The 71,752-nt window shown below is 44.9% G+C and overlaps 2 protein-coding genes across 3 annotated transcripts; one reads left to right on the top strand and one right to left on the bottom strand.

The window, feature by feature from the left end:
* The first annotated feature begins 18,478 nt into the window (after window positions 1–18,478).
* Window positions 18,479–43,751, top strand: TyrRS-m (Tyrosine--tRNA ligase, mitochondrial). Of its 2 annotated transcripts, XR_014707701.1 has the most exons (14): window positions 18,479–18,606; window positions 20,386–20,499; window positions 22,540–22,684; window positions 23,995–24,179; window positions 25,946–26,047; window positions 27,150–27,264; window positions 27,941–28,019; window positions 29,711–29,820; window positions 31,458–31,556; window positions 33,824–33,890; window positions 34,725–34,919; window positions 38,045–38,170; window positions 39,792–42,566; window positions 42,667–43,751. XR_014707701.1 is itself a non-coding variant. In XM_084604830.1 (13 exons), the coding sequence occupies exons 1-13, from the start codon at window positions 18,563–18,565 to the stop codon at window positions 39,827–39,829; spliced, it is 1,419 nt and encodes a 472-aa protein (XP_084460956.1). In that variant the 5' UTR covers window positions 18,479–18,562; the 3' UTR covers window positions 39,830–43,751. The 2 variants fall into 2 exon arrangements, 1 of the variants encoding a protein (XP_084460956.1); XM_084604830.1 differs by having other exon boundaries at window positions 39,792–43,751.
* A 2,256-nt stretch (window positions 43,752–46,007) lies between these two features.
* LOC146190089 (FAD-dependent oxidoreductase domain-containing protein 2-like) lies at window positions 46,008–66,408 on the bottom strand. Its single transcript, XM_084604829.1, has 11 exons — window positions 66,294–66,408; window positions 62,329–62,423; window positions 61,645–61,849; window positions 58,949–59,115; window positions 56,620–57,032; window positions 54,963–55,181; window positions 54,398–54,564; window positions 54,074–54,239; window positions 50,147–50,391; window positions 49,750–49,885; window positions 46,008–47,578 (listed from the first exon to the last, which is right to left on the bottom strand). Exons 2-11 carry the CDS (start codon window positions 62,353–62,355, stop codon window positions 47,389–47,391), a joined length of 1,935 nt encoding a protein of 644 aa, XP_084460955.1. The 5' UTR covers window positions 62,356–62,423; window positions 66,294–66,408; the 3' UTR covers window positions 46,008–47,388.
* Between the last annotated feature and the right edge of the window lie 5,344 nt (window positions 66,409–71,752).

Below are 71,752 nucleotides of genomic sequence, written 5' to 3'. Positions count from 1 at the left end.
ACAAATGGCCTCGTTGAACGTACAAACCGGACACTGACGAACATGCTTGCGATGTATGTCTACACACATCATATGAACTGGGATGACGTGCTTCCCTTCATTATATATGCCTATAACACATCGAGGCACGAAACAACTGCTTATAGCCCATTTTTTCTTCTTTATGCCCGTCCGCCTCGAAGCTCTCTCATCACCATCTTACCGTTCTCTCTCGACGCCGAGCCTTCTGTTTCCAGCACCCTCTGCCGCGCTGAAGAGGCTTGTCGGCTCGCCCGGTTACGTACTCTGGCCTCTCAGGACCGCTTCAAGCAGCCTTTCTCAGAGACTTAGTATGGCTCTGGACGCCTCTTCGCAAGCGTAGTTTGTCCCAGAAGCTGTTGTCGAACTACACAGGTCCATTTATGGTGCTCACACGCATCAATGACTTGAATTACGTGGTGTCTCGCCAATGTCCCCAAGGCCGCCCCTCTCGGAAAACACAAGTTGTCCATGTCTCAAGAATGAAGCGCTGCACTCTCAGCACTCTGACTGATAGCCCGGGTGGCTTCATCTGTGAAGGGGGAAATGTTAGGAAGCGCTGAAAAGAGAAAAGAGGAAGTTTGAAGAAGCTCACCATCTGTTCGTCAGCGCACCAAGCTAAGGTGAAGCGCTCTGTAAATAAACCTTAACAATATCTTGAGGTAACAGCGCGGAACGTGGACGGGAGCACAAGATTAGAAGACGACATAACGAGCGCTGTTGTGTCGTCTTCTAATCTTGTGTTCCCATCCATGTTCCGCGCTGTTACCTCAAGATACATAACCAACATGCCCAAGCTGCTATTCTACTTAACAATACGTTAGCATGGATGTACTACATGTCTGTGCGTTGCCTCCACGTGGCAACAGCACAGATTTCGGACATCCGACTCGACCGGTGAGGAAGGCCCGGGACTCGCGGGCCAGCAAGGCGCACCTCATGACTAGCATTGAGACCTCAGATCGGTGCTAGTGGTTTGTGACCGGCAATATGCAGAAGTTCCGCTTTCAACGCTGCCTCTTTCTCGCGCTTGCCACTCTATGCTTTCGTACTGAACGTCTTAACTAACCGGACTACACGCATACACCTGTTCACCTTGCCGCCTGTTTTATGGGAAGGTCGACACTTTCGTTGGGAGAGATCAGAGGGGGAGGGGGTACGGTTTTTTGGATATGTTATTCGGTCTCCGCATTGGCAGGAAATGCATGTCTGTCGACGGTTGTGGCGTCTCCTTGTCTTCTAGTACGTTATAACTGAGTGATGTGGCTAAGATTGTTCGTTTTGATTGAGACGCTGCGCCATAACCCTAACCGACATTTTGATGGTAGCTCCACCCTCATTCGTAATCTGCGAGGGTTATAATTGCGGCCGTTAGAAGTGGTTTCGACTAGTTAGTTGGCCTTTGACTTAGACCATGAGAAATTCTGAGGAGTCAAGTCGACTGATCAAGACATTGAGAAAGCTTCAGAAATTTATCAGGTGCAAAAAATGCGCAATAAATGACCCTTCTAGGAAATTAGTGTGACGGTGTGGTCGGAAAGCCTAGGGAATTGACGAACGTGTCGTAACGACGACGCTTGCAGGCTTACTACCGGGAGCGCGTGCGCAACTTCACATCACGAACGCCCGAGCTTCAGCCTGCTCTCGCCAGGGTGCTGGGTGGCTCAAGCCGCTACAAGCAACAGATGATTCAGCTGGTCAACGTCTACATGTCACACGTCGCCAAGGAGGCAAGTGGTTCATTTGCTTTCCTTCTGTTCGCTTGGAATGGCTAATCGATTGGGGGCAATGTGCGGCGGGTCGCGTCCGCAGGTGCGGCGCACCTTGTCTTGAGAAAAGTAGCCGTGTGCTAGCGGTGGCTTATTAATGGCAGAGCTAATTTGAACTTTCATTTGGGATATTTGGCGTTCGTTAGACACGAACTGTATTGAAAAGATTTTCAACCATTTGTGAGCTTCAGCAGGCCATGAACAAAACACGTACTGTTGAGCCGTCGTTCTGTCCGCTTTTTGTTGAGTTCTTGGCCTATAGTGAATCAAAGAAGAGCGTGTTACTTCAGACAGGCAGATATATTTGCGACCGTTGTAGGTCCAGTAGGCTAAGTTAATGTTCATGGTAAGGAGAAAACAAGCAAGTGTAGCAATCAGGTACGGCGCTTATGTGGATCTACCCGGGTAAACTGTTTCCTGCAAGCAAAAAATTTAGGATCAGAGTCTTCTGGCGGAATTCATTAGAGCGCTCTGTCGCAGATCAAGGAGGACGTGGGACACTGCGGCCCAGCATACACAATCTATAAATCAGCCCTGAAGGCGGCCTGCTTCGACTTAGTGACGCCTTATGTAAGTATACGATTATCTCTTATTGGCCAATGGTCTTTGTGAGTCGCGAGTAATCTTGCTTTCTCGATTATCACTCTTTAGCAGAAGCTATTTTCTAGAACAACACTGCTTAAAGCGAGGAGTGTTTCGTGGACACCGGCTTGGCAATTGACGATACAGTGATCGCTCGGTTTAAAGCGGATGTGCATATCATAGCAACTCGAGCGCAATGAAAATATAGAGTCCTTAACGTGGAAGCAACCTTCATTTTAGAGAGTCGTCAAAAATTCCCACTAGATACCGATAGCTTATACATCTCATTCGATCGAAAAGCCGTAGACGTCGTAGCAGCAGTTCTAGTGGTCGGCACTACGTTCGGAAATAATCAGTGGCTTCGTAAAAAGATCGTATCATGGTAATATTTGGTTATATAGTTAATAATCATGGGCTGATATGTGCTAGGCGATGAAGAACTAATGAAATCATTGTGATGAGAAATAAAAATAAGGGAGTTCAAAGGTTTCAAGATGCTTATAATGAAAAGGCAATTCTTGATTATGCTAATTAGATATTTGAGTGTATAGTTGATCAATTCATTGATTGGAATTGAAAAAGGGGGTTCGATGGTGTCAGAATGCTCAGAATGAAAAGGAATTCTTGATGATGCTAATTGAATAATTTAGACAGTGTAGTTGATCAGTTAATTAGTTTACATGAAGTAGAAATTGGAAAAAAGGTTCACAGGTGTCAAAATGTTCAAAATCAAAAGCAAAGTTTTCATGAGGCTAATTAACAAAATTAAGAATTGCAATTGATCCATTCATTCATTGGAATAATTGAAGAAATTGAAATTTGAAAAAGGAGCTTCAAAGGTATCAAAATGCTCAGAATGAAAATCCAATGCTTGATGATGCTAATTAAAAAAATATAGTATATATTTGATCAATTGATTTGAAATAAAATGAAAAAATGCAATCAACGATGTCAAACTGCTCAAATTTGGATGGGAATATTTGCTGATGCGACGTATCGGTGTATAAAAATAAAAGAAGAAATGAAATGACAAAAACAATCGTAATTAAAAAGTGAAAAACCGTGTGTGAAACGCTATTGCGTCATAGACTTAGCGGCAAAGCCTAAGTGTTCCTTTAATTTTGAATAACAAGCAAAGGCGGAATATTCCAGTTTCAATTTCATTTCGTTAACATTGTAAAGAGAATGGCAGGACGATAAAATTACTAAGATAAGGTTAAGAGTGCTTAGAGGCATATGCGAAGTTGCCGGAAACGATTGCACATGGAATTATTACAAAATGGCCATGGCTAGAGGGGCAGTCATAAGAGCGAAGCTACATTAGTCGAAGCTCCTCATGTTTAGTTAACTGATGAGGAAGAATTAACACTGAATCTGAAGAAGGGTGTTTGTTGCAAAAGACAGAACACGAAATACATCAAAGAAAATAGAGGGTGGGAGCCGGCCGGCGCTGGTTTACACGCTGCTGCTGCAAGTTCACGTAAATATATTGAGGTTAATATTCTGGGGAGCAGATATCTCTGTCGTTCTTTGTTGTACTGATATGCAGTGCTTCAACCCTATTTTAGATGGCGCAACAATTATCTGGCCTCGTTTGTGCGTTAAGTGGTGTCTTCGATTTTGATAAGCAAGGTGCCTTTCAGAGACTTCGCAGTTGATGTATTCTCCTCAGACCCACATGCATCGTAATGCACGTGTCTTTACGGAGGTTACTTGGGCATGATTAAGATAGAGCTTGGAAAGCTCTGTGTGGCACCTTTCTTCTCATACCTTCTTATGCGCATGGCACTGGCAACACGGTCACGGTTACAGAACAGCTTCTGGGTCTACATTCTCACCTATTTCCTGGTGGGTCTGGGGGCCTTGGTTCTGGCCATCTCCCTCTCCACCATGTACGCACGCTCCAGACCAGCGTCGGCGGCTGCACAGCAAGGACAGTGAGCGGTCACCAGTCACCTCTTTCCCTACAGGCTGATGACGTCACTCCGGATCAGCACGCTGGTCATTGTAGAGTGCTTTCATCCTTCGTTATATTTGCCATCCTTAAGCGTCATGGCACCTGCGAAGACATTGGGGAAGAAAGTATATAGAGCTCATATACCAAAGCTCTGAAAAAAAGAACTGCTGTGGTTCATAAAAAGCGAAAAGAAGAAGGACGCATAGAGCGGGTAAAGAAGCTATGCACGACCGAGAAAGGAGCAAGGAGCATGACATCTTTAGAAACTCACATATAGACGCGCTTACATATAGATAGATATTCAGTGATATCAGTAGAGGTATGGTTATGAAATTGTTACGTGGTTCGGGGCTAGGCCCAGGAATAAGGCAGAAAACAACTGCACATCACAGCACTGGGCGAGCGACACGCGTCAGCACTTCTTCCTCTTTGCTCGCCTTCTTCGTGGCATGCCCCCCCCCCCCCCCCCCCCCCCCCCGGCACGAGAAACACCGTCCCTGTGTTGGTTAGGCAGTTGCAGGACACTGAATGGTAATGTGTTAGGCACGAGAGATGCACGATCAGACGGGGCAGAATTGGATGTAGACTCCGAGACAGCGGGAGCAATCTCATAGGGGATAGACGGTGACCTTACGGAGCACACCGCATTCGCAAGTATAACGACAGTTTTTCTGAGAGTCAGATGCGGCGTGATGGTGTCAGGAGCAAGACGAGGGACTCAGGAGAGAAGGGGACCATGCGGTGATGGCAGTTGTAGTGCCCTGCTTTGAGGCTTGCGAGGCGAGCAGGCGAGAGTGGGCTGGTTGGCAGGCGTGGTCGGCACGAGCAATATCGCCGCGGGCGTAGGCACGTGTTGGAGCAGCAGACGTAGGGAAGCATCGTGTCGAGAGGCATTTGGGGATCGTGTTCATGAGGAGCATAGCCGGCAGAGTCGTGGCAGGAGGAATTGTAGGCGAATGTTGCATATGGGAGAGCGAGATCCCAGTCACGATGGTCCGGTGAAACCTGTCATGTCTGTGGGGGTGTGGTTGAGCCTCTCGGTGAGGTCGGGTATTCGTTTTTTATTGCTAAAGCAATACTGCTAGCACTTCGAGCCTTTGGCGTGTCATGGCGCCTCCATACATGACCTTTCACTTGACCGTGTGACGTCACGCCAGACCGAGAGACGGGACCCCAGCTCGCGTCATCGGATGGAGGCGGTGAGTTTTGGTAGGTTTTGGTAGGGCTTTTCTGCGAGATGGCACTCATTTTAACAGAAGGGTGGGAGCAGAGATCGGCTGGCGCCTGGCAGGCAGGGCTGTAGCTTTTTTAGGGGGTCCGCGAGGACTCCGTGCACAGAGGTAGTTAGAAGTGAAGCAGAAGAAAGTGTAATAACGGAGGCTGCGCCCCAAAAAAATGGCAAGGAGGAGGTCGAGAAAGAAAAGTACAAAAAAAAATTAACACTAGGATCAGCTACATAAACATGCAAGGAGGTAGAAAACGAGCTAAATGGCTAGAGATAGAACAGCAGTTGAAGGATGACAAAATAGGTGTGTACGCTCTATGCGAGACACATCTCAGGGATCTAGAAGATCCGCCGTTTATAGTAGGCTACGTCTGGGAAGGGTGCAACACAACGAGAACGGGAAAAAAAGGGTGGAGGGTTAGGTATGTTGATACACCAGGGAACAAATTTGCAAAAAATAAAATCATCTTGTAAAGAACATATCTGGGTATCAGGAACAAATGCCGGCATAAGGACATGGCTAGGGGTAGTTTATTTAGGAACAGGACACCAATGCAGGCAAGAAAACAGGATCTTGTTGAATGTCTCAGAGACGATATAAGCCAGTTTGGAGACGGGGCCGATATTATTCTGCTGGAGGACATGAACGGCCACATCGACTATTTGGATGGATACACGGATTGTAACGGGAAGCTAATGCTAGATTTCTGTGAGCGACACGACCTAGTTATAGTAAATTGAGAAACAAAATGCGAAGGCCAAATCACGTAGGAGTTCCTCAACAGGCAGACGACCATTGACTACTGTCTAATGTCGCAGGGAATTCATAGCAAGGTCCCAAAAATGGAAATAGACGAAGAAGGGGAGTGTGGAGCTGTGGCTCGGCTCCTCGCAGTAGTCGGGGCGCAGCCTTACCGTATGTGCTAAATCTTCCAGGCTTAGCCGAGCTAAGCCTTCAGCCAACTTTTTTTTCATTGGGGGAGGGGGGGGAGGGGGGAAGATAGGCGGTAGCAAGCTTATGTTTGGTGGAGTAGGAACGTAGGATCTCTTCAGCTTTAGTACGGAGCTGCCGCAGTCCGTTTACTATTTGATTTTATTTACTATTTGATCTCTGTAGCGCCGTGGATACACACCTATTTTTAAAATCCTAGAATCATCACCACCACCTAGTAGCCTCATCACGCTTCTGTGGTTCCCTGCACACCGCGAACACCCAGGCAACAGGCAACAGGGCTGCTCACAAGCTGAGAGCGGCGTACCTGCGTTTCGCAGTGGCAAGGCACTACTTCTCAGTTACCACCTCACCCTATTTTACAGGAATTCTCGCCTACTGTACCCTGCCCCGCATAAAACGTTTCCAAAAAGCGGCCAGGTTTTGTGGCGCATGCTTCAAAAGGCCACGGTTACGACTCCTTTGGTGAAACCTTTCCCTACTGCCATTCGAGTCCTAGCACCAGAGCTGACTTTAAGCACACATTTTTGAACTGTCCTAATGAACCCAAACCCCCATGGCAAGCATCACAAGATCAGGAGCGATGGGAGGCTGCTCTACGCAGCTCGCAGCCGGAGATACAGCTTCGGATGGGCTGAGCCAGTGGGCTCACCGAAGCGGCCATCTAGAGGGGCCCGAGGGCCCATTCTCGTCCTGCCCCCCCCCCCTCCCTCTCACTTGATTCTGACAGGAATCAATGAAGTTGTTACCTACCACCTGCTTTCTGACTGGTGCAAGATTATACAATATTAAATCCCTTTTAGATTGAAATACTTGGAAAATGGCCTCCATCCATAGTTCTTCGAGGGACGGAAACGAGCCATGATGCTATTACGGGGCCATTTTTGTCTGGTGTAGCTAAAGTTTGTTGTAAAAAAACGTTAGCGGCCCTTTAACCGTTTAATGGGAGAAAGGGTATACTTTTTCGCACTGGTTCATCGGGAATACTTGTCATTTCTGCGATATATTTACACATTTATCTGACAGGTGTAGTATATACCATTAGTTCTTTCGGTATACAGGCACAAACTAACAAAGTTTCCATTGTCTCGAACCAGCTTATATAGGCACCAAATACAAGCAAAAGGGAAAAAAAATTCACGCGTCCACGGCACAACTATCTCGCCTATCTCTCCCATCATTCGCGTTGTCATTGCATATAGGACTGGCAGTGTTATTTTTATTTCTTATTTTTGTTCAGGCGCATGGAGAGTTTCTTGGCACATTTATCTGGGAATTTTGAGGTTGCCAGAGCTTCTTTTATCGCCATTGTGGTGGTGTCAAAAGGCGGGTGTGCAGTCATTGCATTGGCTGCAATGTTGCCTAAGTTGTCATGAGCTCAAATTTGTTAAACTCATTTCCTGTTCTTGCAGCGTTGTGTGAACATATGATTGTTTTTTACTTGCCCGTTTTAGCAAGGATGTGATATTATCTAGCAGAAGAGAAACAATTTTCTCGGGTTCATTGTCAGACAGCCAAAAGAGAAACCTTATCTAGTTCAGTACTACACTTCAGAAAATGTATAATTCTGTGTACAGCTTACTTTATTTGGGCTGTGAGCGACCTAATCTGCCCACCACGACACAAGAGTTAGTAGCTCTAGGATTAGAACTCTTTTATTCTATCCGCGGCATCAAGACAGCTCTAATGCGAAAAATCACCGAGTGTGGATGAGTTCGAAATCGCTTTGAAGAAATACACTGACGAGCACTTACAAAGTACAGTGCGACACGGATGTCGAATGTCATAATTGCAAACTTGTTTGTTACCCTCCAGAGAACTATAAATGTTTTACAGCTTGGCCTGAAACTGCACTTTGCAAAATGGACAAGAAAAAGTTGTGAAAAGAGGGATTACAAAACCCAGCCCCTGCACAGCATTGTTTTTGACCAAGTACAGTCGCGCTTTTCGTTTTTGATACAACAAACTGACGCCGATAATTCCGAAGAAGGCCTGTCTTCCAGGCGCATCCATAAAAGTAGTCAAGGAATCCATATTTCACGAGCAGCTATGTGCAAAATAATTTATTTGTTCTCCGCGTTCTTGTTTCGTTCGCCAGGGGAGCAGAGGGCGGCAAGAAGGCGGAAGACGGCAAAGCGGGCGGAAAGAAATCCACCTCCTCTTCTTCGAGCAGCAGGTAAGAGAGAGAGTTCGAAGTCATTCCTCTCGCATCGCTCTTCGAGTGCCTTTAAGAGACACTGAGTCTTGGCAAATAGAAATCAACCTGCAAATGTCGAGTGATCGACGAAACCTTGTCTAGTTGGCTATAATAATTGCACTAAAAGGAGTAGACACCGGGATAAAAAGCGAAGCCAAAAAGTTCCCGCTCCCATGCGGAAGCCGGAACATATTGTTGTTCTTTTTTGGATGGTTGTCTACCTTTTACGGTTTAGTAAGTGCTAGCCGATGTCATGTTCTAATCACACACAGGACTTGTCTTTAAAACTAGGCCAATATAGGCTAAAAGAAAAGGAGATTCAACTATTGCAATCAGCAGCTGAAACAGCTTATGGGTGACTTCTCCATTTGCCTCCACAATTAGCTGAGTGCGAGCACAAAGTACCGTGGCAGGAACGTGGTGCCCTTACTACAGCTCAGCACTCTGTGAGAGTCAGTGTTACTCATGCACCTCTGCGGGCTGACGGCGGCTTCAATATGCTGCACATGTTCACACATGCTTTCAGGACATAAGCCTTGGTTGTTTGCGGATTTTAAATTGTGTTGCTTGTTTTTAACTGCAGTGGCATCCAGCACACGGCAGACCAGAAGGCTAACAAGAAACCGTGAGTAGTGCATTTCGGTCAGCGAGCTTTCATTGAGTGAATCTGACGCATCGAAAACTCCCTTCGAGCAACAAATGGCAATGACAACATCGAGACATAAATAGTAGAACAGTGTCCGGGGTGGTTACTGCCACTGTTCAAGCGGACATTTAGACTCACTATAGTTTTGCAGCAGTTAGCATCCGTTCTATTTGTATCGTTCTCTGGTAGATTATCCGCTAAACTATAATACATGCCTTATAAACCCAGCTTGACCTGACCACTCAGCGCAGTGCCTTTCGTAGCTCGAATTATAGTGATGCCAGAGCACACAAAGCCCACACCTTTGCCAAGTGTTGCGCCTACGCAGTGCTATTTGGAAACGTACCTTCGACCGATGCCATTTTAAAGCTTTTTTGACATACACTTCAGTTCCATCCTTTAAGTTTGTGATGCGGCAGATCTGTTGACACCTAGTTAGTGGTTTATCTTGTGGATTCTTGCCTGCGTATGCTCACGTGCCCTTCACCATCATGCATTTTTAGGCTCACTTAATCATTGTTAACTTAACTAGCACCTCAGTAATCCCACTAGTACAGATGAGCATACACTCAAACCACCAAATTATGTGAAAGACCACTCGACATAGATACAACGCTCCGCTGTAACCAAGCAGTGCGAATGGGCCGGCGTGGCCAAGGAGCAGCATGCCTAACTTCTGATCCAAATGTTCCGAGTTGAATTTCAGCCTTACCCTAATTTCAATTTTGTTGTCAGCACAATTCATTTACTTTTAGATTCCACCGCTCCATGTGTGACGTCAGGCCATTTAAAACGATCCACATTTCCTGTGCACTCCAACGGCACCGCTCACGAAACCGGGTTTTCTGCCTAACGCAGATTTAAAGATGCGGCCCAGTATTTTATCATCACCTGCTCGGACCACAAAACGTCTTGCGGGAAGTACCGTCTTTGCCGAAAGTAACCATGCAAGCTGCATTGTTTGCTTCTTATCCCGGCACTAATATTATTACTAATATTATGGAAAGGAAAGCGATGTACCTCTCGGCGAGAACCTCTTCTGTCATTTGATGTGCGTTAAGGGCTCTATTACGCGGCTGAAAACCAAACTTTGCAGCCTGACTATTTTCGGTGAAAACTGTATACAAGCTGACGAGTAGCACACGAGTTGTCTGCTTCGGTCATTAGCAACTGTATATGCGTACAGTCCAATCACTATAACGTTTAACTGAAGGGCGCCAGATCTTTGAATTAGGTGGATTTCGTGTTAAGTTCGATTCTCCTCACTGCGCTCAAAACACGAGATGCCGATGGGAAATAAGCCCATTGTTCTAATAAAGTCGAAGTTTGAGTTAAAGGAAGTTGCGGTTTTAAGGGGATAGCGCTGTAATCTGCGTTGTATGCAGCAGCGATTCAGACGTGTCTTCCTTTTGTGCTCCAACACCAGACGCCACAGGCACAAGGCATCCAAGATGGAGCCGAAGCCTGAGGAGATGAAGGCTGACGAGGCAAATGCTGGTGAAGCCAAAGATGGCGAGCCCGGGGAGCGTAAGCAGGGAGAGTCGAAACCTGGCGAGACGAAACTTGTTGAGCCGCCGCAAGCCAAGCCAAAGCCTGCTCACTCGTGGGCTGTGGGGTCGCAGCCTTCCAGTCCTGAGGCCGTTGGCCATGACGCCGGCGATGAAGAAATTCTGGTGCGGCCATTCAGCTGCGGAATTGACCGTACACGGCCTCCCGCGACGAGGTCGCCCCTGTCGGCGGCGTCCCCTGCGATCTCCTGGTCGCCTAGTTCATCTAGTTCGCCTAGCTCACCCTAAGTAGAAGGACCTGTAGAAATGACACCCTTAAACTGGACGACGGGTATACGATCATGGCTACGGGTTTGGTTCCAGTCACCTTATGAGCAGTGACATCACTGATAGTTAAGCGCATGCGCAATGCACTAATTCCCCGCTCTTCGATCTCTTTTTTATTCACTCTCATTACCGGTATGCTTGCACTTCGCTCTTTCCTCTCCCCTACTTTAGAACAATTTCCTTTCCAACCATGGCGGCAAAGCTCATAGTGACTGTCACATAGACGTATTTCGTTGTTTTTTTTTTGTTTTTTTTTTTTTGGCATCGTTGTTCCTTTTCATAGTGGAACTTAATCTGTCCCAGCTTTTGTACATAGCCATGGCTACAAATGTGTTGTATCGGCCACGTGACGATAACGTGGACTGTTGCATGACCACGCACGTTCTTGACTTCTTTCAGGAGAGCATCGCTATATTTTGTAGCCCAGATGTGTGGCATGAGCGTCGTTGTATTAGCTTTTTAAAGGCGACAGGCCGAGCCTATTTGTACTTGTGCGTCGATCGTGTGCAGCTAGATGCGGTTGCCATAAATATACACGCCATTTGCAAACTCCTGAATGCGTTTAATGCAGTGCAGTGCCAAAAAAAACTGAATGCAGTGGCCACAGGATTGGAGGAGGTCAGTTTACATCCCCATTCCAAAGAAAGGCAGTGCCAAGGATTGTTCCAACTACCGCACGATCGCGCTTATTTCGCATGCTAGCAAGGTGATGTTGAAAATCCTCCAAGGTAGGCTGCAGCAGTATGTGGATCGGGAGCTTCCGGACGTGCAAGCTGGGTTTCGCAAGGGCAGAGGAACTAGAGACCAAGTTGCCAACCTTCGCTGGATCATGGAAAAAGCAAGAGAGTTCCAGAAACCCATCTACTTCTGCTTTATTGATTATGCGAAAGCATTTGACTGCGTAGATCACAGCAGATTGTGGCAAGCTCTCCAAGAGATGGGAGTTCCAATTCACCTCATCTGTCTCCTCAGGAACCTGTATGAAGGGCAAGAGGCCACAGTCAGAACTGGGCATGGTCTTACTGATTGGTTTCCGATTGAGAAAGGAGTGAGGCAAGGCTGCATACTGTCGCCCTGCCTATTTAACCTATATGCAGAGTGCATCATGAGGAAGGCCGGTCTGGACGAGTCTTCAGCTGGAGTGAAGATTGCTGGAAAACGTATCAACAACCTTAGATATGCGGATGATACCACTTTAATTGCAGAAAGTGAAGCGGAACTCAAGAGACTTCTGATGCGCGTACAAGAAGAGAGTGAGAAGTTTGGGCTTAAACTGAACATTAAAAAGACAAAGATCATGGCGTCTTGCCCTATCAAGTCCTGGAGCATCAAGGGACAAGAAGTGGAAGCAGTGACAGATTTTCTCTTCTTGGGCTCCAAGATTACCTCGGAAGGAGACTGCAGCCATGAAATTAGGAGACGCCTGCTTCTGGGAAAGAGAGCAATGGTTAGCCTTGACCGCCTAGTAAAGAGCAGAGACATTAGTCTGCCAACCAAGATCCGTATAACTCGTGCTATGGTCTTTCCAGTTGTGATGTATGGATGCGAGAGTTGGACTGTGAAAAAGGCTGACCGCCGAAGAATTGACGCGTTTGAATTGTGGTGCTGGCGAAGACTCTTGAGAGTTCCTTGGACTGCCAGAAGATCAAATCAGTCAATATTGTTGACCATAAACCCTGACTGCTCATTGGAGGGTCAAATTCTAAAGTTAAAGCTCAGCTACTTTGGTCATCTGATGAGAAGAGAGGAGTCGCTGGAGAAAGATTTGATGTTGGGAAAGGTTGAGGGTTGCCGGAGAAGGGGTAGGCAGCGAACGCGATGGTTAGATGGCATCCTCGAGGCACTGCAGATGAAGTTATGTGATGTTAGGAAGATAGTGAGAGACCGGAAAGCGTGGCGTGACATGGTCAATAGGGTCACGAAGAGTCGGACACGACTGAACGACTGAACTGAACTGAATGCGTTTAAATATGCGTGCACTATTATTTATGATGATTAATCATACATTGCGCTTCTGAGGCATTGCATGGTTTAAATTTAAAATGCTACTAAGCAATTCTGTTTTGTTTTTTTTTTCTATTGCATTTGTAATTTACGCATGCGCAAAGATCTCCGACCTGTCACTTCCTGAATAGCAGTTTGCGTGCACTCAAGTGTTATACCACTGTGTATAAAGCGCTTTTATTTTTAATTTTACACCATCTGAGATTAACCCAGCTAGTATTAAGCTATAAGTTTCGTTGCATATTTCAGCTAGAAACTGAATACTTCCAGTTGAAGAACAACTGAAACAAAAACCTTCTCAGATAAAAACTGCATGCTTTCCAGCTGGCAACTATGCCATCTATAGCTTCAGGTCGTTGTTTCCCTATTAAAAACATTTACACCAGCTGGAAGACTACAATTTCTTGCTGAAGTTTGGTTGCGTTCAGCCTTCTCTGAAGCCGGAGAAAGTGAATTATTACGGATAGCGTTCTTATAGTTTATAGAGAGAGAGTTGTCCAGGGCCGGATTATTTAATATTCAAAGGGTTCAAATAAAAATGAAAAAAAAAAGGACGGATTTCGAGGTTTGGTCCGAGAAAAATCAAATCGTCTTCCTGATATTCCGTGATTATAATTAGAGCTTATTGCAATGTCGAATGCTTCAAAAGCTGTTCGCCGAATCGTAAGCTTACCTAATCCCAAAGCCAACCTCATATTTCTACAGTCGAAGTACAAAACTTTGTACTGCCCCAAATGACGAGAAAAAAATTTCCCAAAACGGTTTCAGCTGATCCTAACCGGTACTTAAATAGTATTAACTGCTTCCGGATGCCTACCAGTTGGAAGTCAGCGTTTCCCGTTTGCTGGCCAAGTGGAATAAAACGGGTCCTAGCTGGCTTTCAGCTCGAGACCGGCACGCGACTGAGAGCGGAAATGGCGAAATACACTTCGTCTTTGTCATCGGTGCTGTTTTGGTTTGTTTACGGGGTTTATCGTCCCAAATCGACCGAGGCTATGAGGGACGCTGTAGTGAAGGGCTCCGGATATTTCGACCACCTGAGGTTATTTAACGTGCACTGATACCGCACAGCACACGGGCGTCTTGATTTTCGCCTCTATCGAAAAGCGGCCGCTACAGTCGATCCAGCATCCTTGGGCGCAGTATAGTCTAGCGCCCTAACCACAGCAGCGGAGCTTTCATCAGTACAATCATCATTATCGTCATCACGATAATGATGATGGTACTTTATCACGAACTACATCGTTATTGTAATCGTTATACTGTCATCATTATCACTAACTGCGGCGTCATTTAATTGTTAATGTCATCCTTATGATACAGAAGTGAAATTACGATCTGTTCATCGCGTGCCGTGAACGTTACGCTCAGGTGGTGATCGGGAGTATAGTGATTCGATTCCCGGTAGAGATGTCAAATTTTGAAGGAAAGTGCATGTACACTGTCCAATAATACACTTAAAGGTGGAGCTTAAGTTCCCACTCTATTTCCATGCATCAGTCCACCCTATTTCTTCCGACCGCCATATGTTGCAGATTCGCGCAGAAATCTGCAAACAGAACGAGAATGAAAGGTGCATGATGATGATGAGAAGGAAAACGAGGTTTTGAAAGCGGGGAACACGAGAGAGACTCGGCGCCATGTTGGCATATCGATAACCAGAGAGAGCCGAGGATTAAACGCAGAGAGGTGACCTGGTGCCCGCCCTTCTTTAAAATTTTTGGTGCCGAAACCCAGGACCTGCACTTCATCTATACCTACCTTCCTTATACTGTCTACGGCGGCGGCATAAAAAGTTTGTGATACATGCTAAGTGTTTCTTTGTGTTTCAGATGCAGAAATTATGAGCAAAATTTAAATATATTGTCTTTTAAATGTGCTTACTCTGAATAAAATTTAAATCTTCATTACTGATAATTTGAGAGTGTTAAAGCTTTATTTTGTGCCAATTCAGTAGCACGGTGTTCAGATAGCGATGTCATTGTCTACAGGCGCCACCATTTCGAGAAAATTTAGCGCCCCGCATTATGACAGCTTTTAGAGTAATGAATATTATTCGCTGTACTTTAAGTTAGCATATAGACGTAATATCGCTATTTATAGAATCACTGCCTTAGGCGAGCTTCAGTTTGTCTTGCTGGATTAATTCGCAAAAATATATTGTACGACTGGCAGCGTATTTACGGTAAGAAATTGCCAATAGCTTATGAACAAGACCCATCGCTTCTTCATCTGTGCCCACACGCAGCCAATCGTCCTGTGCTATGGAATTATTCAAGAAAATATCTTCTCGAGGAATTTATTTTTCATGCATTCATATTCTGATTTTTGAGGGAGGATATTGTGTGTCCTGGTGATTTTCTAGAGGAGCGGCTCGTGAACTCTGCGGTAAAGTATGTGTTCAGGCGATGTTCGTAAACAATCCGCAGATTCTTCGAGTAAATATGCTTTGTATTCTCTGCAGGAAATTCTAAAACACATCAAGTCTCAAAGGGGAGGGGGGAGGGGGGGGGGGGGGGCTATAGGGGCCCTCCTAAATGTTACTGAAGCGGGCCCTCATCCCTGTTAATCCGCCCCTGGAGTTGCATAAGATTAAAAATGTTCGTCTATTATCTAAGCATGTCTAAAATGCAGATGCCACTTGGTGTTCCAAATCATTTTGCTGAAGGTACGTATCGCGCTGACGTAGAAGCTGCATCAGTGCCATTTATTTTACTTCAGAGGACCAAAAAAATATACAGCAAAATAGCCCGAAACCACAAGTAAGGCATTAGGTCAATAATTTCAACTACGATAATTAGCATTCTTCGTCTACGTTCATGATCCTTCGGTACTGCCGGTCTGTGTAAGTGCAAGTTGTTCGCCCTGAATGCTTGAATCCTTTGCTGGCAAATTTTTTCTATGTATATCTATACAATATGTGTGCATTATATCTTGGCTCCATTCATCCATAGAAGGGTGGAAGATATCAGTTAAATGCCTAAAACAAATTTATTCTGCTGTAGCAACAGGTCATTCCAGATTAATTATTAAAACTTATTGAGTTTTAAGCGGATTTTCATAGATTAATCCGTAGCAATGCATATTCCAAAAAATTCCGGATTCCGGCCGGAACAGGACGTTAGGCTGCTAAAGCGTAACGCAGTGCATTGGATTAGAAACTAGACTGGTTCTTTTACGTTTCGGTTTCGGTTTCAGCAGCCGAGAAACTCTCAGCAGCCGAGAAAGGACTGTTACTGCGATTCAAAGCAGAGTTTAGGTTACATGAAGGGTAAAACAAAGTAAGGCCATTTGTTTGACCATAGCCTCCTTTGTTTAACCTACATATAAACCTACACCAGGGGTGGTATTACAGAACTGCGTTCAGTTCGCGTTCAGTTGGGAACGCTCTGTGATTTGTTGGAAGCACTTCTGCTCAAAGCCTCTCAGAGGAGGAATACAAAACATTATTTATCTAGTCAGCGAGGGGAGAAGGGGGTGAGGGGGATCCTCAGTCCAGGGTCCCGTTGGCCGTGGCTGCAGTAACAGCGCGGCGAGCCAGCCATTGCTGGCGCTCCGGGCAGGGGTCCTGCAGGGCGGCCTCCCAATCTTCCATGCAAGGGTGGGGGAGAGGGCTTAAAGAAGGGGTAACTTGGCACGCCCAGACCATGTGGTAGAGCGTTGCCCGCTCACCGCAATGTGGGCAGTCAGGGGAATAAAAGCCTCTCAGAACCTGCGTGACGTAAAAGCATTCAGTTCAGCGGAAGTAGTTCCAATCAATCACAGAGCGTTCCGAAACTGAACGCCAACTGAAAGCAGTTCTGTAATACCGGCCCAGTGCAGCAAAATTACCGATCTGTGACGTAAGCACGATGCGACGTGTCGCTTCTATCGCCAGCGTGGGCCGAATGGGGGTGAAAAGTAAGCTTAGCGCCCATAGGAATACATGGAAGCGAAATATTCCAAAGCAGTTTTCTAATTTCCCAGGTCATCTGTGATGTCGTGATTCGGTACAGAGCAACCATGAACGCCCTGGAACAGATCGTGGAAGTGTGAAATTTCGATCATTACCAAGGCGAAGTATTTTTAAAACACCGCGAAATGCATGGGTGATGCATGGGTGCGATTTGAGAGGGCGACCCCATAGAAACACATGTGAACACAACCGCAACATTTTGCTCGGTTCAGCAGCGTTAAACCCTTCTCATTTTTTAGTGAACGTCTTGTACGACGCCCCGACGTCATGTTGCATGACACACTACATTCTCTTGCAAGTAATGCGACTCTGACGACTTGCGGGACCGTTCACAACACGATAAACTGACCGCGCACAGTTGCAGACGACCATGCACCACCAGCGCTGTCGCTAGCAGACGCTCCGGAGCTGGAGGCGGCCGCGGTGGGCATCGCCAACTGCGCTGTCGTCTGCTGCAATGCGCGAATCTCGTTCGGTCCATAATGTCGTATGGTGTTTGATAACTGCTTTTTAAATGTAATTCTGTCTAGTACGTATCACTCGAGCGACAGTGTTATCAAGCTTATTTACCCTATGCGGCAGCATATCAGACTGTAAGCAAAACTGCGCGATTCGCTACTCCCAGCTTTCCTTTTTGGCGGTGTCTGGATTCTTAACGCAGGTTATTCTGGGAGTTTTAAAGGTAGACTGCCTCCGTAATTACGCATCATACTTTATCACACACTTCTTCAAAGCGCTAATCAACGTTTAAAGACCGGCCACCACTTCTGATGCTCTGCGAAATGAGAAAAATGTTCCGGTAAGTTGTGTTTACATGTATTTCTACGGGTCGCCCTATGAACTCGCATCCCCACATGTTTCGCGGTATTTTAAAAATACTTCGCCTCGGTAATGATATTTCATATTTCGACGATCTGTTTTAGAATGTTCATAGTTGCTTTGTACCAAATAACGACATCGCAGGTGCCCTGTGAAATGAGAAAACTGCTTTGCAATATTTCGATTCCATGTATTCCTATCAATTCCTATGGACGCTAACCCTATTTTTCACCCCCTGTCGGCTGTGGCGCTGCGAACGTACCCTTTGCGCCCTTTGTTTGTAAACACGGTGTTGGCAAGATCAACGTTACTATCTAGTAACGTTGGGCAAGATGGTTCACTGTAGGGTTGGTCTATAGGAGATTTCCTACACTGGTATAGCTGGTGTAGGTTAAACAAATGGCCCTCTGTCGTTTTAATTCACGAAGCCAGCCTGCCTCATGAGCAGTAATCACAAATGAGGAGTAAGCGATTTTATTGAATGTCATACGGATCATTTTAGCGGAATTCATTTGAGCCGTCTGTCAACACTGTGCATAACAAAACCGGCGTGGTTTGCGGGAACAAGTTCGGTGTGCTTAAAAGTTATCCATCTTAACTTTCATGTTTTCCCCCAAACATCTTGCTTCTTTTCTGCAGACGTCGCGGTGAGCTTACGATCTTTTGTGCTGTATCAAATAGCGGTCAGGCAAGCAGCCAGGTAATGCATACGCTGGCTGTCATGTCCGCCAAACACCTCGCTCGCTAAGGTTGAGAGTGCTTCTCTTGGTAGTACGATCTTTTGTGCTGTATCAAATAGCGGTCAGGCAAGCAGCCAGGTAATGCATGCGCTGGCTGTCATGTCCGCCAAACACCTCGCTCGCTAAGGTTGAGAGTGCTTCTCTTGGTAGTCAATTCATTGTATTGCGTGCGGAGGTGTTTTGCAAATGGGCAGACGACGTATCCTTTCTTTTTTCTGGTTTCGAGAAGGCTCATTGGCAAGAGGGAACCTATTTCCTTTCCTCTGACAAATATTGGAAAGCGATTCGGACTTGACTAGCTTGCGCGAGCAGCAGACGAGCTAATTTCGGACATAGTTTTCGGAACGGTGAGCATGGTGTGTGTGTGTGTGTGTGTGGGGGGGGGGGGGGGGGGGGGGGTAACGTCCCAAAACTCATGGCGATTTCCACTGGTCGATCGGAGCAGGGCGCCCGAGCCGACCTAGAGCGCTACAGGGCGAATCAGCCTTGGTCGACCAGCGGAACGTGTAGAGCGCGCGGCGGAAGTAAAGCTGAGCCGGTTTCGAAAGTTGTAGCCGCATCCCAGCGCCAAAATGTTTGCGGTAGATAAATAGGCAGGAGTGCGGCCCTCAACAACTTGCTTTCTCATTTTTTTAACGCTGCAGACGTTTTTCGATAGACGCACTTCGACATATTCGCGCAAAAAACGGTGACATCCAGCGTCCACTGCCGATGTCGCTGAAACGGTCAAAAACAGCCAAAAGAATCCAGCAGCATCCGGAAGTGACCGCGTCAGCGACTAGGACTTCCGGCGAGATCCGACTTCGGTCGGCGGATCGAGCTGGAGCGTCCCGAGCTGCCCCAAACGACCAGCGGAATACGCGCAACCTATCTTGATCGACCAGTGGAAATCGAAATCGTCGTCCCGGAGCAAGAAAACGTGCTCCGTAGCGACCAGTGGAAATCGCCATCAGGCTATAAGAGACGCCATAGTGGAGGACTTCGACCACCTTTTCTTTAACTTTAACTTGCACTGACAACGCACAGCACACGGACGCCTTGCTTTTCGGCTCCACCGAAAAGCGGCCGCCGAGGCCGGGATTCGATCCCGCGTTCTTGGGAACAGTAGTCGAGCGCCGTAACCACTGCGCCACCCCGGCGTGTGTGTGTGTGTGTGTGTGTGTGTGTGTGTGTGTGTGTGTGTGTGTGTGTGTGTGTGTGTGTGTGTGTGTGTGTGTGTGTGTGTGTGTGTGTGTGTGTGTGTGTGTGTGTGTGTGTGTGTGTGTGTGTGTGTGTGTGTGTGTGTGTGTGTGTGTGTGTGTGTGTGTGTGTGTGTGTGTGTGTGTGTGTGTGTGTGCGTGCGTGCGTGCGTGCGTGCGTGTGTGTGTGTGTGTGTGTGTGGAGGGGGGGGGGGAACACACGTAACGAGAGCTTTGTATTTTTAAATTATGTATTTAGTGTAACGTTTGGGTGAAATCTGGCAGTTAAGATCTGTGGTCATAATCACTAAGGAAGAAAATCACACACTGACTGCACTGATTTTTCTGAATCCTAGTTTTTGGCACACGCAATGAGACCGTTTCTTTTGTATTTGAGGGATTGCATTTGGTGTAATGTTTTGGATGGAATTTGGTAATTAAGAGCTGTAGTCATAATCACTAGGGGAGAAAACCGTACACTGAGTAAAATTATTGTTCTTACTCCTAGGTTTTTCAGGCGTCATCTTCCAGCTTATCGTCAAAGAAGCTACAGCAGCAGCAAAGAAGCGTTAAAACAGCTCCTCCAACGAACGATCATCCAAGAAGTGTTCCCACCTGAAAAGTTAGTGTCTCTGCTTCTACATTCCATAGAGAAGGAAAATAATTTTATGAACTACGACTTTTGAAGCCAGGTGAAGTTACAATTATACCAAACAAAAATGGTGCTTTGGGAAAATCTCAACCCACTGCAAATGGCAACTTTTCTTGTTTTTCATGCAAGGTGCAATATTTGATATTGTGCATGCTTAGCCTTCGTGGCATTAATCGTTGTCCATGAGCAAAACTGACATATTTCTACCCCTAAAGTGGGACTTATGCCAGGAGTTGCATTTTTCAGGAGTGTTCCCTTGAAACAAATTCTAGCATGAACGTGTCGTAACACATTATTCCACAGAGGCCAAGCAGGCATTCTTGATGAACAAGAATATTCTGATGAACTTGCAACCCTTTAGCAGATTAGTCGATTGACACGGAAACTTTGCTTCGAGCCATACCTTTATTGCATTTTACTTGCAACACCATTTTGAAAGAAAATATTATAAAGTACAAATTTTATGAACATGTTTCAATTCTTCCTGATGCAGTCTACTACAAGCATACAGGCGTACCTTTTTCATAAGACGCATTAGCTTATGTAGGCTGTATATAGGTTTTCCATTTTTTATTGCAATGTGCTTGTCAAAGATAGCATACTGTCTCCCTGCTTTTTTTTTAATGTGCACGCATCAGATGTTCTTCACAAATGAAGTGAAGATGAGGAAACATAAGCAGCCATACAAGAAAGTCTTATTTTAGAAATACAGAATACTACCATAGTTGGTTTTGACCTGGAAGGTGTGAATACTGTATCTTGGAATTCTTAATGGGCCTAGCGTGTAGTATCTTTTCTCCAGGAGCTGATATTACTTAGTTAGCAGAGAAGTCTTCCTTTGGAAAAAACTCCCTGAGTGTGTGGGATAAGCCTACACCTTCTGTGTGCCCACCAGTAGAACTGCATTCTAGGCTCGACCCAGCACCGCCAGACTAATCCTCCAAAAGACCTCTAATTACAGCCCACCCACACAATCCACCTTGCACTTACCCCCACCTGGCAGAAGTCTTCACCCAATCATCCACCTCGACGCTCAAGTAGCAATCAGAGCTCTTCAATACTACCAGTTTCGAAACTTCCATAGGGCCCATGGATAAAAAAATCGGCGGTTTTGATTGGTCAAAATTTGGGTGTACACAAATAGTGGCGGTGCCCGTGGCCACTAAAGTAAACTGTCTCTAAATTTCAAACTTACAAATGCGCAATCATCGGGAAAATGAAATATGTTCAAGAGTTGCAGTAGCGAAATTTCTTAGAACAGCCATAGGGGTAATTAAGTTGAAAAAGAAGAAGAAAAAAGTAATTTCCAGAGGGCAATGACGGCAATAGCAGAAAGCTTCGATTGACCGCTTCTAGGTGGCGCAGCAATTTATAGGAACCCGAAAAATGCTTACAAAAACTAGTTACGTTTTGAAATAGAGTTTCGCAACTGGTATGATCCAAAAGCTCTGGTAGCAGTGCCCATCAGGGGCTCACATCGAAAGCAAATTCTAAGCCACAGTTGAAACCCATTGGTGCAAACAAGAATGTACAGCCATGGAGAAAAGTTCGCGAGATGTGGATTCTTGGAAAAAAAATAATTTCTGTAGGATTGGACTAGGCAAATCTATGAAATCTATTGAAGCACCAGAAGTCATGCGTACTTCATTTCACCTCCTAGTAAGGTAACCCAGAAATAATGTTTTTCTAAAAATTCCGATTCCGGACATTTTCTGTCTATGACTGTACAAACAGTGCTACTCACACAGATTTGTCGCATCACGCTTTGTGACTTTTTCTTTTTTTTTTACTATGTGACTAATTCTTTTTTGTAGTTCACGTCCTAATTTTACTAATAAATGTTTCATCATTAGTTACTCGCAGGGGCCACCAATCCATGCTATGCTTTTCTGTGAAAAGCTTTTTGTTCTGCACGCTCTGTTGTCATTTTTATTATTGACGCTCCAGAACGAAGCGTTTGATCTGATGCATTTTCTTTTTTCATGAGAAAACAAATTTTCTGGTCTGCAGTGAGAAGGTGGCTGACCTGCTGGCCTCAAAGCAATGCATCTACTGCGGCTTCGACCCTACGGCTGACTCCCTGCACGTTGGAAATCTACTAGCCATCGTGCTCATGCTACATATGCAGAGAATGGGCCATGACGTGATCGCTGTGGTGAGCACTAACTATTCGTGCATGCTTTGGGGATGACTCGTGTGGTCTTCATGCATAACATTATGTACCTTCTTCATAGCTTGCACTTTCGCAGCATTCAATTGTTTGTGTTGTTCCACTAGTTAGTTCAGTCCTAAATTTGAAATGGAAATACTATAGGTTAATAATTTCACATCATTTGTGCTCTACAAGTAAAGCATTCTGGCAACAAGAGCAGATATCTTCATTCCAATTAAAACTGATAATGAAAGATTCCTATAAGGTTTGAGACTGCTTTAAAGAGAGACAAAGTGCAATGTGGCTGCTGCTTGCATAAGGAGTAGCATGCTGTCGGAAATCTGCTGGGAACACAAGTGAAATGAATTGCAGTGTAAGACTTGTTTAATGGTAGTGCATTAGTGTACAGTACAGAAAAAAAATATTGTACAGTATTTGGGAGAACTGAAAGTCATAATCACATATTTCTGTTCTTCTTTTGGGGTAAAAGAAAGCGTTTAGTGTTTCTCTGTTAAGAACTGCGGGCTTTGTTGTAGTTTACAGTTGTGACCTGTAATGCTATGAGCTTTGAATTTGGTACCATTTTGTGCAATAGGAAAAGGTGCCTTTTTTTTTTTTTTTTTTTTTTTCTGTGACATATTTTGATACCCTGCTGTCATGTTTGTAAGCTATTCACCTATTTACCTAGCATGATAAGATTGTGGCAAACTGACATTGTTCAGACAGAATAATTCTGTTACAACTCTGGAATGATGTGAAAAGTTGCCAAAGCAAATATTACTTCTTTACCAGCTTAGTCACTGGTGTTTGAAGGGGAAGCTAGCCAATCTTCTCTGTATGCTATAGGTGGAAGAATACTGCTCCTTATCAGTCATTGACGTTATGTGTGTCCTTCAAAACAGGCAGTGAATAACAAGGGGCAAATTAAGTTGCCAGGTAGAGCGTGGTAGCATTTCAGTAGACTTTTTTGTGTATTCCTTGATTGAACATTATGTATATACTGGCGGTCTTACCTGACGTTATAGTATCACTCAGTCATTTATGAGTCTTGAGAGCAAGATAGCATCCCATGAATGAAGTTAGGCATATCTTTTGCCAAGCCACACTAAATGCAAACAAAAATGTATATTTTCTACCTTTTTTGAGTTGTCTTCATTTGGGGCCTAAGGGATGGCCTACCCCCATTTTTTTTATGAATCTCGGGTGGCAGAAGGGTGGGCAGTGACTTGGGATATTACGGTATATAGGAAGATTGAAGGAAGAAAGTTGTCCCGCATTCTCACTGCATCTTCTGCTGCACCATTTTCTTTCAGATTGGTGATTCCACAGCCCAGATCGGCGATCCCAGCGGTCGGCTCACCGAGCGTGACAAACTGGCTGGAGACGTCATCGAGAAGAATGTTGCAGGGCTCCGTTACAACCTGGAGACAGTTTTCGAGAACCACGCAGCCCACTTCTGGAAACCAAGCAAACCAGAAAAGACCCTGAGTCCTCTAAGGTGAGCTGTGGCACTTCTTGAGGCAAGCTTTGCTTAGGGCACAGAAAGTTTTGTCCACAGTTTTGTCCTCTAAGTATGATGTGCTTTATTCATGGAGTCCAGGCCTGTGATCGTATTGGGAAAAATACTTTAGTTAAGAATCGAATTTAAAGAAAAAAGTAGAGTATTAAAAAATTTATTTTTTGGCTTGAATACTGTGTTACACACAGAAACTAGAAGTGCATATCGAAATCATGCTCAGGGTTTGTTTGTTCAGGTGTCCTTTGTTAAAATGTAACAAGAGATAAATCACATCTTAATGTTTGTTTTCATGCAATTTCAAATCCACTGGTCAATCTATGTAGATTGCATGTATTCTGATACTAGTCGTTTGCAGCAACTCCTTTCACAGCAGAGTGCTCTAAGCTTGATCTGCCTATCAGGGTCAGATCTCGCTGGAACTTCTAGTTGGCGATGTTGTCACTTTCGGAGATTGTGGGATTTTTTGGCTGTTTCTAGTGGTTTCTGAAACGTCAGCAGGGGAAGCTGGACGTTGCCATTTTTGGGGGCATGTATAAAACAATCAAACAATCTCTACAGCATTGACAGTAAGCGGGCACAAGTTGCAGAGTGCTACGCCCTCACCTATTTATCAATAGTAGCAGTATTTTTTTACCCCTAAATGTCACCTCAATTTCCAGAATCGGTTCAGCATGTTTCACTGTTAGACCAAGGCTGATTCTATAAGAGTTTAGGTTGCTCTGTTGCTATGTTGGCGCCCAGCTCCAATTGACCAGTAGAACTCGCCATAAGGTGCTCAAGGGTTTCTTTAGAAACTGCAGAGAATTTTTACAAAAAATTGTCTTATCAGTGCATCTGCCCGTTTTTATGCACCCCAACGCTAAAAACCTTTATCAGTGAGTGTGACAGCAGTTACACAGTGACAGAAAGGATGTACCAAAAGTTAGAGTAAATGTCATCCGCCAGACAGTTAGTTGGGCACTTCTGATGGGCAATAGTGCCCATTTCATTTTTCATACTTCAAGCTGTTGCGGCGCAGTGATGTATGCCTCATCAGGGAGAGATTTAATGGACTGTGATTGCCTCTCCATCCAAGAAACATAAATGCTGTAATGTCATCTAGCAACAGAAGTACAAAGGAGATTCTTTTATCGAAGGGCATACTGAGTTTATAAACTGTGACGAACACTCCGAAAAGAGGAAAAAAAAAATGTTGTGCACCTAAAACAAATCAGTGACATTTTACTGAAACATGGTCATGGGTTAGGATGCACCAATAAAAGCAGAATTTCGTGGCAAGGCGAAACTTCATTTTGTTTCATGCAATTTTGTATGCAAATTTAAAGTTGTAAATCCTTGCTTCTTACATACTAAATCCTCAGTCATTATCACAAGATTAGGCAAAACCTTTTTCATTTCGAATATAATATCATAAGACCTTTTAGTCAGTGTTTAACCTCTTTACTGTTTTAAGCAAGGACCTACGAAGTATTGATAAGGCTGTTCCTAAAAATATTCTCTCTGAAATTGGATGGACTCTTGCAGATGAGTACTAAAGAGCCAACTACAAATTTATATTGTCCTGTTGCTTCCTTGCTGTAGAAAAAGTGTTTTGTGATAAAGACTAGTTTTCTGTCTTTTTCACGCTCAGCCTGTAATTTTGTCTTACACTGCAACTTCTATTTTCTGTTTTTATTTCTCTTTCAAGAAAGTGCTTTGTTGTATTAGATGAATTGTTGGAAGCTTGCTGCTTGTTGCTTGTGCAGGATAGTTCGAAACTCGGATTGGTATCTTGGTCATGATGTCGTCGGCTTTCTCAGCACCATTGGCCGGAATTTCAGGCTTGGCAAGATGATGTCAAGGACCAGGCAGGTCATTTTACCACCTTCATTGCTCTCCTCCAACTGATTGCAGTATATGGGCTTTCTAGCCTGAAGCGTAATTCAGATGTCAGCAGCAGAAAGGAAAGACTTGCTGATTTAAATAAAATTAATTTTCATTGCATTTGTCTTCCACGTAACAGTGATCTCGCCAGACAGATATCGCAACAGACAGACATGTATACTCGATGTGTCCTGCTTTGTTGGATACATGAAAACATCCTTTCAGTATTCAACCTTCTTTCCCATACTGTGAGTGGTATTTTCCATAACCAGAGAGCTATTGCCATATCACCACTTGGATACCAAAAATACACAGTCATGCCTTCCTGTGGTATCATGCTGACCACATGATGAGGGGGAGTCTTAGTCATAGGAAGCATTTAAAAACCTCTTTTCATAACTAAAATTTGGACAAATCCTGGGAAATAGTTTTTGAATGCAACTTTTTCATATACTATTGTATAGCTGTACCATAACAGTCAATATATACACAGATCCTCTCTTGCCAGGGTTGTACTAACTTCTTTGCTGTTTATATTTAAAAGTGTACCCAGTTGGTTTTTTTTTTTGGCAGTCTTAATTACTTGTGAACACAGGGCCAAGTTCAAAAGCTGAATTTTTCCATGCATCGAAAGCTTAGACCATTCCTATCAACATGTACGTAACAGTATGTATATGCTTTAATACCTTACAGTTGGTTCTCAATTAAATGATGTCCTAGAACCTTCGACTTGTGAAACCTAACTGTTTCAGCATTACTGGCTTCTGTAGACCCAGTAAGCCTTTGATGGATGTTGTCTTTGAGTAATGTAAATGGACTTCGATACAAACTTGCGTGCACTTTCATTTGCATGCACTTAATAAGGCTTACAAGAATTAAGTGCCAGGACTGTTTAACTGAAGCTGAGACAGCTTTGTACTGTGCTGTTTATGTGTAATATATTAACTTTTATGCAAATGAGCTAAAGTGAGTGCATTTGCCAGCCCATTCACCTCGGTCGCAGTTACATCCAATCATCAATTTGTGACTGCTTTTGCCTCTTGATTTCAGCTTTTATGTTATTCCTTCTTGCTTTTTTTTTTTTAGTGTGCAACAACGGCTAAACTCTAGCGAGGGAATCAGCTTTGCCGAGTTTTCGTACCAAGTATTCCAGGCGTATGACTGGCTACACCTCTATGACCAGTACAAGTGCCGTTTCCAGGTAACCATCATTTGAGTCACGCTCAGAACTGTCATTAGAGCAACCGACAGTAAGCAGTGCCATTTGCGAGTTTCCAGTGCCGGATTGAGTCAAGCAGAGCTGTCCCCGTGGTTGTTAAGCATTCAAAGCGGAGGTCATTGAATGAATAGCCTGTCATCTTTGGCATATGACCATTCAGAAAGCATCCCCAAATTTAGTTATGACAACTGACTTCCGACCAGAGCAATCTGCTCAGTGTATAGCAACACGTGCAGTACCAAAATGTGTGGAAAAGGGAAAACGGGGGGCTGAAACATGCATGAATTTACCTATATGTTTTAAGGGAGACCAAAAAGCCGGTGCAAGGAATTAAATGGTTCTAAAGAACCCAGTTTGAGGACCTCTGAAATATTTGTACATTTGAATTATACTTTCAGTGCCAACAGTACCCACGCTAAAACATCTTTTATTTTATTTTTAGGAGCAGCAGTGGGGGGCACAGACAGATTAAAAAAAAAGGACACATATGTGGTACTGGTCAGTTCCATTTGCGTGTTTTTTTTCTGTATGTCTGTTTCCTTTAGCACTGCTTCAAAAGAATCTAAGACAAACTCACCTATATTGCTTTTGCAGTGTGTAATGCAGCTGAGTTTTGCCAGGTTTTGGCCAGTGACAAGGAATGCTGTTCGCCTTTCAGATTGGCGGTGGCGACCAACTTGGTAACATTGATTCAGGGCACGACCTCATTCGAAGGATAAGGTCCGATGTTGGATACGGTGAGAGTTCGTCATTTGTACATGACATGCATTTAACTTCCTCTGATGGCCTCCTCCTTCCAACTCTACTTCAGAAGTCAACCCAAGACTTTATTTAAAATTTGAGTTGAAAGCTAGTTGTTTCTTGTACAAACAGGGATGCATGCCAGCTTACAGCAAGCTGGTCATTTTCGCATAGTTGCCTATTGAATGATCCTTCGACTGTTTTCTCCAAAACTTGATTGCAACTGCTTTCAAATTTGTATGGGCACGAATGCAACAACTTTCTTTCAGTCTTTTATTATGTACCAAAAAATTTGAAAGGACTGTTTATGTTTCATGCACTCTCTGCAGAGTCAGAGACGTCGGTCATGATGTAACAGCAGAGCTTTTCGCCTTCAAGCAGAACTGATGGCGTACTATTCCACCCGGTGTGCTAGAGCAGACTTTCTTGCTCCTCAAGTCTAATTGCAAATTTTAGGTGCTATGGATTTAAACTCTGAGTCTTTATTAGCCAGCCCTAGCCGCAAAGCTCAGTGGTTACAGCCCTCCACTGCTGAACCCAATGATGCGGGATCAAATCCCAGTCGTGGCCACTGCTTTTCAATGGAGATGAAAAGCAAGGCGTCCATGTGCTATGCAATGTCAGTGCTCACTAAAGAACCCCAGGAGGTGGTCGAAATTTCTTGAGCCTTCCGCTATGACTCACTCATAGCCTGTGTCACTTTGGGATGTTTAGGACTACAAACAGATAAAACTTATTGGCCAAGGTTGTTATTGTGTTTGTGCTCGTTTGGAGATCTGGGGCTCTACTCCAGGTCGCTGTTACACTGTAAAACTACTTAACCTGAGTGGCAACGCAGTTTGCTTTTTTTAACAGAATCTCACTATAACCAAGACATTTTTTCAGCTCAAAATACACACTAGATCGGTAGCGTCATTTTTAAAAGCACCTTATTAACCAGTGAATGAAAAGCAACGCACTAAGTCCACTGCACGCTTATATTAGTCTTAGCATACTGCACGCAGTGTGACAGTGAAACTTAGTGCCCATCATTGCGGAACTGCGTATGTGCTTGTTAGCACATGTCCGGTTCCATGAAGGTGGTTGCGCTAACTTCTGAAGTCGTGTCACATGTAGCGTGCATTTGTGTTGTGCCCTAAACATGTGGTGCGATGTGATGTGCCACACAGGGAAGCTTGGTACCGCGCTTGCTGTTCCGCAATGTCACCGATCGCATTTTAAGACCGCACTATAACCGGTATTTTGCTTCACGCGACTGCACAATAAGTGGTATGAGGTTACATAGATTCCTATGGGAGTTAGACCAGTGGCTGGCAAAAACTGCGTTATATCCAGTCGCACGCTATAAATGTTTTAGTTGTAAGTAGTCTCCACTGTATTTGGTTCTTGCATTTTTTTTTAGTTACCCTCAGTTACAAGGCAAATTGGTATGTTTTGTCGTACCTGCTCAGCACAACAACGCATGACCTATAAGCAAATATATATATATTCTGTAGCTGCTTGCACAAATGCACTAATGCGTTTGAAGAACTGATCATCTTTTCAACCGAAAAGTATTGCTCAGTGTAGGTTTCCAACTCATTGCTTTCTTATTTCCTTTGTTTATTTATCTGTTTCCTTTGTTTTCTTCAGCAAACTTTGCCTCTTGCCTGAGCTGAGCACTCTCTCTCTCGCTATCCTGTTGCAGGCATCTTGGTTCCACTAGTAACGGCGGAGACTGGGGACAAGTATGGCAAGTCTGCTGGCAACGCTGTTTGGCTTGACCCACGCAAGACGTCCCCTTATGAATTTTACCAGGTACTGCGCTCACTGGGCGCAAGAGAACATTATGTATTGAGCGCCCTCTGCTCGCTTAGCACAGGCACAAAAATTTTGGTAGGGACACTTAAGACTGCCTACATATGAGAATGCGAAAGCATTGCACCTTCAGACTGCATTGTATATCTGCAAATGTTTTTTTAAATTTATTACGATATTCTTTGTCCTGGGCTCACTTTTGGCATTCGGTCCTGGCCTCCCATTGACGGTGCTCATTGGCTCCACTCTGTAATAGCTTCGGGTCCAGAAAGTATTTCAAATAAATAGATAAATAAATAAGGACACTATCTTTTTAAGGTATCATCGAGCATTCACGACGCTGAAAGACTGATTTTCACATAATGGCCACCAAGGCTCTCTTCTTAAAACAAAAATTTTTTCCAAAACGTTAGAAAGGCAGAGAGGTACCTTCCTTGCTTGTGCTGATACTTACAACACAGTGTTGTATGCATTAACACAGGGAAATTTTGTACTTGCCTGCAAGAAAAATAAGTATTGATGGTACGCGTCATAAACCTATTTCTTATTGTTTTCTTTTGGCCTTCATAGACCACTCGGATTGGCAAAAGCTTTTCCTCCGGAAAAATGCCAAGCGATGCCTATAAGGGCAAAAAACGCAACATAGTAGTTGTGTTTAACTAGGGCCTTTCACTAAGGTGTCTCATATGGTCCATGATGCAGCTTGTGCAAGTAAACATTTATGTTAAAATTAACCTGAACGTCTAGTTCCATGTGCTTCTAAGAGAAAAAGGCTGTGACTGCATTCATTTTAATATCTCGCATGATTCCAGGAGGATGGCATGAACATTTCATACTTTAGTTAAGCTGCCTAAACGTCTTCCGGCCATCCTTAACAAAATTTCAGTAATGATTGGGATATACAGTGTGCCCTTATAGAGGTCAGCAGATAGATTTTAACAGGGTGGGGTTCTTTTATTGTACACAAGAATTGCTCTGCACAGGTGTTTTTGTGTTTTGCCTTTATCAAGGTGTGTCCCATTCTGGTTGCTCAGCAGTCATGAGGCTCAGCTACTGAGCTAGGGCCCTCATAGTCTGAGTCACTTTAGGCATTAATAAGCCTCATAACTGACCCATGCCAGACCTCTATCAAGGTGTGTCCATTACAGTCAGGAATCAGACCGTCAATTTGTTTTCAACAGCCAAACTGAATAGCCATTACGACTCTGCATTGGTTGAGATCTGCACTTTATAAACTGCATTGTCATAATGGTCCTATAATGATGTAGTAGGGCAGCGTCATCTGGAAAGTTGTATTTTCTAGTGAGACATCTTGTGCTTCTAGTGCACTTCGTGCCAGAGAAGGTAGGCATAGTTGTAGATCTCTTGGTGCTGCTCCCTTCTAAATTACCACAATGTTTCTGAATTTAATTTTCTTCATGTGTTGCTGGGGATCTTAAATAATCAAAAAGGCAAGCTTTCAGCTCTCTGAATATTCCACGGACATTGCTCTTTGTGATTAGGTTTGTTCTAGGCTTGCTGGCTCATGCTGGCAGCATGTCATCGTCAGAACGCACTGTTTGTTGTTTCACTGTTTAGGAAAAATGTAAAAGCAGGAAGTGTTCCCACTTTCTTTTTTATTTTTATTTCTTTGCCAGTTCTTCCTTCGCCTGACGGATGCGGAGGCAGTGCAGTTTGCAAAGCTTTTCCTCTTTGCTAACCAGCATGAACTCGACACAATCATCGAAACACAGATGGTGAGCTCCAAATGACATCCCACTAAACAACCTAACTTGCTTTCTGAACTGCAGTCCATGAACTGCATACAGTTTGAAGAGTAAAGTTGCTTGATATGCAGCCAGTTTGGGAATTTGGACTGTGCATCCATAGTCTCTTGTGAAGTTAGGTTGGAGGCCACAGTCAGATGATGAAAGTTGCATAATGTCATTCAGATGTGCATGACTGCTGCTAAAATGCCTGGAATGCTGTGTTAACTCTTGATAGCACAATATGAGGAACCAGCTCAAAGAACGCAATAAACGAGACGAAAGGAGACTGGCACCTGTCGTCCTCCTTTCGGCCAGTCTGTTGTGTTCTTTATGCTGGCCTGTCGAATCATGGGTGACAACTAGCCCAACCCTTAGCGTGCACCAACTGGCCCAACATGCTACGCTTATTGAAAGCAGTTGTGGCAGGAGCAGTAGTTGCAGATGGGCTTATTGGTGCACGTTCAGAGAAGATATAGGGGCACAAAGCATGGACACGGATGAAATGAGAAGACGGGACAAACGCCACACTGTCAACAATTTATTCAATGAAGAGCGCTTGTGTAGCTTCATTTTTGCACATACTCCAAAGGGGTGCACTGCAAACATTGGTCTGGTCGTCTTTAACCATGGAAAACCATTTCCCTCCCATATTACGCTGTCCAGATTCATCTAGTGATTAGCCCACAAGAATGAAATGTTAAAAATGTTTTGCATGTGCCATGCGCACACGTGTGTGTGTGTGTGTGTGTGTGTGTGTGTGTGTGTGTGTGTGTGTGTGTGTGTGTGTGTGTGTGTGTGTGTGTGTGTGTGTGTGTGTGTGTGTGTGTGTGTGTGTGTGTGTGTGTGTGTGTGCACACGTGCGCGAGCACGTGCGTGCATGCGTGCGTACGTGAAAGAGAGAGAGGCAGAGAGAGCTTCAATTTTATTTCTGAGTAGACAGTACTTTTAACTATTGCCCTACCATGCCCATTGAGCATCGTTAGCCCGCTAACGATAACTTTGCGCTCCAATTTTAAACCCTTCTATATCGCTCACGGACACACTATACTATCTAGTGTGTAGGCAATAGCTGAAGATTTGATTTTGATGCTGTTTACGTTTTTTTTTTCGCGAGGCGGCTATTTTTGAACGCGCTTGCTCGCGGTAGCGTCGGAGTCGCATGCAAAAATGGCGGCATCCGCATCGACAACGCGCGCTTAGAAACGTCGCAAATCTGACGATTCCGCACTGTCTGCGACCGATTTTATCGATGACCTAAGCAGCAGGAACTCTTAAGATGCTGCTTTATTGTCAGAATTCAGTTCTGACCCCGATGTTGATGGAAACCATCCCGTAACATCGGCAGCCACACTTTGTTGGCCTCTTTTGCATGCGTGTGGGACCGCTCTGAATGTTTTGTTTGTGTTGTTGGTGCATTTATCTCATTCCCAGGCTGTCAACATCATTTGAGCACAATATCTTTCCTCCCGCCCAACAGGGAGTGGCGTTCTGCCCAAGAAGGGAACTGGGCATTCATTTCGGCATGGCGCTCTGCAGAGCCTCTCGTCCATTGCTCATTATGCATCAAGAAAACTATTCAATATTGAACTTATGTAGGGTATGCTGCTAGGCTAGTTGGTGGTGGTTGTCAAGCATTATGGTGTCGCAGCGCTGGCAGACAAGGACGAAAGGACAGCTGTGTGTGTCCCTCGTCCTTTTGTCCTTGTCTGCCAGCGTTGCAACATCATAATTCAATATTGAACGTTTATTTTTTCATAGAGAGTGGCCAATATAATGCTGTGCATTTTGTTTATCTTGAAAATTTTTAAAATGTTTATCATTTCATTTGCAAGTGCATTTCATTAAGTTTTGTTCAACTTTTTTCTAAAATCTGGCTTTTGGGAAATTATATTGTGTGTTACAACTCACAACTTCATATTGAAAGGTTTATGCCTAAAAATCAAATCTATTTAGCTTTCTTTTCATGTATTGCATAAAATTTTAGACATGATAATTTTTACAGAAAAAAAATATCTACTGAAAACTACAGAAAAGGTCATTTTGCTCACGGTAGGGAAGGAGTTAAGGCATTTCCAGCTTCTGCGCAAAAAGGCAGAAAGAGCAACCAAATTGGTCCTTGTGCAAATTGACTGTTCCCCTTCATATTGGAGCTAGCTGTAGATATGCAACAGGACAAATATGTGACTATTTTGTGCATCCTGGGTCTCAGTGCAAAGGTGGGCTGTTGCACTACTTAAGTGTGTTTGAAATTGCAGAGGACTCCTGAGAAACGGTCAGCGCAAAAGCGGCTTGCTGAGGACCTTACGCTTCTCGTTCATGGTGGTAGGTGTAAGGGTGCTGCTTTGCTTGACTAAACCTTAAAATAACTGCATTCAATTTGTGTTTATTTTTTTCTTTCGGTGCTGGTGCATTAAGAACACAGTACTTGACAGTGGTTCAATGCTGTACTATCAGAAAGATATCTTTTTGCTATCAGTAAAATGTAGCCTATTTTGCGCATGTTTGCTGTGCTGTAACTTTAAGGCCAGCAGTGAAATATCAAACGCACAATTTAATTCTGGTTGCTTGGTCGTGCATTGGACTGCTTAGACTTGATTAGTGTGTGTGTTGGTTGCTTGGTCGTGCATTGGACTGCTTAGACTTGATTAGTGTGTGTGTCTTTTACGGCTTTGTCATGTCACATTGTGCTCATCATATTTGGAAGGAATAAGAGTGAAGCATTGTTAACCTGTTTGCAGTGTACCATATCTGCTTAAAGCGGCAGGGGAACAAATTGAACCTGGCATGTATCTTTAAGCTTATGCTGAAAAATAAACTAACTTTAACTGGAGAGAACTAAATAATAAAAGAGTACAGATGTCCCTAACACTGAAGGTTTCCCTCAAGGCGACAGTTAAATTTAGGCCGATTTTTGCATGGACCTTTGAGACTAGAAAGATCACAGACTCCTTGACATCATGGGTTGGAATAAAGCGGCAGAGAAACAAGAGTTGCATGTATAAAATTCAATTTTCTCAAGAATAAGTGCTTCTTTGGCTACCATCTAAGTATCAGCCGAACCACAGAGTGCCTAATGATGCATTTTTGCCTAAGGAAAACGAAATGCTGCACTGTTGCCCTCACTGTCCTCTTAAATCCATCTTTTTCCTCCCGCAGAACGGGGGCTGGAACTGGCGAAACGAGCCAGCGCTGTGCTTTTCGGTGGAACGTCTGCGAGCGAGGCGCTGCAAAGCCTTCGGGAAGAGGAGCTGCACCTGATTTTTGGTGATGCCGCATTTGTGGAGCTGGTGCCGGAGGCTGGCACCACGATACTGGACATGGCCATGAAGGCCCGCCTGTTCTCCTCCACGGGTAGGTGCCAACAGCCCTTCCTGCAGTTGCGGGGTGGTTCAGTCTTGGTATTCAGTATTAGTGTTACCAGAGAGCAGAAAGACAACAAGTCCTGGAAGCTCAAGGTAGCTCGTGAAGAAATTGGGGGACATTTAGGCGCTGCCTTTAAGAGCAGACCTTCATTGCATACATGCACTGTGCTTCCTGCTTAGTCACTAATTCCAGTAATCTGTGCTTTTGTTATCTCACACATTTTCTTTAGCATAAAACTCTAAGACACCGCATTGTGTGAAAGGCAACCCTGTTTAACTTGGCCTTATGAACATGTCTGCATAGCTTAGGGGTACTGTATTTTACTCTGGATCCAAGGGTCCTAGAGTGCTGGGATTCCCTTTCACCTTTTCATATCAAAGGACAAGCCCCTAGTTGGCATCACCGGGCGAAACGGCCATCCTATGTGGTCCTGTACCGGCAACCAGTGCCTGGTCATCACGTCACCATCCAGAGGCATGCATGAGATTTTTTGCTTACGGTACCGGCAATGTGGACTCCTGATTCTCTGGAGAATGGAGCATTTAACACTTTCACAATATTATATTGCTCTGTTTTTTTGTTTCTTTAGGGCAGAAAAGTAAATTGGTTCATCAATTTGGATCATGGATTCATTAACTGGGTTTCATGGTCAGATCTAAGCCAATCCAGTGTGTTTATATTAGTGCCATAAATACAAAAACAGATTTAGCAAACGCATGCTTGGTTCCATATCCAAATGCTAGTTATGGGTCCGAAACACCGGCTGGGTACCTTGGAGTATTTTTTGGGGGAGTTCCCGAACCAGCTGTGCCTATACATACCTCATACTTGTTTTTCCTATATTCTATTTGCTTCAGTATTGATTGTAATGTAATTGCTTGCAACTGAACTAGGTTGCTAGTCAATAGGAAAGCCCAACTATCGAACCCAAAAACAGTTCAACATGTCACTAATGCAGTACGTATATAAAAAAGGAAATATTCAAGCTTGTTTGTGACAAAGAAATATGAATACATAGCACCTACGTGAGGGGTGTGTTTCTTGCAGTGGTGTGCTTGCAACGCAGAGCTCACAAATCGTCACTCGGCCTAACCTTTTTTGCACTTACGTTAGAGCAGCTGGGGCTTTGGAACTAGTCGCAGCCTATCAGGAGATGTGTAACGATAGTATCTGTACACTGTATATGGAATCAACAAAAATAAAATAAAGTACTGTTAGTTTCCACAATGTCTTCGGCTGCAAATCGAGTTTAACAGGTGAGGCCCAGGCAGGTGTGCTTGAGTCTGTTAGGTTAGCTTCGCCACATCACAGTGATGTGACAGTGGTATGGAAAGCAAGTATAAGGGACTGAACACCGTCCTCAAGTGCCGTCCTCTTTGCCTCGTCACGTGCTTTCAAATCGCAAGCGATACCAGCAGCTACCCAAGGTCACACAACTCACCTGTCTCTGCACACGTAAAGCGATCAAAGAGGAGTGTTGGGACAAGTGCCTTTCTGGAGTACAGTGTGCCTTCCAGTATATTGAGCGACCCATGAAATTGATATTTGGTATACAGTACAATCATGGTGATAAGAATCCTGTTGTTACGAATTTCAGGATGATACTAATTCGTGAGGTTCCCTGGCCAGAGTGCATTGCATACAATATTCAAAATTTCGGATGTTACAAACACTCCTGCTCCACTATGGATGATATGAATACACATACTGCAATCGCAAACTTGAGAACTACGCACTGCCCACACATAGTTGACTCTGCAATCGCCAGCCATACTGTATGTACGCATCACGAGCAGTTTGCGGCGATGCGTAATCCGCACCACGCCGACGTCACGATTGTCTGTTAGGCTCACACCGCGATAAACTTTCAGTGGCGCGTGGCCCACAAACCGCAGACGTCGCAACCGCAGCAGCTGGCGGTGGCAGGCGCGCACGGACCGCACATCGCTGGCTCCACGATCGTGATCCGCAAGCAGTTTGCGGCACCGCGCTGCCCGCATGTCATCTCCTGTCAAGCTACGCGCCGCGAAAAGTACACGGAGACGGGTGGACCGCACATCACCTGCATCGTGATCGTTTTGGACGCGGCAGACACGCAAGGGCCACACGTCATAGACTTCACGACGGCTAGTCGCGCTGTACACATCGCGAGCAGTCTGCGGTGCCACGCGGCTGGCACATCACCATCTCTTGTCATGCTGTACGTTCCGCCAGAAGTCCACAGAGGCACGCGGTGCAGCGAGCTGTGATCGAGTGACCGTAATAAACCTTCTCAGAATAAACAAATCTGCGCGACTGCCTTTACCATGCTTCTGCATGCTTATTTTCTTTCGTTTTGATGATACGAATCTTATCGCAGCTTGTGAGATTCGTATCACTGAGGTTCTATTGTATTTGGAGGCTTTCCTATGCATTTACACAGTATTTTGAAAGAGATAGAACAATAGTGAAATGTGACACTGTATGAGCTTCATATATCCGGATTCGATTGTATTACCACATATTGCTGTGTATAAGTCTAGCTATCAAGTGTTGGCTCTTATATTTGAAGGTGTTTTTTTCTTTTTACTGAGCAAGGCATGCGAGTTGAGCGGTCGACTTATATTAGGCTGAAAGCAAAGCTTATGAGTGGGGTCCACAGAAACTGTGTGCAAAATGCATCCATGGGATTCATAATGATAGTCAGTGATGAGAAAGGGAGAGAGTCTGTCTCTCTCCACTCTTTCTTTTCCCCTCTCATTCTCCCCTCCTTCCCTTTCTAGAGAGGGAGAGAGTCTGTCTGTCTTTGCCTCTCTATCTAGCGACTCTCTCTCGAGGAATCGAGCGTTCCAAGGATCGCAGCAGGGCGGCCAAAAGGCTTTCACCTTGCTGCACGTAGGGCTCCCCTGAAATTTTTATTTAGTAATTTTTTTAGTGGTGATCTACGACAATCAAATTTGATCATTGTTTGAAGGGTTGTGGTGCTTTACATGCATGTCAAGCAGGATGAGGTTCCTGTAGCCTAAAAACAATTGTGAATCCCTTCTTTGATTTGGGCTTAACTAATATTAGACTGTATCAAGCTGAGCTCAGTCTTGATAAAAAAAATATATGCTTGTTTTCTCATTGCTTAGAAGATGCAGTTCGCATCATATCGGCCGGTGGGCTGTACATCAACCAGAGTCGTGTGAGCGCGCCGAGGCACGCAATAGTGCCTGGCGTCCACGTGCTGCCCAGCAACTACACCTTGGCACGCGTCGGTGAGTGCATCATCTGATGTTATCCAATTGTTACAGTCTTATGCTGAGCCTATTTCTCTTCTTGTATTAAAGAATGTAATGACCATGCATTAATTGCATTATTTTCCATGTGGTATGTTAATGTGTGTTTGTTTGGTCATTGAGAATCATGGTGGAGAATCTGCCAGAATCTGCCAGTATGCATTTATTAAATCATTCAGCTCTTATTATATGAACACAAATTTTAGTCCTTGCAAAAGGGAGCCTTTTCAATGGATTCGATGTTGACAGAACTACAACATTAATTCGAATAATCTGGTTGGTTAAGCGCAACATATTTTGGGTATCAAAAGTTCCTTGTTCGTGGCACTACTCTCCATTATTTCTTTTTGCTTTTTAGATGTGGCGATTAATGTTTTGCCAATACAGTGGAACTGCTTTAATCAGTTACAGGAATGGAAGGTTGTATACCTACAGTCAAGTTTGTAGAATGCAGTTCCAGCAGGAAAAAAAAAAAAAAAGATAAAGCATAGATTTACATACTGACGCTACCTGATGTACTCTGATTCTGAGTCTGTGGACTACAAAGTAGTATGCCTTGAAGGCTTTAGCAGCATTTTGTGCTTGCAAAGGAGATTTATTTCTACAGCCAGATTTGCATTTCATAGACTTGCGATGGCCTTTGTACATGAAAGTGTACTACAGTTAATTCCTCGTACTGAGCCTCTCTGGATTTATCATATCTGACTTTTTACATAGTGTTGTTACCTACCTCGCTTTAATTGAAATCAACCATGTCATCAGGAACGTTTGTCGATGAAAAATGTTTCGACGTGTCTGATTTGTTTCACATTATGTTTTGACGACACTGTCATTTTCAGCAGAAGAAACAAATTCTATTAGTATCCATGTTATTTCGGCAATCTGGGTCAGAACAAGTGTTTCTGATAGCCATAAGAGTGAAAAGTAGTGTCTATGCCTCTTACAAGTACCACAAATTAAGGCTGATCCATGGGTTCATTTACTACTGCGGGCTAGTAAGTGGCAGCACAGGTCGATGAGGTGTGTGAAACAGGAACAATTTGCAAACATTTTTCGAATTCATTGGAACCTGAAAAATGGCGCGAATAATAATCAAGGTTCCCTGCTATTGCCTAATTTAGTTCGATAAATAAATCTTTTGAAGATTACGCAGTGCTGAATGCAAGTCATAAATCTGTGATGGTCTCTCTGATGTGCATGATGTTTTCGGTTCTTATGCAACGTTCAGTGCAACTTACAAGGCTGAGCTGGCAGTCCAAAAAGTTGGTCAGCAAAAAAAATATGAGAGGCATTGCTCTTTGGACATCTCTCGTATAATTATAATGTTTAGGAGAATCCCAGAGGTAATCAGGATTTGTAATAAAGGAGTAATTGCTGAGTAATTGCTGTTGGGTAGTTGTATAGCTACATTTACTGAGTAGTCATGTGGCTGTGCTTGGATAGACTGAATGAGTGATTACAAATTAGATTACAAATTACAGTGTTATGCAGCTTTCGTGTAGAAACCTCACAGTTGAAGCAAAACTCATCGTAATCTCAGATTTCTCATTCCCGGCATCGTGTCTCGCGTTGCTCTCTATACCGCTCTCTTGCCTTTCAGGGAAGAAAAACTACTGCCTGATCAAGTGGCGCATGTGAGGATGGCGCTATGCCTTTGGTATCTGAGGAGCATCGTTTCAGGCCAAGAAGGTGGCGTCCATTGTCAGTGTGGTAACTCATGGTGCTGCTGGGGGCTGTACGCCAAGATATTCGCTAGTGGTAGCATCTTTTGAAGGAAAGACAGGTCCCACTTGGTTGATTGCTTCCTCACGCGAAAGTTTAACTTTGAGAACAGGTTTTCACAAAGCTTTTATCTTTTTTTAAGACCCTAGGTTTGAGCATGTAAATTTAAGAACATATATGATCTTTAATGGTCAGTAAAAGTTCTGTGCAGTTCAAGTGTGGAATCAGCACGGAGTAATATATTGTTTTGCACTAAGTACTATGTGTAATCCATGAATCACTGCAGCCTTGGGAGGTGGGGGGGACAGAGAGAGATAGAAAAAGGAAAACTTCAGCTTAGTTCTTGTTCTCGGCAAAATTCAGATCTGTTTCTCATTTGTGGCATATATAGATGTATAGCAATGTGGTGTTGTGACATTGAATCTGGCCACAGAAAGATGTTTTTATTTCTGGGAATACTTGTTTTAAAATGTTCCCACTGCTCGATTTTTTTGTAACACCTACACAGAAAGCACTGCAAAAATGCTGCACAGTGGCAGTGTAGTATTTTGGGGGGGATATGCACTTGGAAAAACTGTGTCACTGCACTGCAGTCACCTTTTGAAATTGGCCAATGAGGCTGGATATGTGTTTTATTTTCTGGCGTTTTTTGCTTGTAAAAGCTCAGATTTTAGTACAAGTAGTGCCTTTATTGTTGTTATGTGGTAGTCTTTCACTACAAGCCTATTTCTTCAGTGTCCTCCCTTTAAAATCAGCTTGTTATGATTGCACAACCTTACAGCAATTTTTGCAGGCTTTAAAGATCTAGCTTAAATTGTTATATACTTGTAGGCAAAGCCTAAAAAGCATTGCCACATATTTATTATTATTGCTTGAAAGGAAAACAGTTGGTTCTTAATGCAGTCAATCTCAGATATGTCGAAAGGGGTTGCTAAACAGTTTGATATATTTTGGTAATTCTAAATAGCCCCACCGTGGTGGTGCAGTGGTTAGGGCACTCGACTAACGTGCCCAAGGATGCAGGATCGAAAAGTGGCTGCCGTGGCCACTTTTCGATGGAGGGGAAAAAAAAGATGCTCGTGTGCTGTGTGATGTCAGTGCACGTTAATAACCCCAGGTGGTCGAAATTTCCAGAGCCTTTCACTACAGCGTCTCTCATGGCTAGGGGTTGGTGTTTTCGGTTTTTATTTTCTAAGAATTCGGCTGACTTTTTTCGTTGTTTATTTGCAAACACAACTTCCGGTTTTTTTCGGATATTATTATTTTTGTGGAAGAAATATCGGGTTTTTTTCTGTGAGATAAGAGGCATCCGTGTACAGTTCAAAGTGACGTAGTGTTCATTTTGGCTTTTTTTTTTTCTTGCACATTGTTTTATGCACTTTTATTTAATGTACAGTTGGTCATATGTACAGCTAAGCTCCTGGAAGAAAATGCTATTGCGATGATGAAAACTAGCATTATGACAAAACGCATATGTAAAACTTAAATTCACACATTAGGCAAAGGAGTAACTGAAATATTACTTATTGCAATCAAATTTTTGCATAAACCAAATCACTTAAAAAACAAATGCTCTTCTCCCGGCTTGTGTCTGAGAAGTGCCACGTGGCAAGAAACTGGCAGGCTTTGGTCTTCGCGATCTCCTAGAAGCACTTGCGCTGGTCTTCGCCCCTGCCTTGCCGCAGGCGCCCCTCCTCGGACGCTTGACATCTTTATGAGGGCCGGGAAGCACAGCTGCCATTCTTTCCCCATTCGTGAGGCCATGAAAAATACCTGAAAACCCTCAACCGCTGTACTTAAACCAACAATCCCACTGTCTCACATCATGCCCCTGGATTAAACACTGTTGTAATTTTCTCCCATCATCGAGAGTTCGCGGTGTGCATGAAAAGGTACTGACCTTTTTCGGTTTAAACCAAACTTCTTAAAATGCTGTCGGAGTACCTTTAATCGGTGTTTTTCAGTTGAAACCTTAATGTGGCCATGTGTCCAACCCCTACACATGGCATAGAGTCCCCGCCCCCCCCAAAAAATCTAAATAGAATACATGGCAGCATATTAATGTATCTGTAACACAAAAGCGTGGATATGGTGAATCCATGTTAGAGGTCCTGCTTTCCGTGGCGACGTGCTGGCTGGCGGCATGCTGGCACCAGACCGCTCACTGGGTGTTGGCTTGGCCTAGCTCTCTTTGCATCAAAGCCATATTGGACGGTGCTTTCGGAGAAACGGCCACTGATTGTAAGAAGCCTAATTCTGCTACCGATACACTACAAGCCCAATAATACCTCAAGCAAAATTAGAGCACAGTTGATTTCTGAGTCACTTTTAGCAGTGTAGCACACCTCGCAAAAGACGCCACAACCGTTTGTTCATTGTAAGCTGGCTCCACTGCGCGACATCCGGTGCACTGAATGACGTTTTCCCTGCATGACAGTGGTGTTACATTGAAAATAAGCGTGCCAGACCAAAGGCCACCCTCAAAAACAGCCCATGTCCAGCTTTTTTCACTGTTTTACAGAGTGCTAGTGCTGCCAGTGGGCTACCGATGCCACATTGATCCCGGCTTTATGCACCAAACAAGGTCGGGGAGAGCCGTGGTGAGCGCGATTCACAGAAGCGCGGTGTTCTTCTGAACAGGAGTTCGCTTATTGTGAGCAACATTGCTATGCTCTTGCATGGGATTTTCTAGGGGATATTTTGACAGTTTGATACAAGCAGTTGTTCGATATATCCGAGTTTGATTTGTCCAGGACCAACTGTGGACACGCTTACATGGATCCAACAGAAGCTCACTTCTGCCACAAGGCTTAGTGGACACCGCAATGTGTTACTGCCGTGCATAGAGGCTTCCTCAATTCCCGAGTGTCTGTTGTGATGCACCCTCACGTTTTTGTTCAGTTTCAAAAGGCACGGTCTCGCCTCACTGTACCGCTTCTGTGGCAACCGTGGTGTGCCTCCGTTTGCAAAGTCTACCATTTACGCAGCATCAACACAAGCAAAATAACTTTCGCTCCAGCTTTGCCACAGCCATGTAAATGCCACTATTGTGACTGCAATCCTCTAAGTCAATGTGGAAGCCTAATTTGTAAAGATAACTTAGTGTATGTATAGGTATATTTTTTCTTCGTGTTTCCCGGTCTTTCCTTCACAATGTTTAGCATAAAGTCTTTAATACCTGGTTTGAAATGAGCCTATTCCTTGTTCTGGGCTGCATGCTTTTTTGTGGAAAGTTAGTGCTGGCAACTGTTGTGGAAAACTAGTAGGCCTTTCATAGAATTAGGTATTTAAGGATTGCGTTTAAAGTATGTTGTGTTATAGACATGCAAAAAAAGTATTTGCATGTTAAATATGGTTGTACATGAGTGTTTATTGTCAAAATATGCAGGAGCCAAGGGGAGACAGAGTAGCCAAATGGAGCCTCTCCTTGGCATTCTGCTATTTGTTGCCTCATGCACAGTCATTGTTTTATAATTTGTACAGTGGTGTACGGATACTCTTATGCATGCCACATTTAGTCCATTTGTCAGTTCTGCCGAGGGTAGCATTATATACCACCAAAAGTGCCACTGCACTCCCGATGCTGTGTAAATCGTCAGAAGATTGGCGGTGAGGCATTATTATTTTTTTAATATATGCTGTACATATCACACTTTTTTATGTGGAAAGACAAGCTCAAATTGAATAGAAACTCGGTACGGCCAAATGAACACATTGCAGAATGCTCCTTCACTTTGTGTGCTTAATCAAAATGCCATCGCCAATATTGTTTCAAATGTCATAAGGAGAAAATAAAAGTGCAATTCCAAGTACTTTACATGTTTCTTTGAACTGTGGTCATTCATGCAGAACTTATGGTGCTGTAACAATGCTGCGAGAGGTCCTTTTCTAATGCAGGGTGTTTGTTTCTGAATGTGTGCACATACAGTTGCACACACAACGATCACAGAGGGACATCACAACCAAGAAGCATGCAGGGGTAGAACTTTAGTACTAATTTCCCAGCTGTCAAGGCATATTATCCTATCCATTTGCCATCATCTTGGCATATGGGTGCTGCCTGACTTAGTGGACTCCTAAGCTTAAGGATATTTATTTCCTTCTAATGCACTTTAGGGCTTTCTGACACCTGCCTCCAGCAGGTGCGTGTTTTCCTTCATTCAAGCTTCCCATTATTGTTCCTCTTCTTATTGCATCCATCTTTACTGTTTTAATGCACTTCCTTAAAGGCCACTCTGATCGTATTCACTCGAAGAACAAAACAAACATGAGAATATTCTTTATCACTGTCTGTGTTCTTGTGTGCAGTGTGTGTGCAATGAAACATTTCTAATCTCTGACAGAAAAGGCAGCAACTTTTCAATACCTGTGCTGCATTCTGTCAGGAAAAACTGACAGGTGGCGTCGGATTATCCCTACTTACCTTATACCAGACAGAGAAGGCCACAAAACACATGGCAAACTGGGCTTGTGATAAGCCAAAAATGCACCGTAGTCTTATGACAAGTGTGGCCCGTCTACATCTCCTACGGGCTCTGCAACTCAGATTATCTTAATTAACAGAGCCATTCACTACAGACTCCCCTATAGCCTGAATCGCTTGTGGATATATAACCATCACATACCACGAATTCCCCTGTTCAATATGTCCTAATTCGATGTAAGTTTCATTGGCCATGAAAATATGGCTTCGACATTCTTCTGCAGAGAAAAAGTTGCAGGTTTGATAGCCAGGCATGACGATAGTGTTGCAGTGGGAAGGCAAAAGTTGCTTTTATGGCCAAATTTCATTCTCAACTACATAATCCTGTCTGGTCAGAATGAATCCAAAACCTTACACATTATCATATTTTTTACCTTAATTGCTGCTTTTAGGTGTAAAAATTCTCTTGATCTGTCAGAAGAAATATGCAACCTGCATGACAGTTGGCAATAAATGTTGACATATTGGAAATTAAATAGTGCACACGACACAGGACAAGGAAGAAAACACACCACACCACACACCATTCCTTGTCCCGTGTCGTGTGCGCTATTTATTTTCCAATTATGTTGTACCAACTCACTCAATTGTCAGTTTTGCTTCAATGTGGACATAGGACACTCTTTTTTGTGAAACACTGGAAAATGACGATACAGTCAAGCCTTCACTTATAACAGTATTGAAGTGCCAAGGAAATATCATTGCTATATCCAGATCATACCAAAGAATAATGAAATGACAAGCTTCAAAGCATTTAAAGGCAGAAAATGAGCTTGGATATTGATTTATTTGCACGAGAAAATTCATATCAGCCAGTTTTCACTGGTTCACAGCATATTTTGTTCTTGTCTTATTGCTGGGCACCTAACTACTGTCTTCGCGCTGGTTTATGCAAAAAATATCCGTAACCAACTCGCCCAAACTGCCGTTCTACCCAACTACTGCACGTATCCAATTTTGGAAAAATAGGAAAATTGAATCTCGGAGGGACTCTGTTGTTTGCAAGGCCTCTTTTGCATAGGTCCATATTCCTCGCTGTGGCCAGCACAGGTGACAACTGAGATGATCACATCTTCAATGAAATGTTCACTTTTCATGACTGCATAATCAACATGCAAGACTTCTTCAAGTCCTTGTGCTCTGCCATCATCGTTACTTCAAGGGGAGCTTCTTGAACCTTCACGTCACTGGCATTCTACTGCATTTTAAGGTTGACTCTCAGTAATCAGGTTTCAACCAATAATTCACTATGACAACGTTGTTATATGTAGTTTATTGTTATATACAATATTTTATTGCTCCAACTGGTATTGTTGTAAGTGGATTTAACAGTACCTTTCTTTAGACTGCTCTGTATATGAGCCGCGAAATCTTCCCTGTTTGCCAATTTTGGAACAAGATGTGAGCACACATTTATATTTTATTTTGCTTCCTGTAGGAGAAGTAATGGTTTTGCTTAATAGTCAAAGTAGTTTACTGTAATGTGGCAGGACACTGCCTTTTGTCTTTTTACATTTGAGTACCGCATCCTATTACTTACCATATAATTACTGCAGACGATAACTTCTTTCGAATGTGTCAAAATTCTTAATAATGTGCATTCAGCCCAAGTGTTGTTCTATGCTCATCAGGTTTATTTGTCTGACACACCAAAATACTTTCATCATACATTGATCATCCGTGTGGCACTGTGTCTCGTAAACACACAGATCGCTCTCATTGCATAATCAGTGATGTGCATGTGACAGCTGCTTTACTTTTCTCATGTGCAGCATCTCACAAAAAAAAAAGTGGGATATTTCAAAGCTTTACTGTGCACTCTCAGTACAACCTTTTCACAATCATGACAAGGCCTTGCATAATCTATATCAGCAAGCAAACGCAGCGCATCGACTGCATGCCCAACCATTCTTCCTCTTTCTAACGTTCTCCTTGTGAATAGCACCCCGCATTGTAATTCTGTGCCAGTCATGCCACTGGTATTAGCACATAGACACACGTATTGACAGCAACCACTGGGTAGAGCACCATAATGTCAGCATGCATGTTACGTTGCACTGTACATAACTTACTAAGAGGGGCATTGGCCTTAATAAATGTGTTGAAATACATGAATAATCTACATCAAAAAAGTACTCCAGATTGTGGATACCCCTGAAAATTTCACCATGCTCAGTTCAGGTGGATTATGTGACTCCATCTTCTTGAAGCCATAATTTGAACCTCCAGCCTCATCTGGGCAACTGTGTAGGACAATCCACTCCAATGGCAGTGGAAAAGCAACTTTCAGTATGGTTTAACTATGTGACAGCAAACCTTCATCATTCTTCATAGTGATGTTCCAGTGGGCTGTTCGCTTGCGTACAGTAATCAAGCAAATACATAGTGAATGCAAAGACTTTACTTGACAAGTGGGAAATGCTGCTTTACGTATAAACAGCACCCTAATAGATTCACGTCCCACATACAGACAGATCACGTGTACAAGAATAGGCTCTTTAGGTAGCCAGTCAAGGTGTCTTAAAGAGCATAAGCGCCTTTGACACAGACACAGTAACGACAATCCACACATACATGTGCCTTATGTATGTGTGGGCACCTTTCATTTTCACATCTGCAGCTAGCGGTACTTGTCTTTTAACATGCTTAGCAACGACCATGTAACAGGAATGGAATGAGTAATGACTAGGATGTTTAATGTTTAGTAATTGAACATTAATGGAACCGATAGTTTGTCCAAATGATGTGTAGTTCAAATTACCAGGAGCCTAATTTGGCGGTTCTAAGTATGTCTAATACTAGTTACAGACAGGACCATAGCTTCAGTGCGGATAAGCCAGAAGTCTGTTAAGCAAGTTTGAATTAACGAGATTCCACTTTCTTTCACTGTTAGACACACACTCAAGGCCTGAACCATGCCAGGCCCTGTCTTGTGGGTTCTATGTACAGTTCTCTCGAATCTGTGTCGTGCGAGCACGGCCATCACATCGAGTTATTTTCGGGAGAAAGCATCTCCGTGCTCGTGCTCCGGGTGTAGAAAGTGGCTGATCTCAAACTCTGGCCGCTGCACGCAGCTGAGTGGGAGCGGCGATGAAGTATCTGTTGCTCCATCCAGAAGCTTAGTGAAGCATTCGGTGCTCCTATAGCGACGCAGGTCAACGCCAAGGCACGATTCAAGAAACCTGCGTACAATTCATCCAGTAAGTTAAAGCTTCAACAGGCACAGGAATCGCTGATGTAGTCAATGGGAAGCTAATCCCTCATGCACATTAAAAGAGCACTGACACTCAAGTTGGCCTGCGTGTACAAATTACCACGTTCCGCCAAAAAATGGCAAGACTACTCTCGCTGGCAGTGTGGCTTTTCAGTGATAGGTGAAAAAAGGCCGAAATTAAATAAATGCTTGTATCGCTACCCATTGGCCATATATTCACCAAATGTGGGGATGTCAACGCGGTCCTAGCCCCAATGAGTTTAATAAACTTAGTGGTGGTGGGAAAAATGGGATTAATTGTAAATCCGATTTTCTCAGCAATAATTATCTTGCTTCCAAACGAACATCAGCTTTGCCTGAAGGGGATGTAATATCTATAAAGATGGCACTTTTCAATACCGCCACCACCGCTTAGGTTTTAACCGACTTTGCTAGTGAAGGCTGTGCTCTGTAGTATATAGAGAGCCTCACTCCCAAAGTGCCAGTCATAAGCAACACTTATGAATGCCAGAAAACCTTTTGCAAGAGCACATTTAGTGCCTAGATTGTCACCGTAATAGAGAGGTCAAAGGAAGGCTGCCTGCTTCCTGGCGCCGAGTATTGATTGTTTCGTGAACCAAAGTTTTGAAGATGTGTAAAGCCCCCCCAGCATCCAAAAGCTCTACTGTGAATAACTCTGTTATTTTCACCTTTTCATCATCTTATAGCAGCTGGAGATAATGTGGACAAAAATTTAAGGGCTTGTGGCTTCCCGCACCATTCAACACCACTTTGCGAGTCTGCTCAGGCGCTTCCCATGGCAGTGCCCTCACATCAGCATCACGTGAAACCTTAGTCATGTCGCACTGGTGGATTCTGTTTCGAGTCCAAAGGAATGCATTTTTAGTTGCTGCATGCAGCAAACAGTTCTGAATGGAGAGGGTGCCACACACACTGTTCCGCATACAAGAGACGCGCCAGTATATATTATAACTGTATATACTATACTATAAATGCTCAAATTTAATTGGACCCACGAAATATGTAAAATTAAATTCAATGACATCTCTCGAATGGCGTGCACATGACTTCTCAATAGGTTAGCATTTTCTTGCTAGCATAAATATGCAGGATACAGCCATAGAATGCGTCCTGCATTTAATAAAATATGCATTGTAAGCAGTTTTAATATTTCGCAAAATATTTCTGCAAGTGAAGCTTTGCTCTACATATCCAGGTAAAGCTAACCAAGTTTCTAAATGTTACAGAGGGTCCTGGAGACTGCTTAATTATGCATTGTGTAATTCTCTGTAATCTACCCTTAATCTAACTTCTCCCTAATCCACTGCAGTTTGATTTAATCCATCATATTTCACTCTAATCCAACTGAAGCCGACATAATCCATTCCTAATCTACCATATTCAAGCTAATTCACTGTAATTCCAACTCCGTCCATCATAATCTCTTGATATATATACAATCTGCTTCAACCCACAAGAACCCACCACGATGCACGATAAACTAAGGGAGCTATAATCTAAGGGAATTATTTGTTTTTTACACAGCCTGCTAGTAATACAGGAAAGGAAAGGTGCAATATCTGTCACTTTCTCTGTGGACGCTTGAACCATCCAACCTAGCTTTCTGGGTCCACATTTGACCCCTCCAACATATCCTATTAAGGCTTGCTCTTTAATAATATAATGTTTATTTGCCTCAAGTGCAGTGTGCAGAATTTTGGAGGCCTGCAGAAAATGTCATGATGACCACAGGTTGAGAAAAACTACTTATGTAAATGTTAGCTTCAATGTTTGTCAGCTATTTTTCTAAGCCATGTCTACAACTTCTGTATTGGCACTTTGGTCTTAGTCCTTAAAGTTGATAATTAAATATAAAGCTTAGGAGAATGAGAAAGTGTTGCAGACTAGGACACGCGGCTCAGACCAGCTCTCAGTTTAGTTCACTGGGCTAGGACACACTGTCTTCTAAAACCCTTGGTTGCATTGGGCTAGGACACACTGTCTTCTAAAACCCTTGGTTGCATCAGACTCCTTCGCTGAAGGACATTGGTTACATTTAAATGGGACACCTTGTACATGCGCACTAAATTCAGCGTAGCTCATCGACATTTGTCGTGAGCCCGCTGTGTGTGTACTTGCCTTCGCAGTGGCTCGATGTGCAGATGCGGCGACGTCCAGCGGGTCAAGAAGTCTTCGAGCACATGGTGGATCCGGTCGGGCACCGGAGGTCCCGGGTTGCCGTGCTTGTTCGCCACTTCCTCGCCGCTCTCAGCAGCTGTGCATCCAGAGAACACAAAGACGTGGTATTACGAAGGCTTGTGCATTGTACTTAAAAATAGCCGGGCAGATCTGTCGGTACTGGAAAAAAATACTTAGAGGAGCAACAACAGTCTCAATGAAAACTTTACTGTGACTCAAAGTTTGCTGCCGTCAAGACAGCCTAAGCTTGCCATAAGCGGCGGTCGGGTAGGGTCAAGAAGGCACGGTCGACTTCTAATGCGATCGTCTGGAGTAGAGTTTGTGGTCTGATACTGACCCTTTTCGAGGTTGGCATAGTGGTAGATGACCGGGTGGAGGAAGTTAGAGAGGTGCGCCTTTTCCAGGTCGTCCGTAGAGCGCTGCGAGTGGAAGGTGTCCAGCCTCGGGCCCGAGAAGTCCGGGTGGTAGCGCATTGCCACCACCAGCACCTCGCGGCCCCGGGACTGACGGCCCGTCTTCTCTTCCAGCTGCAGGAGCAGGGGCAGCGGGAACTCCTGCAGGTACTCAAACTCCAGTTTGCTCCTGCATGCCAGCCGAGGGCAAAAGCTTAGGCTTGTTACTATACCGGCATCCAAAAAGTAATATTCCTTCCTTTTGATATACTATACTCATTAATAGCCTCATGGTGCAAAAAACTCCAGCAGAAAGTGTGTAGAAAATGTTTGTTCGCAATTGGCAGGCACTGCCAACTTGGGCATCGAATTCCAGATGGGGGATAAGATGTGATAATATAAGACACAATTCTTTGGCTGTGCAGGTACATCCAACTGGCTTGTTAGAAGTGTGGCATTATAGTTATCTTTGGATGATGTTTCACATAACTGTATCAGAGGACGTCCACAAAAAGTGCACGGTAAGTGTTTGGCCTTCTTGGCCTCCGAAATTTGGGCCTCAACGAACATACTAAAAAGCTCTCGTTTCCTCAAGTCTACCTTGGAGAAGCGCGAAAGCAGAAAGGCTACACCAATACACGTTCTCTAGACAGGCGGCAGCGCACGCCCACATTGACGCGGCTCGCGATGACTGGCCAAGCTAAGTAGTGACTTACAACTTACAGCACATAGAGAAATGCGTAAGCCTAAGCGTTGCTGTTGCACACAATATATGTGCACCCTCATAGAAATTTCACAGTGCGAAAATTATGATAGCAGCTGCATCGTCGACGACGTTGTGTATCAAGCTGCTCATTTTTTTTTTTATGGTGAAAGTTTTTCTAGGCTCATAGTGTAAATCTCGCATCGGCGAGATGTGTCAGCGAGATTCCATCAGTGACACTGAGCCCTTTTCTTTCCTGTAAGTCAATTATAGAACGCCGGTGAACTTTGATGCCTTCAAAGGAACACTGTTTGTATACGCAATGTACTGCATGCAGTAGCACCGCTCAGGTTTTCGCATTTCTCCACTGCAGATTCTGCAGTGCTTTAGGAACTTCTTGTAGCGAGAGCTGCATTGGCCGCAAAGTCGCATTTTCGCTGTAGCAGTGGCCGAGCCGTGGTCACACCACTCCTACATCCCATCTGTCGAGCTAAATCAGTGGTTTATTACTAATGACTGATGCTAACTAGCCGCTAACCAGTGCTAATTAATAGCTAACTAGTCTCTAACCAGTACTAAAGACTAACTAGTACTAATTAGTCAATAATAAATAGTCATCAGTAATGACAATGACTGGTCATGACGTCATCATCTGCAGCATCATGACCGGATATCGACTGGTGATGGCGTCACCAGGCTATTCACGCATATACAAAGTTGCCCCGCCGGGCGTTCAATCCAGGCGTCCATGCTGCACCATTCATTTGGCACTTCTTGGAATGCTGACCACACAGCATAATAATAATAGGTGTACAAGAAAGGAAAGGCACAGTATCCGTCACACTTGTTCATACAGCTTCTTTCTCTCTACTTTCACTCGCACCTTCCTCCCTCCTTCTATGGTATGGTTAAGGTGTCCATGGAACAACTGTGACAGATATTGTGCTTTTCCTGTTAGGTATCATTAAGGCTGCATATGCCTATATTTGGGATATGTGCGAAAGTGTGACACCTGCAAACGGACGGCAGTATGAGCCATTAAAGGCTTTCGCCTTAATAGAGCTGTCTCTCACTACTAAACATGAATGACCACAATAGGCTCAGCTAGGGAAACGTACCTCTTGCTACGTATATCCTGGCCTAGCTGAGCTGTTACTGCCAATTATTTTTGTTTCCGTCGATTAAACGACACATGCTTTCATGATCATTTTCTCTCGTTTGTTCGGCTCATTCATGTCGAAATACAGCCATTTTCAGTTATTTCGGCTCAATCATTCGAAAAATCACAATTTGTCCGTTTAGCAGCCTCTTCCACATGGAAGGCATGGCCTTCAAACTCTCAATATTGCTCTGCATTGTACTACCGAAAACCACAAAGATTTGTCACAGACTATCCGCCAAGCAATTACCGTCAAACCTCTCCACAAGCATGCAGGCATGCAGAATATCATCAAGCCCACCGATAGGCAAGAGCCACCAGCCTCTCCCGAATATAGACAGCCAACCGGATACTCTGTACGTAGAGGCTGCTGGCCCTATTAACGGTCACATGGCCATACCGTGACAACCCCAGCGGGCACTCTCTTCAAATGTGCCTCTCTTCGCACTACTGAACCAAGTATATTGCGGAAGAAGCAGCCATCGTTCTGGCGCTGCCACTGATCCACAAGCTACTATCATGTCATATTCCCGCACGGCCTGTCGGACTATCTTCACGGGCGCATAGGTGCCACGAGCCTTCAAATTCTCGCTAACCCTCCGCAAATGATCAGCCTGACCTTGTTTCCTGGACACCAGTCAATGCCCTGCAATGAAGCTGCCCATCGACAACCTCGCGCATTCCTTCCCTGAGCCTTCCCTCTCCTGGATCACACGTATGCCTCCCCAATCCTTACATACACAGAACTGCTTGAACACTACAGGCTGTCTCGCCATACACTACCACCCCCTTCATTCACCCTGTCTACCCAAGAGGCAGCAACTTACCGCCGCCTACAAAATAGTACCGTTCTTTCATCATCTGTCCTAAACCTCTGGTACCCCTCTTTTATTCCCCTGACTGCCCCCATTGCGGTGAGCACGCAACGCTCTACCACATGGTTTGGGCGTGCCAGGTTACCCCTTATTTTTTGCCCACTCCCTCACCCCAGCATAGAAGATTGGGAGGCCGCCCTGCAGGGCCCCTGCCCTGAGCACCAGCAATGGCTGGCTCGCCGCGCTGTTATTACTGCAGCCTCGGCCAACGAGACCCTGGACTGAGCCCCCCCCCCCCCCCCCCCCTCCCGCTGACTGAATAAAATAAAGATGATTAATTTGTCCTCCATTCGAATCGTGCACTTCTTGTTTTGTGACCTCACACAATGACGTCACATCCCGACGTCGACATAACTACGTCACTAATTCTGACTTCCTCGTAGATCGCATGACCGGAAGTGAGGTACCAAGTGATCACTTTGGACTCCGGCATTAATCCGGTTATTTCGACGTCTGCCTGACTTAATTGGCACTAATTAATTAATTATTCTACATGCACCAAATTCTTTTTTCTTGGCGACATTTTTTCATCCTCTGTCGACTACGATCATTCGCTTTTTCCTATCGCCCCTCACTTCGACGCAATCCTGCATCCTGCCGAAAAAGTGCTGGTGACGAACTCCTCAAAAGGAGCCACTTAGTGCTTACGCATTAAAAATCGCCCCGAAGGCGACGCAACCAAACATATCGGCTTTTCAGGCCTAGTGATCTGAACAGTTTTCTCAAAACGCATCCGCAGCTCCGGGGTTGATATCGCGCATCAAATGACATCATTCAGCGCCCTTCACGAGAAAAGACGTACAGTTGCGGACAGAAGTAAACGGAGCACTCAGTTCTGTTATAATTTTAATCGCGCATTTCCTGTCGCAAATGAAATCTCCGAGAAAACGCGCTATAGCGTCTACTATCAAGATGCACATACCGCAAAGAAGGCAACGGCATGTTCGGTCTACTTCTGTTCGCACCTGCACGTGTTTAGCAGAAGTGTCCCTCTTCATTCTGAGAGCAAGACTTGTTTAGCGTTTTTTTTTTTTTTTTTTTTTTTTTTACATCGCATCTTTTTGTAAGTATGACATCTCACAAAATCGCTTCACCGTGAGTGCACTGTTCTGCTACATGCTCTCGTAGCACCCACCGGTCCAAGATGATGACATCCCCGAGGTAGTGGTGCATCTGGTAGATGCCCGACGCTTCGTTGATGCGCGTCACGATAGCATCCACCAGCTGCGCCAGGGGTCGCCGCTCGCTGGGCCACGGCACGCCGTGGTTCTTCCACTCCAGCAGCCGGTGCAGGGCGCGCGCTGCGGATTAATACACACACATATATGTATGCACATATGTGTGTGTATACGGGGGGGGGGGGGGGGGGTGCTTATGTTTCTTGCGACCTATTTTTTTTTTTTTTTTTTTGCTCGGTTAGCATCTGTGAGCAAGAGAGTTCTATTGCATGGTCGCTCACCGGTGTAACGGAATCCGTGGATGAATCCTCCGGCCGTCTCCCGGAAGTCGAGCGAGTGTGCCGTGGAGCCAATGAAGTAGATGTCCGGGACGTTGGCCGACTCGTAGTCGCGTTTTATTAGCGGGAACTTTCCATTCCGCTTTGGATTCCGCTCTGGCTTGGTGCATCTGCGCACACATGCAGAAGGCACCTTCGGACTATAACAAAAAATTAGTTCATTTCGCAGTGGACACCAGATCACGAGTGTAACACGTTATTTTAATCGAGCCCTTTGCGTGTCACGTTGGAACTGCGTAACGCGTTGTTCTAAGTTGGCGTCCATGCTTTCTGAAGCCAACAATGTTGGGTGCAGTATATTTTGACCGGCATTAGTTGCTGAAAGAACTTGCGCTGCTTCAGATTTCACCGTGGACATATGTCACTGGCAAGGGCTTAATACGCTGATGCCTGAACTCCCCTGGGAAACAAGACAGCTGGTGTCAAGAAAGCAAAATGTAAAGAACAGGCAGCCCGCGATAAAGGCTTACAATGACTGAGGGACCCTCCGAGTCATCGGTGCACTCACGGCGAGAACATGGCGTCGTCGTAGACGAAGCCCAGGCAGCGCACCACCACGTCGTACTGGTCATCGGGCGGCACGTAGTTGAAGGAGCTGTCATTGCGCAACTGCAGGGCCATCCTGCCGGACTGTGTTCGCACCAGGCGCAGGATGTTCAGGTTGGCTTCGAGTAGGCCGTCCAGGGACTTGAGTTGGTAGTGGTCCAGCAGCTCGTTGTTCACCGCCCTGCACCGCCAAACAAAGCCGATGTTCACTACTTCCGTGCTCTGAGTAAAGCAGGTAAAATAATCTAAGGCGAGATGCGCAAAGAATTATGGCGCATTTTGGTCATTACGGTTGTGGCAGTAATACCGGCTCACACGCAGGACGTACTAGACTAGAATCCCGATACCGATGGAAGCCCAGTGATTTTTTTCTGACACGTAGAAAGAATCTCACTGGGGTATGGCCAGTATGGCCGGGTAGATGATTAGTCACCACTTAAGCAGGTTTGATGCAGATACAGCTTACCAAGGGGCAGGTTAGCCTGTCCCTTTGTAAGATGTATCTGCACCAAACCTGCTGAAGTGGTGGCTAATCATCTACCTGGTATTGTAGGTTTTCCTGATACAGCCGCTTTTACTTCTTTTGCAGGCGATCCCTGGTTCCAGGGTGAGAAATAATTAAATAGTGAAGAAACTTTTTTTTTTCACTCCATGACCTACTTTCTTCTCACCCATCCTTCCCTCCCCACACTCCTTCACCTACATTCTTCTCACCCACTTTCCCCTCCCCAGCTTTTCTTCTTCCGAAGCAAAAAAAAAAAAGAAAGCATATTTAAACCCCTGCCAGTAATGATCGCTTTGCCCAGACGAAGACAAGTCCACTTGTCGAAACGTTGGCTCGACCTGCGAACTCAGGCTACCTCCTTTACCCTTGTTCAGGGCTCTTTCATACCGTGTAAACCATCTTCCACTCGTTCTACCTAATAATGTGTCAGCTTTAGAACGCCCATAATCGCAGAAAAAAAAATGGAGTTTACAGCTTCCACCTTCCGGACACCATTTGGGTCGCTAACCTCCATCCTACCAGAGTCCACCCACCAACCACGTACCAACTTCCTCTCCTAAAAGCCCACCTCCACTCATCCTCCACAAGACTCCATCTACCCAGGCAGCTCCAGAAGCTTCCGAGCACCACGAACCCGGGCACATATGGGTCGTCTGACAGCTGAAACTGTGTACAGAAGGCGCAAACTGTAAGCAGTCCCTAACGCTAATGAAATCGCATTTAGAATGCAGGGGCGCGTGAATATTTTATTCTACTTTCACTATCTGTCGCTCTTACCTTGTCTACCTTCTGTATCTTCACACGGAACAGATATTGGTTACTTAATTGACAACGCTCTGCAGGTCTTCTCTGTTCATTCGTTACAGCCACTCACTCATCGTTACGATCTATAGTAAAAATATTAATGGCGCAGTTAGTGTCTCGCTCTCGTTCAGCGTCTCAGCCGCGGCCTGAGGGAATTAAAGGAAGAAGGGAGTGAGGGGACAAGAGAGAACTACTTGTAGTGATGGGCTGCGCATTAATCTCGACCACTCGAAGGTTCGGTAAAGCAGCCTATACATCCATATCGGACAGCGCGTGCCGCAGCCCTGAGTCCTTGAGCAGTGCACGGTACCTCAGATCGCCCACATAGTGCGTGCTCCAAGCGAACCGGGGCGGCGAGCTGGCCAGGAGGTGGACGTAGTTGGCGACTCCGGCCACGTGGTTCGCAGTCTCGAAGGCAGAATTACCGCGGCCCAGGATGAGCACCGTCTTGGCCTCGAAGTCTGCGACGTCTGTGGATACGTCTTCATAACCCACGGTCATCTCGTGGCCCTCGAAGTATGGCTCGTTGGGCTTGGACATGCCGTTAGCTATGATCATATACTTGCACAGGTATATGTCTCCGTGTTGGTCCTCGAACTGGAACCGGTGGCCCGTAGGCGTCTCCTTAGGTAACCGCCGGATGTTGCGGACCTCGCTATTGAACTGGACATGGAGGTCAAGCTTTCGTCGGTACTCGTCCAGGTACTTCACCATGGTGTCAGCCTGTGGGAATTAATTCAATTTGCGTTCGCATGTAGACAAAAGCAATGGAGAGCAGAATAAAGACACGAAGGTTAATAAGAACGTGGCTGGCTTCCCACTTAGTACCCATCACAGAAGTTAATGCCCAGAAGACAGAAATTAAGAGGAAGTCCGATGGGGTGTAACATCTGGTTTGAAAGAGAAGGCAGCATGCAGGTTTTTAGCCTCGAAAGTAGCTGACTAATTTGCGTTCTGTCTCTATGTCGCTATAAATCCCCTTCTTCACACTAATTAGTTCCCCTGGATTTCCATAAGTGTTGCTTGTGTCATTCATGGATGTCCCGATTCCTCCACACAGTCACATACACCGGGTGTCTTCAGAAAGTCCAATTAAAAAAAAAAGGGGGGGGGGGGAGATAAGTGGCTTTATATTTATTTAACCTCTAGAGCCAGAACATTTTTACTAAACCTTTGGACCCTCTAAAAAACTCCCGGTATTGTCGTAGGCTGCACTGTGCCTTCCACGTCCTCCGCACGTAGTCGTGTCGATGTGTGCAAAGGCACGTTTAGGAGCCATTCATGCTCTCTCGCATGAAAATTTCAGGACAACTTCAAATCAGATTCGCAAGACCTGAGGAAGGGTTCTTGCTTTCATCGCCTGGGTAGCGGCATGGGGTCATCGCATTATGTCCGTTCCGAGTGTCAACACCGAATTGACACAATTACTCTAATCATCGGATGCTGCTTTTACCAGACGTTCAAGAGAGCTCCGTGTCGAATTAGCTAACAACTGTATCACCTGAAAACAGGCTCTACCTGACGCGACCATGAGTGATGAGGTATGTGGTCGAGAACTGCTTGAACCAGCCTGAGTGGATCCGAAGTTCAACTGATAATGAGAGGCGTGTCTCGCGTTCGCGGCTCAGCTGTGCTACAGCGTGGCCGAGCTGCTGATGTTATACGAAAATTGTAAAACTACTATCAATTGATTTTCTGACTCTCCGTTTCCGCAACCGCGCCATGACGGAAGGGGAAGGAGGCGGTAAAAGAAGGGAGAAAAAAAAATAATTCACCATTTGAGCCACCGGCATCGGTGCGTGAGCGTCATGTTCATTTAATCTTTTTTGAAACGCTACGTGCTTTACAAGATAGGTAATTGATAGGTGATACGCTACGTGATAGGTAATTCACCCTCGTGCTCTGCGGACGCCTCTGGAAAGCTCTGTGCTCGTCTGTGTAAGGGTTATGAGGAGATATAAGACGGGAAAGGCGTGGCAGCGGCCTTACAACGGATGGACATTTGAACCGCACTCGGGAGTCGGTCGGAAGAAAGGTTCTGCGGAAGCAGGGGAAAGGGACAGAGATTAAAAGCACACACACGCAGTTTCCACTCGAGACTCCGTAACACGGGTCACGACCGCGGTCGCGCAGTCTCGCTCAAACTGCTTCCACACACTGCATTCTTGCTTCGGAAGGTTTCAGCATTCTGTGGTGTTGTTCCGGCATGAATCACTGAGGCGTTCCCGGCCAGCCAAAGCCTTGATCTCTAGCACCTTTGGTGGACCGGACCCGACTCTTATGGAGCGTCACTGGGGCCCTGTAATTGAGTCCTCCACCTTAGAAGGCGGCGACGAAGAGAAGGGGACGGTGTCCCTCGACCACTCTGCTCCTCGCGATGGATCGTCACCAGCGCCTTTTAGAAAATATAGTTATAACAACAGCACATTCAATGCCCTTCATTCGGGAGAAACGTACTATCAGCGCTTGTTTTATCCCACTGCGATCGTCGGTTACATCTGTTGCGTATAGTATAGTGCACGTGTGGACGTAGGTATACGTGTGGACGTAGGTAGCTGTAATTTAATTGGCCCTCTGCTTTTCACTTTGCCACCACCTCCCTCGTCGACCCTCTCGCGCCATGACGCGCATGCGCTTACGTGCGGAAAGTAGTCCCGCGAGAAGTGCTTGAAGAGGAGGGACGGGTCGTCGCTGAGCAGCGAGTTCCAGTCGTGCCTAAGGTTGAACTCCGGGTTCTGCTGACCCGTGTGGACCTTGTTGATGCTGATCAGCTTCCGATGCTTCGGGTACACGCTGAAGAAGTAACCTGCGTCGCAAATAAGTAAAAGGGACTACTGCATCTAACGGACGCTTTCCTTCGTGCATTGCTAGAGCTACAAATAAATGCCAAGTAGAGCTACAGCTGGCCGTTGGTTGGCATTCGTCTTTACACCTGAGCAGCGCGAGGACCACGAGCACAAAGAAATGAAGGTGCACAAAGCTCTTTATATATATATATTATATATATTTTTTGTCTGGGCAGTCTTCGAGCTTTTCTGGCTTCAAGAACGGCAGCCATTCAATTAAGCAAGAAGAGGACAAGCTGTCGGACTCGTTGGTTTTCCATCGTTTTGCAGCGCGTAGCCAGACAAGAACAAAGCACGGAGGATCAGCGCCTGTGTGTCCTACTTCTTCCTCTTTGTTCTTGTCCGGATAACGCGCTGCAAAACGATGACAGTTGAACAAGCTTCTTGTTTGCATGTAACGACAATCTCAATTTGGGAACCAAAACGAAGGTTGTTGCATGTTGAAAACTGTCGAAATGCAGAGGTTGCGTACAGCGTCCTGTGAATTTTGTAATACTGGTCTGTGCGCTATTTGTACGCCCCAAGCGTTTCAGTTAATCATCTCGAACTATTTCAAGTACACCGAAGCAAAGTATTCAGAGTTGTTTGCTAACGAATATGCTCCTACATACATACGTTCTTTCGTCTTGTGTGGCATGAAAAATTACAACAGCCTAGGGAGCACCTTTTCTTCAGACCTGTATTTTATGTGCAGTATCGTGGTGGGCAGGCGTTTCCAGTGACGTCTTTTGAAGATTGTAAAATACTTAAACCTAATCGTGCAGCTGACTGGGCCAGCTAAATGACGAGGAAAGGAGTTCGTGCTTGCAGCTTCGAGGTGTATGTACCCAGTTTTCTTTAGCAAGCTCAGAATTTTTAAAAGAACGGCTTTAGATTTATTTAGATACCAGCAGTGTGACGAAATATGTGGGTGGAGGGAGCTGCGTCGCACAAGATGGGCAGACGCTGTGTTACCGCCTAACAAGGTGACATTTGTGGGCCTAGTAACGCGCTCTGCGGTATTTCTTTTCTTTTTTAGAAATTGTTTTTCTCAACTATACTGCTTGGAGGACGCGCTCCAATTATGCAAATATAATATGCCCCCTAAAATGAAAATCAAAGAGCTAAATGGATATTTAGTTAATTATCGAACGAACTGAAGAATTCGATATCTGCCGTCGCCCATTGTAGCCCCAGGGATAAAATACATCTAAACTGAGGTACGGTCTCTTTCTTTTTTTTTAAGTTTCGGACCTTGTAAAAACGAACACCAGTAAAGCCGCAAATGTTTTATTGCGCACCTGGGTATCTAAAACATGTGGCTCATTTTATGAGGCTAAGTGACTCAGGTTTTGAGGGACGCCACAGTTGGGGGCTGCGGATAATTTCGACTACTTTATCACATGGACAGAACACGGGCGCTTCCTAAGATAGCACCAATCTTGAGGTCGCGAATAACATTTGGCATTACACCTCGCCAAGCTTCGAGGTTTCCGGACAAGCACGTGCCGCCACTTTTGAGGCTTTTGTCCCTGGCTCGCCAGCGAGTTCAAGCGACAAGCTTGTGGAAGATAGCGCTTCGCGTCCATAGCTCCCACTATACAACCTGCAAAATGTGTGTTACGTTGCCTGTCTCCTGATTCCTATACGTCGTGGAAACAGGGCAAGAGGGTATGGGGAAATAATAGAAAATTTAATTGAATGAAATGGAATCCCCAAGTATTTACGTAGTTGTATTTCCTTGTATAATATATTATACACCCCTTGTAGAGGACCTCCTCCTTGCCTGGTGAAGTTGTTTCTAGACAAGGATTGCGCGGCCGCAAACTGCCGCGCGAGTGCGGGACAGGTTACATTCTATAACCTTCATGAGACCTAACACACAACTGTTAGTCGTAGCTTGCGTCAGCCGGGAGTCAAACCGTCAACCGACCTTTTATATGGTGATCTATGGCTACAGGCCGGCCTCGTATCGCAAGATCACGACAAGGCAGTTTTAGTACAATGTGTACAATGTGGTATGGTATAATTGCACACGGCGAGGTTCTATGCAATCGTTATGTCGCACGTAATTATGAGTCTCCCCTCAATTCTCTCCTTTTGTCTGCATGAGCTCGGAGCATGTATAGAGTAACTTGATGCAATTAGCAAACGATGGAGACAGTTAAACGCGACACCAAAAATTTTGAGTTTAGCTATTGGAGACAAACCCTGGTAACTGCCAAAAAATATATTCAGATGTTTTGAAGGATAAGTCTGCTTCTTCTATTGCCAACCGTAAATATTCCGTATTTTCAGTGATATAAATTTACACCAGTTTGGGCAGCACCTTTGTTCCGTTTACTCTCTTTTCAGTCCCTTGTAGGGCATTCTGCGTTTGCGGAGTGAAGAGAGGAGTCATAATTAACTGTTTTAATTAGAATGCACTGCCGCAATACGCCGCGAAAAGAGGAGCAGTCTAAAAAAGGGGAGCGGAAAAAAATCTCCGTCGTGTACGCAACGTGTCCTACCTGTTGTGTTGCTCTTCTCGAACACTCTGTAGTCCCTTCCGGCCTTTTTCAGGAAGTAGGCCATCTGCAGACCCGACGGCCCGGCCCCGACAACGCAGTAGTCCAGCTTCTTCCGGTCTCCATCTGTGCTATGCTGCTTCGGTTCCTCGGAACGGGCCAGTGTCAAACATAGGAACGCCGTCGCCAAAACCACCAGTGGTTGAAGCTGTTAAGCGAGGATGGGAGTTGTCGTTTGTGACAGGCAAAAGTACTGGGCATTGCGGCATGGCAGGATGTAGAAAGCCCAGTGGCGAATTGACTTGACAGCTACACTTATGCAGGGACGTCCCTGTTCAAATGGCGCCGTATACCACAACCAGCAACTTTAGTATTTGACCATTAAGAATGTTTCTACGAGTTCCTGGGATATACGGGGCTGCAAACCAGGAGTGCAGGCATATTCTCGAGAATTTTAAGACTGCCTGTGGATATTCTAAACAACATTTTTGTAAGGTAAACAGCGGAGACTTCGAAAGATGAGTCATATATTTTATGACCACGAGTAATGAAAGTTTTATTTTCATCCCAAAGCTAGAAGTTAACACTTGATCGCTTGCTGTCGAAACAAAGATATTTTTCCCTTCTAAAGGGACGGCAAAGAAGGAAGGAAGTAGCAAATGAAATCTTGTATGTCCTCTTTCTTACCCGTTGCGTCGACGCGGCAGCTTTCATTTTGCCGTCGACTCAGCACACGAATGTCGTGGCCCCGTTTGAACGCCCTGCAATGCCGCCTGTGTGTCCTGAAAAGCAAAATCGAAAAGAAGCACAGCAGATTGAGTTAGACTAGCTGCAACACTGTAGATATTGGAGTTTACGAAAACCTGCATGTGATAGACCTCGGAAAATAGACACACAAGTTTCTACCGCCAGACAACTCCCTAAATTTCACTCGAAAGTTACTTTGCATGCTGTCTCGAACCGTGTAATATGTGTATACGTCTGCATTATAGTCACAATCGCTTGCTTATCAATAAACACAATGAACTATATTCGCAATCACGTCACGTTAGAAAGCTTCGCAATAAAAAAAAAATGGGCAAGTGCCTAGAATAGATAATTGCAAGCTGGCCAGCAGAAGCTCATGACTGAAATCTTCACCGGCAAAAACACTGGGTGCGTATTGCGAAAATACAGATCATTTATACTGTTACGTCACCTTCTGGAATGACTGCGATGCTCTCTGCTCTGTTTCCGTGCAGACGACTCCTTCGGATTCTCAAAAAGCGCGTAGATGAGAGGATCTCCGGAAGTGGTTCGCACCTCTCTCTCGGATTGGATTGGACCATCTAGGATGCTGTCAGTGCTTTGTGAACACGTGATTCGCATCCTCGTGTCTTATTGGTGCGCGTGTATTTGTGTCCATGCCCACGCAAGAAAAGCCTAAGCGTCTGCTTATCCTCTGCATTTAGTGGCTCTTCTTGTGGCCGGCAGCAGCTTGTCGTAATCTAGGCCCGCACCAAGCTTACTTCTCGGCGTCTGCTAAGGAGAGCAGGAGCTTAGCCACCATCGTTTAGAACGGAGGCACCATGAATAACTGAAAAGTCTGTACCCATCCTTTCGGAGGTGGCTTCCCGGTGTCTTCTGCTCGCTGTCTGTCTTAGATTATCTCCTGAGAGGTAATCTAAGTCAAGCAGCGATCTAAGCATGTGTCGTGCTCAGCACCGTGACGATAACTCGCGACAGTATGCTACGACTTCGCTTTGCTATCACAAAAGGGTTGTCGTCTGTGTATCTGCACTGCTGGCACATCTATACTCCTCTTTCCCTTCCTGATTGGTATCCAGGCGCTCACAATGACGCGGCACATTGCGAAAATAGGAAATTATATGAACTGAGCGACGTTATTTCACCATCACCATATATTACATTCAAAATTACCACCTCTGTCGTCAGCCGCGACGTTTATAGAAGTTGTTAGAATCATCGTTAAGCGTTCTTATTGACAAATAGTTATTCGGCGGTGCCTGTTCTCAGTTGTTCGCTTTGTGTTAGCTCGGTCAAGTGTTCGAGGCGTCCGAACCGCCTATGCAACTAATTTCGTTACGGCGACTGCATAGAGATATTAGTGTATCCCTGGTCGACCGTTAGTCTGTCGTTGTTTAGCCATGGTAACTGCATAGAAACGCTATTTTATCTGAGTATGGAATGAATATAAATCAGCTTAACTGGTTCTTATTGGTCAAACTGATTAAAGGAGTAATTTCCAGTTGATTCCAGCTTAAACCAGTTGGTGCTAGATGAAATTTACGGGATATATTCCTAAAACCAAATCTGACCAGTTACTACATTTACGGCTGCAAGGACAGAGCCGGTGGCTTTGCGTTAGTAGAGCATGAAGTTATTGTAATTAAGACTATGGCGAAGGGTACACATGCCTAATTTGAACAGATATCGTTAGTTTAAAGGATTTACTGAAATGGGTTGGGTACGCGCGGAGACCGAACACACTAGCTGTTGGTACGCTGTGGACGGGGAAGAAAGAAATGGAATGCCTCGCATCGCAGTTGTTCAAGTCATCGCACGTAGCTCCTACAATGTGTTTCCACTCGGAACTTAATTGCGACTGTCCAAGTTTTCAGATACTCGTTGAAGAGATCAAAACTGTGCAGTCAAATCCGGCTCAGATACACAACTTCGTTCGCTGGACGACGAAGCTGAAATATATGCTGCTTACTGGCATCCTATCCTCATTGCCCCGCCGTCGTCAGTCGACGCTTTGAATCAACTTAAAGCGGTGGTTATCACCAATCGACGGTAAATTCTGGTCACTTTATCAGAGTATTTACCGAGGCATGTCCTTTTTAAGGAAGCAGACTGGTCCTGTTTGACCTCTGTCTTTATTCACTCTGTCGTTATGATATCACTTGACTGGGGACTCTAATCACTTTCGTGGTGAATTAAAAAGGGAGAGGGGGGGGGGAGAGGAATAGATCATTTATTCATTTTTGCTCCTGAAATATCGCGTTCCTGAAATATCGCATGGAGAGTTATTCTCGCAAAATACGTGTTATTGAAGAAAAGTTGTTTTTATTCGTACACAGTCGATCAATCGCCCTGCGCTTATCGGACATCCCTTATCGGCACAGCAGCGTAGCCTGAGCCAAGAGACAAACACGTGTACATTCTGGAGGAACCATAGCTGCCAAGAGAGCAAAGCAAGCGTTTTCCGCGCGATTCTCTTTCGAACATTCCTCGCAAAGTTCTGACCGATACGCCGAAGCAACCGTATTGTTCTGCGCGCGTTGTCAGCACGGGGGAGAAATTAACTTAACTTGTGTGATAGTGAAGTCCTTGCTTCGATCGCTTTTCTGTGCTTTCAACGTTTCTTCGCTATACTGGCCCCGATATCGCAGAAATATATGAAGGCAGGTAGATCCATATGTAAACGGAATATTATTGAGAAGAAAATTTAAAGATATTGGAGGGGGGAGGGAAGGAATAGGCAAACTTCTTAACTTACAAAAGCGAGGAAATTAACTGTCCACACATGAGCAGCTAATGCCATAAATCAGTAAACAAAATTCGAAGATTAAAAAAATCGCCTGCTCATGTAGCTGGACATATTCAGTAATATCTTACGCTGTTTTTCCGGGAAGGCTTACCTCGAAACAATGTGAGAGCAGTCACGTGTGGCTGTTGTCATTCGAGATAAATTTCTCTGATCTTGCTGAGCAATATGTGATAAAGCTACGTCCAGCGACATTCAACGCGAACAAACAGAACAAAATCTCGTTACACTACTCTCCCCTACAAGAAACATCGCACCGATGCCGTTCAATGAAAAGAAAGGTGGGCAAATATAAACACGTAGAAATGAAAAGTAATGCAAATACAGAGCGTCCATCAGCGCTCATAATGGGGCTTTATAGGCTCGGAGCATGCACTACTTTCGGTCGTGCGTGTCACCTCCGGAATGATGTCGTTCCAGCGGGATGATCTGATAACTTTCACCCAGACGGCGAGTGATCTTGAACGGGCCGAAATAGCGATGAAAAAGTATTTGAAGTGAAAAGGTGAAGTGGAATACGGAGACCACCATGCAAAACCTCGCACAGTTGGCGTATACACTGTCTGCACCACGATGCACTGCACAACGAAACCTTCACAATGCACCATACGTGCAATAATAGGAGGGAGCGTTCACTGTCCAGGACCCGGGCAACATCCTCACAAGCCTGTAGAGTTTTGATTTTTAATGCAAGCTCTGGCTACCTGAGCGACCCAATACCAGAGCCTGACCCAACCGCAGCCTTACAAAAGCTCCCCACCTCTCCACCCTATAGCCCCGGGCCTTCCTTTCTGATTAAATTATCTGTTAATTCGTTCCTTAATGTTTCACATGGACACTTCGAAAGTTCCCAACTAGCAAGGTCTGCTTTTGAGTCATTTATGAAGGCCGTTAAGACACCCACGCTCAGCAAAAATGTCGTCGTCGGGGTAGCAGAACCGTCGTTTTTACCGCTGAGAACTGGGTAACTTCATAGCCGTCCTAATTAAGTGTACTTGTTAAACGCATATCATCTGGCCTAGGAACTTCTGACTCACCCTCTACACCTTGCCGAAGCGAGCCGGTATTGGTAGTAGTAAACGGTATGACTGGTCATACTCACACTTCACGTTGATAGCGCTGTTCCAGCGTTGTGCGCCAACAATGGGTGTATAGCGCGTCTGGGCCTTTATATGTGGTGAATCACAGATCACTATCTTCCACGGGGTGGGGTAGGGGAGAAGAAGGACATTTCGTTTTAAGGCAGCTGGACGATGGCAGTACCTCGCCTACTGACCACACGGAGAATACAGAGACCTGAGCGATATGCTACATGCTTCGACACGATATCGTTCGATAGCACAGTTATATCGGCGGTCAGCGCCCGCTCTACAGGGCGCCCCATAGTAGCATGTATAGTTGCTGCCAGTTATTGCGAATTCGTCATCCCTGCGTCCGCAACCCGTTTCCCAACTTCTGATTAGAGTCCGTACTATATATTGTTAAGCCCTTGCGGGGCGTTATGATGGGTGGAGCAACCAGCTCATGGAACTGTTTTAATTATGTAGGCTATCGCAGCCTCGTTAACCTGTGTTGAGAATGGTCTTTTATGCGATGAGATAAGAGCTTCACCGAGGCTAAAAGCTGTCAGCATCGCGTACCATGGTAGGTGGAAAGAGACAACAGTCAAGGTTGGTGCTGGCTGGAGCCAGCTGTGTGGCCTGCCAGGGTTGGAAGGTGGATTAAAGGAAATCCTCCCTTCCACTTTAGGGGAGAATGGGGAGGATACAAGGGGTCTACGACGGGAAGACGACCGATCATAGTTGATTTAAAAGCTGTGTACATCAATTTGTACGGCAGCATTTAAGACGGAATGTAGCTTACGCGGCTGCATGTCGCGATAACATAGGGTTTGCCGGACAATACACTTGTCAGGAGCTGCCACCTCGGGCCTCTCCTTTCATATAGGATATTATAATCAACCTGCCAGGACCATTTCATTTTTCTCGCTTTGGAGCATGGAGGCTGCTGGTCGCTAAAAGTTGACGAGTGCTTTGAATAGATGGGTGGCACAGTATGCTACCTCATTCTGGAGGAAATCTATTTTCAAATCGCTGTTAAAATTATGTGTTGGGAATCCATACATACCGCCGATAGGCTCGCCCTCCAGGTATGTCATCTGTGGCTCCGAAATTTCATCTGTCTAATCATACAAATACTTCGGCATCACAATTTCTAGCACACTTAAATTAGTCTGCACATGTAAGAAATTGCGCATGGCTCGAAAAACTGCATGACTGCTCCGCTAGCACCAATGGTAATAGAAAAATTACAATGCTAGTCTACGCTGCAATAAAACAAAGTTTAAGAAGAAAGGCACCAGTATTTATTTACATATTGCACAGCAGCAATTGTGCTTCAAGAGTACCACGTAGAAGTGGTGTGATGAATAGCCACAAGTAGGGAAAAAAGTTCTCGGTGACTGCTGGCACTGGTAGCACTTGAGAAGCCAGCTTGATTTACAGATGATTGGAACAACTGCATCGCAGTATGCCATTGAGATCTGTAAGGAGAATAATTTTGGTATCAGCTGTTATACTTTCAATGATTCAGCGCGTCGTACAAACGTTTTTGTTTTTTTTTTAACTAGAAAAACAAGGAAAGACAAATATACGCGTTGCATCTATCTGTTTCGATCACTCCAAAATAATCGTCACACTAGGCAAAGCTCGTGTTTTTATTTTTTTATTTTTTTTTTCACAGAATTGCACAGTTAGCGAAACAAAAAATACTGCGCTGGAGCACATGTAACATACCACACAGACGAGCTAACCAGGGAGGAAGTTCGCATCGCAGTCCGGAAAATGCACGGGCACATTTAATATTATTATTACCTTACTGGGCGCGTAATAAACACACTTCTGGTGCTGTCATTATTTCTCACAGGCCTTAATGCGGTTGAGTGCGAGAAGGGAAACTAGTATAGGCTTTGCAAGATTTGCTTTACCTCACTTTAAAGTAGTCATCTTCACAATAGGAAAATCTTGTGTTTCTATTTTATCACAAATTTTTGTAATTAGCGTATACTGCAAAAAAAAAAAAAAAAAAAAAAAAAACTTCGCAGGAGCACACTAACACACTACGCAGACGAGCTAGGAAGGGAAGCAATTATCATTGCAGTCCAGAAAGCACAGGTGCGCATCTAACATTACTATTGCAGTATTGACGCTTAATAAACACATTGGTGCTGTCACTATTTTTTACAAGCCTCAAAGCAGCTGAATACTACGCAGCGATCGCCGGAAGGACAAAGCAAAGCTGGCACTTACCAGTTGGTGCAATGCTGTATTCCTGCAGCACCCGAAGGCAGAGAAAAGTAGAAGCATGACCTTGCACACACAGAACAGTCCACGAAACAGCAAGACAGCGGCAGCGCGTGGCTATAGACCTCCTTCATGTTTGTAAACAAACAAGGCGATCGAGGTGGCGCTGCTCTCGTCAGCGATCCCACGGTAGGCAAAAAGCACGACCGCGGCCGGTGTACAGTGGCTAGCCGGGGCACTGTGGCCGAGCTTGTCAAGGCAGTGTTATTGTGATTTGCAGGCGCCTTCTAGGCAGACGAAGTGACCATGTGCTAGTATTTCGTGAGCCTCAGCGATGAGAACAGAAGCGATACACTGAAAAACTCTACGTACACGGCGTGCAGCGTACGGACCCGCACGCCGTACCGATGGGGATTGGGTAGGCGCACAAGAGAAGCGTTGCTGCCAGCCGAGGAAAATGAGCGACGTTGGCATCTATTTTCTGTTTTCTCCCAGAAAATTATGCATGGAACGCATTGAGAATTACAAAGCTTCGGATGCTTACAACTACTTTTAGTCGAGTAAGCTGACGGCGATTTTTCTCGCTCATAAATAGCGCTCGTACCGCGTACGAATAGTCCGCTCGAAGCATCATAGCATAATCGGAGGATTCTTCACACCGAGCGGCAAATGCGCGTTCTTGGTAAGCACGAAGCACCTCGCTAGCGTCGAGCGGCTGTACGGTTAAGATGATTTAGGTCAGTGTGGCAACGGTAGCCTTGACACCACACTGTTTGCTTATCATTGCGTTATTGGTTGAGATCAGAACGCTGCGCATCTGTTATATTTGCCTTGTTCGTGGGCGGCTGTCGTCGATAAAGGTAGCAATTTTATTACGGGTAGTCGCGCTGTTAGCTTGCATTACAATTACGAGCTGCAGCGGCCACTGTGGTTCCGTGGGTTCCGATAAAAACGTCCCAGGAACAAATGGCCCCAAACAGATGCAATGAAACGCACTGCAAAGTCGAGCTTTCCCCTTGCCTGGTGCTTGGCTTATCAGCGATGAATTACGCTCATTGTAATCAACTTTCACTGTTTTTATCTTACATTGTGTTTATTGTTTTAGCGAACATTATGTATTTGAACCCCGCCGTTTTATTTTTTTTTTTTTTACGTTATGTAGTTCTGTTTACTAAAAACGTAGACTGAGTTTCCTTGTGTCTAGCCGTCATAATGTATGCTACAGTGCTTTTTTCTACCCGTCCGCTTGAAATTTGCAAAACATGGCACTGATGCCGTGTGTTCGCAAAGAAAAAAAAAGAACGTTATGGCGCCGAAATTTGTGCTGTCGAGGGCAAACACGTCTCTCGCATGTGTAATATTAGCCGGGTGATTAGACCTATATTAAAGAGCGATATTTCCCAGCTTGGAAACTGGGAACAATGCACTGTATAATACTCGCTGGATGTTATAGTGGTGGGGTTGTTTTTTTTTTTGTTGTTTTTTCGTGTTTTTTTTTTTTTTTTTTTTTTTTTTTTGCAATGCTTTCTCGCCAAGCCTTCTCCAGTTCCTGTAAACCTGTAAAGCACCCAGAGGGCATACTGCCCAAACAATAGTTGCATCTATTCTAAAAAAAAAAAAAAAAAGGCGTCCAATAAGATGTTCAATTTTTCGCGGAGTGAGTTCCGGGCAGATTTTCAGCCAATTTCTTCGGTGACATTTTTTCCTAGGGGCCGCTTCCTGATAGGACCTTTCTGGACGATTATTCCGGGGCTATATATTTCAGGGACCTTTTTTTCGGGACTGTATCTTCTGAGGAACTCTTTTCTGGGGCCGTTTTTACCTTCACCCGTGATTCCGTAGTTAGGGCGGCCCAGTTCGGTCTCGGCCACTGTGACCGCGTTTCAATGTAGGATAAACCCCACAACTCGCATTCACAATCAGCCGCTGTGAATACAAATAAAAGCGCTCGGCATAAATACAAAATGCAGCTCCAGTCCAAATCAGTAGCTGTCAACGTGAAGTGGCAATCTTCATCAGGAAGTAGATTAAAATAATTTGGAGTGAACGCGGCGAAGTTTAGCCATGCAATATGGTACATCACGGATCGAGGAGTGCTACACAGATCACTTGCATAGCAGCTCACTGCGCTTACATACACAGCGAAAAAACGGGCTTGAGGAACAGTTTACAAAGGTAAAACATCTACGCATGCTCCAACAAAGAAACGCGCAGGTACATATGTTACCTGCGCACCCGCGCCCGCACCAGCACTAAAACAGTACCAAGATCCCACCACGCGTCGTAAAAAGGCCAAACTCGAGATATTCGCGACCTTTGATCCGATAGACCGCTCTGGCGTAAAGGTGAATAAGTTTCAGCTTAGCCGTGACGAAGTATTTGCCACATATTCGATGAGCAGGCGTCGGTATCCAGCCTTGGCGCTTCACCGCGGCGGCCCACCACTGTTTACGGCGACCATTGTCGGCAAGAAACCTATGCAAGCTTACTAAACTTCCTCTTGTTTGTCTTTCAACACATGTCATAGCGACGCGATTAGTCGGCATGGTGCTCTGCATTCCCCGGCAGCAGCAAGCCATCGCACAATCATGGTAGGCAAAGCGACTGAAGCGTGTTTTTGCCTACCACGCGAAAGTCACTAACGACGACAGCGCCACCGCATTTTCGTGACGTAGCCGGAGTGAAGGAGGTAGACCTCCTTCACTAGGGACTCTACCTTCACTCCAACTACGTCACGAAGATGCGGTGGCGCTGTCGTCGTCAGTGACTTTCGCGTGGTAGGCAAAACAACATTTCAGTCGCTTTCGCCTACCGTGAATGCGGAATGGGTTGCTGCTGCCGGAAATAAAATAGCCCCATGTCGACTATTTGCGTCACCGTGGCATGTGCCGAAAGGCACAGAAAGAGAAGTTTAATGAGCTTGCACAGATTTCTTGGCGACGAAGGTAGCCGTAAACAGTGGGTCGCCGCGGTGAAGCGCCAAGGCTGGATACCGACGCCGGCTTATCGGATATGCGGCAAACACTTTGCCATGGTTAAGCTAGAGCTTATTCACTTTTACGCCAGAGCTGTACAGCTGCTTAAAGGCCAGTATATTGTAATGCGTAGGCCTGTTTCTTTGTTAGAGTATGCATAGTTGTGCTTACCAATACGCAAACAATTCCTCAATTACGTTTTTTTTTTTTTCACATTGGTAATTGTACGTATGCGATAGCGAGCTGCTGCGCGAGTGATCAGTGTTGAACTCCTTCTTGGTTAT

This window comes from Amblyomma maculatum, chromosome 5 (genome assembly GCF_055883805.1).
Source record: "Amblyomma maculatum isolate TAMU_Amacu chromosome 5, ASM5588380v1, whole genome shotgun sequence".
NCBI classification, from domain to species: domain Eukaryota; kingdom Metazoa; phylum Arthropoda; class Arachnida; order Ixodida; family Ixodidae; genus Amblyomma; species Amblyomma maculatum.
The sequence above is the reverse complement of the archived record's forward strand: the minus strand, read 5'-3'. Positions and strand labels throughout refer to the sequence as shown.

Excerpts from the sequence above, each read along its gene's own strand:
- TyrRS-m (XM_084604830.1), top strand. The coding sequence starts at position 18,563 with ATGTTTTCCCCCAAACATCTTGCTTCTTTTCTGCAGACGTCGCG. Across the intron at positions 18,607-20,385 it reads TCTTTTCTGCAGACGTCGCG|GTTTTTCAGGCGTCATCTTC; the intron begins GTGAGCTTACGA and ends TCTTACTCCTAG. Across the intron at positions 34,920-38,044 it reads CCGCCTGTTCTCCTCCACGG|AAGATGCAGTTCGCATCATA; the intron begins GTAGGTGCCAAC and ends CTCATTGCTTAG.
- LOC146190089 (XM_084604829.1), bottom strand. The coding sequence starts at position 62,355 with ATGAAAGCTGCCGCGTCGACGCAACGG. Across the intron at positions 59,116-61,644 it reads CGAGAAGAGCAACACAACAG|GTTACTTCTTCAGCGTGTAC; the intron begins GTAGGACACGTT and ends TTTGCGACGCAG. Across the intron at positions 55,182-56,619 it reads CACTATGTGGGCGATCTGAG|GGCGGTGAACAACGAGCTGC; the intron begins GTACCGTGCACT and ends TTGGCGGTGCAG.